The 60,948-nt window shown below is 38.3% G+C and overlaps 1 protein-coding gene, 1 non-coding gene and 1 pseudogene across 2 annotated transcripts; all 3 read left to right on the top strand.

Moving 5' to 3' along the window:
• Positions 1 to 985: 985 nt before the first annotated feature.
• Positions 986 to 31,216, top strand: TMPRSS12 (transmembrane serine protease 12). Its single transcript, XM_065935062.1, has 5 exons — positions 986 to 1,196; positions 1,891 to 2,086; positions 15,254 to 15,522; positions 24,692 to 24,834; positions 30,965 to 31,216. The coding sequence occupies exons 1-5, from the start codon at positions 986 to 988 to the stop codon at positions 31,214 to 31,216; spliced, it is 1,071 nt and encodes a 356-aa protein (XP_065791134.1).
• On the top strand, positions 11,228 to 11,334 carry LOC136167961 (U6 spliceosomal RNA). The gene has a single exon (XR_010663132.1). It is a non-coding gene; the product is annotated as a U6 spliceosomal RNA (small nuclear RNA).
• LOC136166372 (large ribosomal subunit protein uL22-like) lies at positions 15,612 to 16,927 on the top strand (annotated as a pseudogene).
• Positions 31,217 to 60,948: the final 29,732 nt, after the last annotated feature.

The raw sequence follows: 60,948 nt of genomic DNA, 5'->3' as shown, positions 1-60,948 counted from the left end.
TGATGCTTTTGAACTGTGGTGTTGGAGAAGACTCTTGAGAGTCCCTTGGACTGCAAGGAGATCCAATCAGTCCTTCCTAAAGGAGATCAGTCCTGGATGTTCATGGAAGGACCGATGTTGAAACTGAAACTCCAATATTTTGGCCACCTGATGCAAACTGCTGACTCATTTGAAAAGACCCTGATGTTGGGAAAGATTGCAGGCAGGAGGAGAAGGGGACGACAGAGGATGAGATGGTTAGATGCCATCACCGACTCAATGGACATGGTTTGGGTAAGCTCCGGGAGTTAGTGATGGACAGGGAGGCCTGGTGTGCTGCGGTTCATGGGGTCGCAAAGTCGGACATGACTGAGCGACTGAACAGAACTGAACTGAAATTTGATTCTATCAGCTCACGCTAAGATGATCAGTTGAAGGTAAGCTACTACAAAACTATAGTAAGATCAACGTGTACAACTGAAATTGGCCTCAGATCCCAACCTCCGTATTTGTCTGCCTTCTGCTTTACATCTCCCTTCTCCAGCTTACCCACTTCAGTTTAGATGCTCTTCCTTCTGGAAGCCTTCCTGGCTCTGGAAATCTTAGCTAGCAGCGCCCTCCAGTGGTTCCAGAAGCTCCCTTCTTACCACAACAGTCTTACAGTACCGTCTAAGCGTGCAGATTTGGCTCAGGAGGGTCTCATCAGTTAGCGAATCCCCAGACCCTGGCTGAGGGGGAGATATTCCGTCTGTCCGGTAACTAGAACAAGGGTGAGGCCTGCCTCATCCAAGTCATCTCGGCAGCCTCACAGGCCTCACGTAATGCTCCTAGCCTACTTCACGTGCACAGTCCTCCCCTGCCGCCCCGCGCGCCTCGCCACCGCCTTCCGCTCCCCTCTCTCCCACCTCGCAAACCCCATTGCCTAGGCCGCAGGGCCACGAGCTCGCGGCGAGGCGGGAGGCGGCAAGAAATGCCTGCCGCCATCTTGCCCAGCGGGAGTTCAGACATGGCGCTGGGGCTCCTGAGCGCAGCGCTGTTGTTGCTGGCGAGCGCTCGCATATGCTCAGAACACTACTCGCTCTTCTCTGAGAGCAGCAGGCGCGGCTCCTCGCGGGAACAGGCTGGCGGTCTGGGGTGGCCTGAGGCCGTGAGTAGGAGGCCCAGGGTACAGAAGGCGCGCGAGGCCCGGGAACAGGAAGAGCTGGACGCAAAGGGCAGTATCTGTTCTCTTCTTTAGACAGTCGCCCTTCCTTCCTTTTGTCCCACTTAAGTCGTGTTTGAATTTGGGGCCCTCCTTTCTGTTTTTACCAACTGCCTTTACCTAAACATTTACAGACCCTAGCAGTTCTATTTTAATGAGGACTGTAATAGCAGTACTTATGGTAGCAATGCCATACACTTGTGCGTCTGTACATGCACCTTAAAATATTCTGGGGTGTGTCATTACCATTTTACAGATTAATAGTTCACTGAAATTCCAAGCTGAAAGGGCTGTTAGGTGACTCTTTCATGCTACAGTTGATAAAAATTAACCCCACAAGTTAACTGGTAAGTTATTCAAAATTGTAGCTCTTGGTTCACCAGTCCCAGGAGCTCTCAGTTGCCATTTCAGATAGGGAAAAATGCGTTACCTGACCAGAGAAACTTATCTCAATATGACACTTTTCAGAAGTAAAGTTTTAAAATTCATGAATTGAGCTTATTTGATGTCTATTTGTATGCAATTAAACATCATGTTTGTTTTAATTCGCTAAGATTTTTTGGTCAAAATATGGGCATAGTTTAGGTGTCCAGCTTGCTCTATCAGTTTTTTCAAATAGGAATTTAAAGATTATATTAATGTATTAAGATTAGAAACTGATACATATAATAATATGTTCAGTTCAAATAATATATCGTTTTTATTTTTAGATTGTGGAATAGCACCACTTGTGCGTATGTTCAAGGGGTCTCGGATTGTAGGGGGCACAGAAGCTCAAACTGGCGCATGGCCATGGCTAGTTAGCCTACAGATTCAGTCCGGCAGATATCGTGCTCATGTATGTGCAGGAAGCTTAGTGAAAAACAGATGGGTCCTCACGGCTGCCCACTGCACTAAGGACGCTACGTATGTATTACTACTTTATTCTTTTAGGGGATATTTTAAAACTCTTCTCACCTATAAAGTCCTGACATTGCACCTTTACTGGTCTGTTCCTTTGACACAGTGGGGAAACTAACACATTTGGAGAGGGGCAACCTGTATCCTAATCCTTCTCTGATACTTTGTAGTGCAGTGGTTTTAAGTAAGGTTCCAGAACCTACAAGATGTACCAACGTGATCAAATAATATAGCTGTGTTATACTGTCACAGAATCTTAAGAGTTCAAAGAGGTATTTTAAGGGTTTAGTTCAATTCTCTGTCCTATATTTGAATCCTTCTTACAGTACTGAAATAAAGGGTTCTCTAGTCTGAAATAATTATTGCTTTAATGCATTGAGCCAGGCATTTTTTCATACACAGTTTCCACTACGCCCCATAACCACTCTTTGCTAGAGGGAGACCCTGACTGGAAAGCAACAAAATCAGGAGTCAAATCGAGGTGTGTCAGAATGAAAATCCACACACATAACCATAACTATACCATTTGGCTTTCTACTTAAAATACCTTTTGTGATGATGAACCTTGGAAAGAACCTGATTTAAACTTTGTACAGCTTTAATTCTTAGAAAGCCTATGCTGAATAAGTGTCTTGACTTTCATTCTGCCTGTTGAAGCCATATGTATTAAATTTCATTCCTCTTCCAAGCATTTGAAGATAGTATTAATTTTCCACCTAACGGTTCTCAAGGCTAAATCTGGATATTTTTACCTTTTTCTCAACAAAAATTTACTCAGTATATACTAGGAATTGGGCAAGATGCTGAGGAAGTCAACATTACTGAGGTACAGTCTATTTTTTAGGAGTTCCTCTTGTTTCAGAAGACTCTGCCACTTCTATTCCTGTTCCCCTTCATTTTCTAAATCTTGCACCATCAGCTGTCCCTTAGTCCTTCTTAAAACAAATATTTATCAAAGACCTGCTCTGAGATTAGGTACTGTTTGAGGGTGTTACATATAATTCTGTATTTAAATAAAATACCTTCCCAGTAGCCCTCTGAAATTGCTGTTACCTCCATTTCACACTTGAGGAATCCAGAGATCAGAGAGATTTGGTAATTTGCCCAAGATCACACTGCTGTAAAGTGGCAACCTATTGATTTAAACCTATTCTCAAATCTATGCTGTTTCATTATATCTCACTGTCTCTTTAGTATTTTTCAATATTTTCCTCTTGTTTCTTCCCTACAGCTTTCAAACATGTGTAGGTCATCATTATTTAACAAACAAACGAACCCTACCTGTTTCTGTTCTTCCTTTCACTACTAGATTCCTTGAATAAAAGACTCCTTTTGCTTCATCTGCATTGACTCATAAAATCCCAGTTGCAATCTGATTTCTGTGGCTAGAACACACTATTAAAGACCCACCTCCATGCCAAATCCAATGAGCTCCACTCAATCCCCATCCTATTTTCTCTCTATAACATTTGGCAAAGTTGATTACTGTTCTTTCTTTCTTTCTGGCTGTACCACGTGGCTTGTAGGATCTTAATTCCCTGACCAGGGATCCAACTCACACCCTCTGCATTGGAAGTGTGGGATTTAACCACCAGGGTTTAACCACCAGGACCACCAGGGAAGTCCTTGTCATCTTTTAAATTACAGTATTTTCAAGAGTTCCACCTTCTATCCTCTTGCCTTATGATCTGAACTCTTTCCAAGAGATGTCTCATCTCTGAAATGAGATGAGACTCCTGTTTTAGGAGTCATCATGTGCTAGTAACTCCCAAATCTCTCCAGCTGAGTCATATTTCCAGCTCCCTCCTATACATATATATTGGAGATTGGAGTCACATTCTCAAGAAGTCTAAACATGAAATTTTAAAATCTTTCTTCTAATTCTCTTCTCTCTCTATTTTCTTAGATAATAGCTTCACCAACAGTTCCATTACCCACAGAGTTAGTTGACTCTCTCTGCAGTATCTCTTAACTTTGTTTCTTTTTGTCTCCCAATACTACTCCCCACTGATTTGAAGTAGATTCAGAATATCAGTCTCCATATCCTTAGTTCATTATTTACACTACTTACACTATTACTGTGGTAAATATTTGAATGAGTGTGAAGTGGTATCTCATTGTGGTTTTCATTCACATTTCTCTAATGATTAGTGACAACATATTTCTGTGTGCTTTCTGGCCATTGTAATTCTTCCTTTTTTGAAGATTTGTTTTACTTTATTTTTGGCTGCATCATGTAGCATGTTCTGTATGCAGGTCAGGAAGCAACAGTTAGAACTGGACATGGAACAATAGACTGGTTCCAAATAGGAAAAGGAGTACGTCAAGGCTGTATATTGTCACCCTGCTTATTTAACTTCTATGCAGAGTACATCATGAGAAATGCTGGGCTGGAGGAAGCACAAGCTGGAATCAAGATTGCTGGGAGAAATGTCAAATAACCTCGGATATGCAGATAACACCACCCTTGTAGCAGAAAGTGAAGAACTAAAGAGCCTCTTGATGAAAGTGAAAGAGGAGAGTGAAAAAGTTGGCTTAAAGCTCAACATTCAGAAAACTAAGATCATGGCATCTGGTCCCATCACTTCATGGCAAATAGATGGAGAAACAGTGGAAATAGTGACAGACTTTATTTGGGGGGGCTCCAAAATCACTGCAGATGGTGACTGTAGCTATGAAATTAAAAGACGCTTACTCCTTGGAAGGAAAGTTATGACCAACCTAGACAGCATATTAAAAAGCAGACACATTACTTTGTCAACAAAGGTTCATCTAGTCAAGGCTATGGTTTTTCCAGTGGTCATGTATGGATGTGAGAGTTGGACTGTAAAGAAAGCTGAGCACCAAAGAATTGAGGCTTTTGAACTGTGGTGTTGGAGAAGACTCTTGAGAGTCCCTTGGACTGCAAGGAGATCCAACCAGTCCATCCTAAAGGAAATAAGCCCTGAATATTCATTGGAAGGACTGATGTTGAAGCTGAAACTCCAATACTTTGGCCACCTAATGCGAAGAGCTGACTCATTGGAAAAGACCCTGATGCCAGGAAAGATTGAGGGCAGGAGAAGGGGACGACAGAGGATGAGATGGTTGGATGCATCGCCAACTCAATGGACCTGAGTGTGAGTAAACTCTGGGAGTTGGTGATGGACAGGGAGGCCTGGCGTGCTGCAGTCCATGGGATCACAGAGAGTCGGACACGACTAAGGGACTGAACTGAACTGAACTGATGCAGCATGTGGGATCTTAGTTCTCAGACTAGCAATCATACCTGGAAGCATGAACCACCAAAAAAGTCCTGTATTCTTTTTTGGAGAACCATTTATTCAAGTCCTTTGTCCATTTTTGAACTGGGCTGTTTGGTTTTTTGTGGATATTGAGCTATAGGAATGCTTTATATAGTTTCAATATTAACCCCTTATTAAATATATATGATTTGCAAACATTTTCTCAAATTCTGTGAGTTGTCTTTTCACTCTCTTAATAGTGTCCTTTGATGCAAAAGTTTTAACTTTGACCAACTCCAATTTATTTTTTATTGTTGTTATTTATATGTTTGATGTCACATCTGAGAATCATTGCCAAATCCAATATGATGAAGCTTTTCTTCTGTGTTTTCTTCTAAGAGTTATATAGCTTTATTTTTACACTCAGGTCTTTGACCTGTGTTGACTTAACTTTTGCATATGCTATAAAGTAAGGATCCAGTTTCATTCTTTTGTATGTAGATATCCAATTTTCTCAGCACCATTGCTGAAAAGTCTTTCCTTTCTCCATTGAATAGTCTTGGCACTCTTGTCAACAATCAATTGAACACATATGCAAGAGTGTATTTCTGGGCTCTCTAGTCTTTTCATTGCCATATATGCCTGCCCTTATGCTAGTACCACACTGTTTGATTACTGTAGCTTTTCAGTAAGTTTTGAAAACTGGAGGTATGATCCTCCAACTTCATTCTTTTTCAAGTTTATTTTGGCTACTTGGGGTCTTTTGATATTCCTTATGAATTTTAGGATTTTTTTAATTTCTGCAAAAACATTGCTATTGGTATAGGTATTGCATTGACTTTCTGGAGCATTCTGTATAGCACTGTCATTTTTAACAATATTAAGTCTTCCAATACATGAACAAGGGATGTCTTTCCATTTATTTACATCATCTTTAATTGCTTTTAGCAAAGTTTTGTAGTTTTTGATGTATATAACTTGCTTTCTTAATCTTATGGTCTGAATATAAATTGAAGTCAGTTCAGTTCAGTCGCTCAGTCATGTCCAATTCTTTGTGACCCCATGGACTGCAGCATTCCAGGCTTTCCTGTCCAGCACCAATGCCTGGAGCTTGCTTAAACTCATGTTCATTGAGTTGGTGATGCCATCCAACCATCTCATCCTGTCATCCCCTTCTCCTTCTGCCTTCAATCTTTTCCAGCATCAGGGTCTTTTCCAAGGAGTCAGTTCTTAGCATCAGGTGGCCAAAGTATTGGAGCTTCAGCTTCAGCATCAGTCCTTCCATGAATATTCAGGACTGATTTCCTTTAGGATTGACTGGTTTGATCTTCTTGCAGTCCAGGGGACTCTCAAGAGTCTTCTCCAACACCACAGTTCAAAAGCATCAATTCTTTGGCACTCAGCTTTCTTTATAGTCCAACTCTCACATCCATGCATGACTACTGGAAAAACCATAGCTTTGACTAGATGGACCTCTGTTGGCAAAGTAATGTCTCTGCTTTTTAATATGCTGTCTAGGTTGGTCATAGCTTTTCTTCCAAGGAGCAATCATCTTTTAATTTCATGGTTGCAGTCACCATCTGCAATGATTTTGGAGCCCAAGAAAATAAAGTCTCTCACTGTTTCCGTTGTTTCCCCATCTATTTGCCATGAAGTGACGGGACCAGACGCCATGATCTTAGTTTTCTGAATGTTGAGTTTTAAGCCAGCTTTTTCACTCTCCTCTTTTGCCCTCATCAAGAGGCTCTTTAGTTGTTCTTCATTTTCTGCCATAAGGATGATGTCATGTGCATATCTGAGGTTATTGATATTTCTCCCGGCAATCTTGATTCTAGCTTGTGCTTCATCCAGCCCAGCATTTTGCATGATATATTCTGCATATAAGTTAAATAAGCAGGGTGACAATATACAGCCTTGATGTACTCCTTTCCCAATTTTGAACCAGTCGGGTTCTATGTCTGGTTCTAACTGTTGCTTCTTGACCTACATACTGGTTTCTCAGAAGGCAGGTAAGGTGGTCTGCTATTCCTATCTCTTTAAGAATTTTCCAGTTTGTGGTGATCCACACAGTAAGTAATATAAACTGATTTAGCTATTCTTTGTCATTTGATGGAGGGTTTAATCTGTTTACATTTAAAGTAATTATTGATAGGTAAGGACTTACCATTGCCATTTTGTTAATTGTTTTCTGGTTGTTTTATAGATCCATTATTCCTTGTTTTTTAGCCTGCTGTTTTGTGTGTGTGTGTGGTTTGACGTCTTTTGGTATCAGTATGCCTTGACTTCTCTTTTTAAATTTATTTTTAATTGGAGAATAATTGTTTTGCAAAGTTGTGTTGGTTTCTGCCATATAACAACGTGAATCCGCCGTAAGTATATATATTTGTCCCCGCCCTCTTGTCACAGAGCACAGGGTTGGGGTCCCTGTGTTACACAGCAAATTCCCACTATCTGTTTTACATATGCTAATGTTGCTTTGACTTCTTTATTATGTCCTTTTGTGTAATTGCTACAAGTTTTTCCCTTGAGATTATCAAGAAGCTTACACAAACCCTCTTAAAATTATAACACCATATTTTAAGCTGTTACAACTTCAATAGAATTCCTAAACTTTACACTTTAGCTTCTCCTCCACCTCACATTTTAGGATACTGCTGTCATAATTTATGTATTTTTATGTAACTAGTGGATGATTATAGTTATGGTTATTTTTATTACATTAACTTTTAAACTAAAGTTGTAAGTAAATTATGTGCCACTATTACCAAATTACAGAATGTATGTTTGTATGTTTACCATTACCAATGAGTTTTGCACTACCTTTTAATTTCTTTATGATGTTAATTAGTGTCCTTTTACTTTCACTCAAAGAACTTTCTTTAGCACTTCTTGTAAGGCTGTTGTTGTTCAGTTGATCAGTTGTGTCTGACTCTTTGCGACCCCGTGAACTGTAGCACACCAGTCTTCCCAGTGCTTCACCATCTTCCAGAGTTTGCTCAAATTCATGTCCATTGAGTCAGTGATGCCATCCAACCATTTTGTCCTCTGTTATCTCCTTCTCCTCCTGCTTTCAATCCTTCCTAGTATCAGTAAGTGTGTTAGTCACTCAGTCATGCCTGACTCTTTGCGATTCCATGGACTGTAGCCTGCCAGGCTCCTCTTTCCATGAAATTCTCCAGGCAAGAATACTGGAGTGGGTTTCCATTTCTTTCTCAGCATAGGGTCTCTTCCAGTAAGTCAGCTCTTCACATCAGGTGGCCAAAGGATTGGCACTTCAGCTTCAGCATCAGTCCTTCCAATGAATATTCAGGGTTGATTTCGTTTAGGATTGACTGGCTTGATCTCCTTGCTGTCCAAGGGACTCAAGAGTCTTCTCCAACACCACAATTCAAAAGCATCAATTCTTCGGCATTCAGTCTTCTTTATGGCCCAGCTCTCACATCCATACATGATACTGGAAAAACCACAGCTTTGACTACATAGACCTTTGTCAGCAAAGTAATGTCTCTGCTTTTTAATATACTGTCTAGGTTTGTCATAGCTCTTCTTCCATGGAGCAAATGTCTTTTAATTTCATGGCTGCAGTCACCATCCACAGTGATTCTGGCGCCCAAAAAAATAAAGTCTGTCACTGTTTCCATTGTTTCCCCATCTATTTGCCATGAAGTGACGGAACCAGATGCCATGATCTTCGTTTTCTGAATGTGAGTTTTAAGCTAGCTTTTTCACTTTCCTCTTTCACCCTCATCAAGAGGCTTTTTAGTTTCTCTTCACTTTCTGCCATTAGGGTGGTTATCATCTACATATCTGAGGTTGTGTGATATTTCTCCCAGTAATCTTGATTCCAACTTGTGATTCATCCAGCCCAGCATTTCACATGATGTACTCTGCATATATGTTAAATAAGCAGGGTGACAATATGCCGCCTTGACGTACTCTTTTTCCCAATTTTGAACCAGTCCATTATGTCCAGTTCTAACTGTTGCTTCTGGACCTGCATACAGGTTTCTCAGGAGGCAGGTAAGTGGTCTGGTATTCCCATCCCTTTAAGAATTTTCCACAGTTTGTTGTGGTCTACACAAAGACTTTAACGTAGTCAATGAAGCCAAAGAAGATGTTTTTCTAGAATTCTCTTGTAAGGCTAGTCTAGTAGTAATGAACTCCTTCAACTTTTGTTTGTTCAGGAAGTCTTTATCCAACAATTTGCTGTCTATAAGGGACTCATTTTAGCTTTAAAGGCACACATAGGGGACCTGCCTGGTGGTTCAGTGGCTAAGAGTTTATCTTGCAATGCAGGGGGTGCAGGTCAATTCCAGTGAACTAAGATCTCATATGCCATGGAGCAACTGAGCCTGCATGCCACAACCAGACAGCACACACATCACAGTAAAAGTTCCCATGTGAGACTATTAAGAGTCCATGTGCAGCAATGAATATACCATGTGTAGCAATGAAGATCTGAAGCAGCCAAATAGATAAATTAAAAAAAAAAATTTTTAAAGGCACACATAGACTAAGAGTGAAGGGATGGATAATGATATTTCAAGAAATTGGTAACCTCCTAAAACGCAAGGTTATTTATATTAGACAAAATAGACTTTAAGCATAAAATGGTAAAAGAGACAAGAAAAGATCAGCATACAATAGAAAAGACCCTGATGCTGGGAGAGATTGAAGGGAAAAGGAAAAGAGGGTAGGAAAGGATGAGATGGTGAGATAGCATCACCCACTCAGTGCACATGAATCTGTGCAAACTCCAGAAGATGGTGAAGGACAGGGAAGCCTGGCGTGCTGTAGTCCATCAAAGAGTCAGACACAACTTAGCGACTGAACAACAACAATAATAAAGGAGTCAAGTCATCAAGGAGATATAATCACAGTAAATATTTATGCATCCAACATTGGAGTGTGTAAACATATAAAGCAAGAACTAACAGAGTTAAAAGGAGAAATAAATAGCAACTCAGTAATAGTTGGGGACTTTAGTTGGGGATCTTAACAATTGACAGATCATCGAGAAAGAGAATCAATAAGGAAACAGCAGATTTAAACAATGCTATAGATCAAGAAGGACTTAACAGACAATAGGCAGAACCTTCTAGCGAAAAGTAGCAAATTATACATTCTTCTCAAGTACACACGGAACATCTTCTACGACAGACCATATGTTAGGCCACAAAACAAGTCAGCAAACTCAAGGAGACTGAAATCATACAAAGGATCTTCTCTGACCACAATAGCATGAAAGTAGAAATCAATAAAAAGAAGAAAATTGGAAAATGCATGAATACGTGGAAATTAAACAATACTCTCCTAGGAAACCAATGGATCAAAGAAGAAACTAAAAGAGAAATTTTAAAAGGATTTTGAGACAAAAATGGAAACACTACTTATGCAGCAAAAGCAGTTCTAAGAGAGAAGTTCATGGCAATAAATGCATATATTAAGAAGCAAGATGATACCAAATAAACAACCTACCTCTGTAGCTGAAGGAACTAGAAAAAGGAGTAACTGAACCTAAAATTAGAAGGAAGGAAATAATAAAGATTAGCACAGTGTTAAATAGATACCAAAAATATATAAAACATTAATCAAACTAAGAGTTGGTTCTTTGAAAAGATAGACAAAATTGACAAACCCTTACTTACCAAGGAATAAAGAGGGAGGACCCACATCAATAAACTTATAAATGCAAAAGGACATAGTACAACTTACATCACAGAAATACAAAGAATCATAAGATTGTTTAAATGGGTATAGAATCTAAATAGATATTTTCCAAGAGAAGATATATGAATGGTCAACAGGTACCTGAAAAGACGCTCAACTCACTAGTCATCAGGGAAATGTAAATTAAAACCAAAACGAAATATCACCTTACAATGGCCATCATCAAAAAAGACAGATAACAAATGCCGGTGTGGTGCTCGCTTCGGCAGCACATATACTAAAATTGGAACGATACAGAGAAGATTAGCATGGCCCCTGCGCAAGGATGACACGCAAATTCGTGAAGCGTTCCATATTTTTAAGTCTACAAGCAATAAATGCTGGAGAGGGTGTGGAGAAAAGGGAACCCTCTTACACTGTTGGTGGGAATGCAAACTAGTACAGCCATTATGGAAAACAGTGTGGAGATTTCTTAAAAAACTGGAAATAGAACTGCCATATGACCCAGCAATCCCACTTCTGGGCATACACACCGAGGAAACCAGATCTGAAAGAGACACGTGCACCCCAATGTTCATCGCAGCACTGTTTATAATAGCCAGGACATGGAAGCAACCTAGATGCCCATCAGCAGATGAATGGATAAGGAAGCTGTGGTACATATACACCATGGAATATTACTCAGCCGTTAAAAAGAATTCATTTGAATCAGTTCTAATGAGATGGATGAAACTGGAGCCCATTATACAGAGTGAGGTGAGCCAGAAAGATAAAGAACATTACAGTATACTAACACATATATACGGAATTTAGAAAGATGGTAACGATGGCCCTATATGCAGGGCAGAAGAAGAGACGCAGAAGTACAGAACAGACTTTTGAACTCTGTGGGAGAAGGGGAGGGTGGGATGTTTCGAAAGAACAGCATGTATATTATCTGTGGTGAAACAGACCACCAGCCCAGGTGGGAGGCATGAGTCAAGTGCTCGGGCCTGTTGGACTGGGAAGATCCAGAGGAATCGGGTGGAGAGGGAGGTGGGATGGGAGACCAGGATGGGGAATTCGTGTAACTCTATGGCTGATTCATATCAATGTATGACAAAACCCACTGAAAAATAAAAATTAAAAAAAAAAAAAAATGCTGGTGTGGATGTGAAGGAAAAGAAACACTTGTAAACTCCCATAAATTTGTGTAAATTGGTATATCCACTATGGAAAAACAGTACGGAGGGTTCTCAGAAAATTAAAAATAGTACTATAACATGATCCAGCAATTCTATCTCGGACTATATCCAAAAGGAAAGAAACATTAACTCAAAAAGATATCTGCACCCCATGTTCATAGCAGAATTATTTACAACAGCTTTTAAGTGACAAGTGATGGATGAATGGATAAAAAAGTAAAGAAATGTGGTGTGTGTGTGTAATTTAGCCATAAATAATGAGGAAATCCTACCATTTGTGACACTGTGGACGGATCTTGAAGGCATCATGCTAAGTGAAACAAGTCTGACAGAAAGACAAATTCATACTGCATGTTCTCAGTTATAAGTAGAATCCAAGAAAAACAAAAAATCCCCACCAAATTCAAAGAAAAAGAGATGAGATTTGTGGCTGTTGCCAGAGGCAGGCTGTGGGGAGAAGGGATATTGGAGGAAAGGTAGTCAAAGGTACAAACTTCCGTCATAAGACAAATAAGAACTAGGAACAACGTAAAACATGACGAGTATAGGTAAGACTGCTGTATGATATGCAGGAAAATTGTTAAGAGAGTATGTCCCAAGAGTTTTCATCACAAGAATTTTTTCTTTCCTTTTTATTGCATAAAAATGAGATAACAGATGTTAATTAAATCTACTGTGGTAATCATTTTACAATATATGTAGATCAAACCAATATGCAGTACACCTTAATATTATACAATGATGTATGTCAATTATTTCTCAATGAAACTGAAAAAATTTTAATTCAAGAAAGATAAATTAATTTTATCTTTATTTTTAAAATAAAGATAATTTAATTCAGGAAAGAAAAGAAACATTATTTAATAGTTCAGTTCAGTTCAGTCACTCAGTCGTGTCCAACTCTTTGGGACCCCATGAATCGCAGCACGACAGGCCTCCCTGTCCATCACCAACTCCCGGAGTCCACCCAAACCCATGTCCATTGAGTCGGTGATGCCATCCAACCATCTCATCCTCTGTCATCCCCTTCTCCTGCCCTCAATCTTTCCCAGCATCAGGGAAATGAGTCAGCTCTCCACATCAGGTGGCCAAAGTATTGGAGTTTCAGCTTCAGCATCAGTCCTTCCAATGAACACCCAAGACTAATCTCCTTCAGGATGGACTGGTTGGATCTCCTTGCAGTCCAAGGGACTCTCAAGAGTCTTCTCCAACACCAAAGTTCAAAAACATCAATTCTGCACTCAGCTTTCTTTATAGTCCAACTGTCACATCCATACATGACTTCTGGAAAAACCATAGCCTTGACTAGATGGACCTTTGTTGGCAAAGTAATGTCTCTGCTTTTTAATATACTGTCTAGGTTGGTCATAACTATCCTTCCAAGGAGCAAGTGTCTTTTAATTTCATGGCTGCAGTCACAATCTGCAGTGATTTTGGAGCCCAGAAAAATAAAGTCAGCCACTGTTTCCCCATCTATTTGCCATGAAGTGATGAGACCGGATGCCATGATCTTAGTTTTCTGAATGTTGAGCGTTAAACCAACTTTTTCACTCTCTTCTTTCACTTTCATCAAGAGGCTCTTTAGTTCTTCTTCACTTCTGCCATAAGGGTGGTGTCATCTGCATTATCTGAGGTTATTGATATTTCTCCCAGCAATCTTGATTCCAGCTTGTGCTTCCTCCAGCACAGCATTTCTCATGACATACTCTGCATATAAGTTAAATAAGCAGGGTGACAATATACAGCTTTGACGTACTCCTGTTCCTATTTGGAACCAGTCTGTTGTTCCATGTCCAGTTTTAACTGTTGCTTCCTGACCTGTGTACAGGTACTTAAAAGTAGCTTAAAGCATTTAAGCTATAATTTCCTTTTAAACACAATAGAACTAGGACTTTAAAATATTTTTACAAAGTTTTTAGAGGTTACCTAGTCCACTTTTAAGATAGCTAAATATCTTCTACTTCCTTGGAATAAACTCTAGAAAGCTGAATTGCAGTGTCAAATACAACGTAGCTTTTATAGGTTACTGGTACATGCTGCCGAAGTATCCATCTATTTATATTTTCCCCAATGACTAAGAGTGACTTATGTTCCTCTGACTCTTGTCTGTCTGAGCATAATCATCAAATATGCATACACACGGTTTGCCAATTTGAAGGGTGAGAGGAGCTTCACCATTTGTAAACAACAGGGTATAAAGTAAATAGTTCCTCCAAACCAAATTCAAATGCAATAACTATTAACCACTTGAGGCTTTAATTGCTGATTTTTGACCTACAAAAAAAATTTTTTGGTTTAGTTTGATTTCTGCTTGCTTTTGCTTTTAAAGACTGTCAAGATCCATTAGTTGCTTCTTTTACATTTAGTGTCTTGCTTTATAAAGTCCTTTCTCACAAAGATACAGTCCAGTGGAATATATAAAGTCCTTCCCAACATCAGAGTTATATATTCATCTATATTTTCTTTCTGGTTTAAGTTTTAAACCTCTCATCCTAATTTAATATCCAAATGTTTTATTCAAGGATTTAAAAAAATGTTAAAAAGTAAATAGTTTAGTGAATTCCCAATACATATTATGCAGCTTCAGTTCATCAGCTCATGCCTGATCTTATTTCATCTTTATTCTTGCCAACTCCCCCTCCAATTATTTTGAAAGAAATCTCAGACATACCACTTGATGTATCCCTGAAAGATAAGTCTTTATTTAAAAGATCTGTGTATTTAAATATTTAATCCATTTGGAGTTTTATTTTACTGTTTAGTATTTTTCAGAGATTTAATTTTATTTCACTTTTCAAACTTGTTTGTTAGGTCCAATACCATTTATTGAATAATTTATCCATTTGTAAGAACTGCTGCCATATATTAAATTCTCAGGCACCTGAATCTGTTTGAGACCTTCTGTCCCTCTGATCTTTTTCTCCTTTCCTATATCACAGTGGTTAGGTTTTTCCTTGATATGACTTTGTCAGATGAAAGTAGGGTTAATTTTTTTTTGTTATTAATCTAACACGAGAAAAACAAAAACTAGTGGGAGAAAAAGAATATTTACTTAAATAACCGCGTTTATAACTAAAGCATTTACTTTGTTTCAGAAATCCTGTAATGTGGAGAGCTGTGATTGGAACTAATAATATAAAAGGGAATGAGCCATACAGCAAGAGGATCAAAGTTAATGCAATCATTATCCATCCAGACTTCAATGTGGAATCTTATGATAATGATATTGCACTTTTTTACTTAAAAAAAGCAGTGCGTTATAATAATTACATTCAACCTATTTGTCTACCTTTTGGTGTTTTCCAAAGACTAAACAAAAACACAACATGTTTTATAAGTGGCTGGGGAAGAACAAAAGAAGAAGGTAATTATAATCTGAATTTTGCTGATACAGCTTTTCCTGATAATCAGCAGAGGGTGAACTCTTTGTATGTCTTTATATCTCTTTATATCATGAGTTTGAACAGTAGGTCTTTATAAGCGAGTGAAAAGAAAATGTCTTTTAATTTTCTATGTTTTTTCCTTCCTTGTGGGAGAGAGAAAGTTATCTTCCAAAGCAGAAATAGAGACTAATTTTGTTATACATGCCTATATGCCAAGACACTTTTTAGATTTTCTCAGAGAGAATGATGGTTCCAAGTGTTACTGTAGTTTCTGAGACTCCTGGGTGATAAAGCAAGTTCTGTGGCAGATTTGCTTATCTTAAATGATAAGCTTCTGGCTATAAGGAATCAAATTTAGTATCCTTTTTATTTAGTGTACTGTTTAGTATCAAACAGGTTGATTACCATGTATTTTCTATGGTGCACAAAGGAGCACAAAAAATTGACTATCTGAACTAATGGAAGGAATAAAAAAACATAGAAAACAGTCTCTGCAGACAATATTAAAGAAAAATATAATTGTATGACAAATATTATAACTTCCCTATTATAGTAGGGGATTTTCACACAACTCTTTTATTATTGGCATATTAAGGAGATGAAAAATTAGTAAAGATTTATAATGTTTGCCTTTCCAGTAAGCGGCCTGGGGTGACCTCTAAAAATAGTTCGCTATTCACTCGACCCAGAAAACCCCACAAAATCACGCAAATCAGGAGGTTCAAATCTTTGTGTTCACTTTAAGAACACTTGTGGAACTGCCCAGGCCATAATGGGTATGCATATCCGAAGAGCCACCAAGTATCTGAAGGGTGTCACTTTATTTTTGTTTTGCTTTGTTTTTTCATTTATTTTTATTAGTTTACAGTATTGTAGTGGTTTTTGCTATATATTGACGTGAATCAGCCATGGATTTACATGTGTTCCCCATTCTGAACTTCCCTCCCACCTCCCTCCCCATCCCATCCCTCTGGGTCATCCCAGTGCACCAGCCCTGAGGATGTCACTTTAAAGGAGCAATGTGTGCCATTCTGTCGTTACAATCGTGGAGCTGGGAGGTGTGCACAGGCCAAACAGTGGAGCTGGATGCAGGATCGGCCGCCCAAAAACAGGTGCTGAATTTTTACTGCACATGCTCAAAAATGCAGAGAGTAATGCTGAACTTAAGGGCTTGGATGTAGATTCTCTGGTCACTGAGCACATCCAGTGCCCCCAAGACGTGGCATAGGACTTACAGAGCTCAGGATCAATCCCTACATGAGCTCTCCCTGCCACATTGAGATGACCCTTACTGAAAAAGAACAGATAGTTCCTAAACCAGAAAAGGAGGTGGCACAGAAGAAAAAGAAATCCCAGAAGAAACAAAAACTTATGGCCCGGGAATAAATGCTGTGGAAAATAAATGAAAATAAGTGTTGGTTGTTAAAAAAAATTATAACATTTGAATTAGAAAGCTTGATTTGATATCCAAATCAAAAAATTCTGCACCCCAAAATCAGACACTTTCATCTTTTCAAGTACAGGTAGAAGCTTTATAAAAACTGACTGCTTAACTAGGCCATAAAGAAAATCTCCAAGTTCAAAGGACAGGTAATGTACAGACTATATACTCTGATTACAATTAATTTAGGAATAAGAGAGATGGGAATATGATGGAATAAGGAGGTCGGCAAATCCTCATCCCCCAACACAAGCATAAATTGGAAAAAAACTCAAAAACTGTCAAAAGCAACCATTTCAGAGCCCTGGAAACAAAAATGTACAATAAATTGAGGATTATTTGTTTATTATAAGCATCTAGAAATTTGGGTAAAAAGAGGAACTTGTAGTTTTCTTGCTGTGGCTGCTCCTAACTCCCTTTCAGATCAGTCAGTGTAATAGATTTATCAAGACCATGAGGATTATGGGGAAAAAGAATCTTGCTACCAGAGGATAAGGACTTGATTTGGAGTAGTAGTTGATAATCCAGGCCAGCAGCACTGTCAATAAAAGTAATTGATTCAAAAAACTAAATAAAAATTTAAAAAAATAAATTTTAAACAAGTATTGGACTCAGCAAGAGATGAATGGGGGAAACACACAGCCCTGCTGGTCTGGGACTGTGATCCTAGGTGCAGCCAGGAGTGGAAAAGTTCAGAAATTTGACAAGAAGAACCTCAAAGTGAGACAGCTACAGAATGGCTAGATAAGCTCTCTAAACATCCTTGGTTTACTGGGAAACATACATGTATACAGGTGTGGGGAGAAAAACCTGAGAGAGCTTAGCATAAAGTGAAAACCAAGGCACACTTGAAATCTGACTGAACTCTGAACACACTCCCCAAACCATACATAGATTCATCAACAGAGGATGAAAGCCCAAATCATTAACTGATAAGTAAACTATGCAGACATACGGGTAAGCCCTGTGAAGGCAGGTTAAAAGGTAAAAATCAGAATTAAAAGACAGCAGAGGCATCAACAGTCACACAGTGTGTGACACACAGATTCTACAATTTAAGTCCAGGCAAGTTATTTTAAGGAAAACACAACAACAGTGTTGAGAAGAGAATCAAGACCCAGAGTTGTTACAGTACATTAATCTGAAAATGCACAATTTTCAACAGAAATACTGTAAGACATCCAAAAAACTAAGAGAAAAAAAAAAAAAAAACCCAAAGAAATGTGACCTATACTCACGGGGGAAAAGTAGTCAATAGAAACTGACTCTGGACAGGTTTAGATGTTGAATACAGCAAAGACTTCAAAGAAGCTCTTTAAATATGTTTGACAAATTAAACAGAAATTATTGTTCAAAGAATTAAAAACACGATGACAATGACTTAACAAATAGGGAATGCCTATGGAGAAATAAACAATTTAAAAAAGAACCAAATGGAAATTCTAGAGATTTGATATGGCACAAGAAAGCACCTGTGAGCTTAAACTACAGAAACAGAAATAATATAATCTGGAGAAAACAGAGAAAAAATTCTTGAAGAAAAATAAACACACTCAGAGAGGCCTGTGACACAACATTAAGTATACCAGCATACATATAATGGGATTTCTGGAAAGGAAAGAAAGAAAAAATGGGGACGAAAAAATAGCTGAAGAAAATAATGGCCCCAAACTACCTGAATTTCATGGAAAAAAGAAAACACAAAACTTTAATTTATAATAAAGAAGCTCAACGAATCCCAATTAAGATTTTGAAAAGACTAAAAATGTGCAAAATATGTATACTTAAAACTACAAAATGTTACACAGGGAAATTAAAGAAGACCTAATAAATGGAAAGACATACCACATTCATGGATTCAAAGACTCAGTATTGTTAATATGGCTCTTATCCTTAGATTGACCCATATATTCAATGCAATCCCTATCAAAATCCCAGCAAGGTTTTTCATACAATTTGACAAGCTGATCCTAAAATGTATATGGAAAGGCAAAGAACCTAGAATAGTCAAAAAGTTTTTTTGAAGAACAACAAAACTTAGTTACTCTACCTAATTTAAAAATATACTAAAAACTACAGCCATTAAGACAGTATGGTATTGATTTATTTTCTGGTAGCATGTTTCAAATTTTCTATGTATAGTTATCATGTCATCTGCAGATAATGACAGTTTTACTTCTTCCTTTCCAATTTGGATTCCTTTCATTTCTTTTTCCTCTTCAATTGCTATGACTAGGACTTCCAAAACTATGTTGAATTAAAGTGGCAAGAGTGGGCATCCTTGTCTTGTTCCTCATCTTAGAAGGAATGCTTTTAGCTTTTCACCATTGAGTATGATGTTAATTATGGCCTTTATTATACTGAAGTATGTTCCCTCTATGCCCGCTTTCTGGAGAGCTCTTATTGTAAACTGAAGTTGAATTTTATAAAAATTCATCTGTATCTATTGAGATGGTCATATTGTTTTTATTTTTCAATTTGTTAATACAATGTATCACACCGATCATTTTACGGACCTTGGAAAATCCTTGCATCTCTGGAATAAATCCCACTTGATCATGATATATGATCCTCCTAATGCACTGTTGGATTCTCTTTGCTAGTACTTTGTTAAGGATTTTTGCATTTATGTTCATCAGTGATACTGCCCTGTAATTTTCTCTTTTTTGTAATATCTTTGTCTGGTCTTGGTATCAGGTGATGGGGTCTCATAGAATGAGTTTGGAAGTGTTCCCATGCAAGTTTTTGGAATAACTTCAGAAAGATTTTAACTATTCTTTAAATATTTGGTAGAATTCAACTGTGAAGGCATCTGGTATTTGTTTGTTTGCTGGGAGTTTTTAAATTATTGATTCACTTTCAATACTGTTAATTCAAATTTGGTTTCCTTTTGGTTCAGTCTTGAGGGGTTGTACCTTTCTAAGAATTTGCCCCTGTCTTCTAAGGTATCCATTTTATTGGTGTATATTTGCTTGTAGTAGTCTCTTATGATTCTTTGTATTTCTTCAGTGCTGGTTGATTAAACATAGCAGAGATCAATGGAACACAATACAGAGTCCAAAAAAAAACCCTCAAACAACCCAACTTATATTTATGACCAACTGACTTATTTATACAAAATTCCTAGAAAAGGCAAACTTACAGAGACAGAAATTCTATCAGTCATTTTCTGAGTGTGAGGCTGGAGATGAGAACTGACTACAATCCGGCATGGAAGTATCCTAAAACTGGATGTGTATAAGTTTACCAAAAATCATTGAATTGCTGTCTTACAGTGTGAGAATTGAATGTAAATTAAACATAAATAAAGCTTCTTTAAAAATGACCAAAAGAATTTAAATCACACATTTGAAATTTTTTAAATATACTACTAAATAACTCATATGTCAAAGAAGAAATAATAATAGTCTTAATCCTTGTAACTAGATAATAATGTATATCAGTTCAGTTCAGTCCCTCAGTTGTGTCCAACTCTTTGCGACTCCATGTACTGCAGGATGCCAGGCTTCCCTGTCCATCACCAGGGAAGTTTACTCAAACTCATGTCCATTGAGTCGATGATGCCATCCAACCATCTCATCCTCTGTCGTCCCCTTCTCCTCCCACCTTCAATCTTTCCCAGCATAAGGGTCTTTTCCAATAGTCAGCTCTTTGCATCAGGTGGCCAAAGTATTGGAGTTTCAGCTTCAGCATCAGTCCTTCCAATGAATATTCAAGACTGATTTCCTTTAGGATGGACTGGTTGGAGCTCCCTGCAGTCCAAGGGATTCTCAACAATCTTCTCCAACACCACAGTTCAAAAGTACCAATTCTTTGGTGCTCAGCTTTCTTTATGGTCCAACTCTCACATCCATACATGACTTCTGGAAAAACCATAGCTTTGACTAGACAGACTTGTTGGCAAAGTATGTCTCTGCTTTTTAATATGCTCTCTAGGTTGGTCATAATTTTTCTTCCAAGGATCAAGCACCTTTTAATTTCATGGTTGCAGTCACCATCTGCAGTGATTTTGGAACCCAGAAAAATAAAGTTTGACACTGTTTCCATTGTTTCCCCATCTATTTGCCATGAAGTGATGGGACCAGGTGCCATGATCTTAATTTTCTGAATGTTGAGCTTTAAGCCAACGTTTTCACTCTCCTCTTTCACTTTCATCAAGAGGCTCTTTAGTCCCTCTTTACTTTCTGCCATAAGGGTGGTGTCATCTGCATATCTGAGGTTATTGGTATTTTTCCCAGCAATCTTGATTCCAGTTTGTGCTTCATCCAGCCCAGCGTTTCTCATGATGTACTCTGCATATAAGTTGAATAAGCAGGGTGTCAATTTACAGCCTTGATGTACTCCTTTTCCTATTTGGAACCAGTCTGTTGTTCAGTGTCCAGTTCTAATTGTTGCTTCCTGACCTGCATACAGGTTTCTCAAGAGGCAGGTCAGGTGGTTTGGTATTCCCATCTCTTTCAGAATTTTCCACAGTTTTTTGTGATCCACACAGTCAAAGACTTTGGCCTAGTCAATAAAGCAGATGTTTTTCTGAACCTCTCTTGCTTTTTCGCTGATCCAAGAGATGTTGGCAATTTGATCTCTGGTTCCTCTGCCTTTTCTAAATCCAGCTTGAACATCTGGAAGTTCACAGTTCACGTACTGTTGAAGCCTGGCTTGAGAATTTTGACCATTACTTTGCTAGTGTGTGAGATGAGTGCAATTGTGAGGTAGTTTGAGCAGTCTTTGGCATTGCCTTCTTTGGGATTTTGAAAACTGACCTTTTCCAGTCCTGTGGCCACTGCTGAGTTTTCCAAATTTGCTCTCGTATTGAGTGCAGCACTTTCACAGCATCATCTTTTACGGTTTGAAATAGCTCAGTGGGAATTCCGTCACCTCCACTAGCTTTGTTCATAGTGATGCTTCCTAAGGCCCACTTGACTTTGCATTCCAAGATGTCTGGCTCTAGGTGAGTGATCACAACATCTGGTTATCTGGGTCATAAAGATCTTTTTTGTATAGTTCTTCTGTGTATTCTTGCCACCTCTTCTTATCTGCTTCTGTTAGGTCCATACCATTTCTGTCCTTTATTGTGCCCATCTTTGCATGAAATGTTCCCTTGGTATCTCTAATTTTCTTGAAGAGATCTCTAGTCTTTCCCATTCTACTGTTTTCCTCTATTTCTTTGCATTGATCACTGAGGAAGGCTTTCTTATCTCTTCTCTTTGGAACTCTGCATTCAAATGAGTATATCTTTCCTTTTCTCCTGTGTTTTTTGCTTCTCTTCTTTTCTCAGCTGTTTGTAAGGCCTCCTCAGACAACCATTTTGCTTTTTTGCATTTCTTTTTCTTGGGGATGGTTTTGATCACTGACTGCTGTACACTGTCAAGAACCTCCGTCCATAGTTCTTCAGGCACTCTGTTTATCAGATCTAATCCCTTGAATTTGTTTGGCACTTCTAGTGTATAATCATAAGGGATCTGATTTAGGTCATACCTGAATAGTCTAGTGGTTTTCCCTACTTTCTTCAATATAAGTCTGAATTTGGCAATAAGGAGTTCGTGATCTGAGCCGCAGTCAGCTCTCGGTCTTGTTTTTGCTGACTATATAGAGGTTCTCCATCTTTGGCTGCAAAGAATATAATCAGTCTGATTTCGGTGTTTACCATCTGGTGGTGTCCATGTGTAGAGTCTTCTCTTGTGTTGTTGGAAGAGGGTGTTTGTAATTGATTAGTATTGTATTTGTGCAAGAATACTCTAAGTGACCAGTGGAACAGAACAGAAAACACAGGCATCTATTTCTGGACTCTCTTTCTCCTATTCACTTTGAAAATCTCTAGTTATTTTAAATAACCCTACACCAATCAACATTCAGAAAACTACAGTCATGGCATCTGGTCCCATCACTTCATGGCAAATAGATAGGGAAACAGTGGAAACGGTGTCAGACTTTATTTTTGGGAGCTCCAAAATCACTGCAGATGGTGACTGCAGCCATGAAATTAAAAGACGCTTACTCCTTGCAAGGAAAGTTATGACCAAGCATATTAAAAAGCAGAGACATTACTTTGCCAGCAAATGTCCACCTAGTCAAGGCTACGGTTTTTCCAGTGGTCATGTATGGATGTGAGAGTTGGACTGTGAAGAAAGCAGAGCGCCGAAAAATTGATGCTTTTGAACTATGGTGTTGGAGAAGACTCTTGAGAGTCCCTTGGACTGCAAGGAGATCCAACCAGTCCATCCTAAAGGAGATCAGTCCTGGGTGTTCATTGGAAGGACTGATGCTGAAGCTGAAACTCCAATACTTTGGCTACCTCATGCGAAGAGTTGACTCATTGGAAAAGACCCTGATGCTGGGAGGGATTTAGGGGCAGGAGGAGAAGGGGACAACAGAGGATGAGATGGCTGGATGGTATCACTGATTCGATGGAAATGAGTTTGAGTAAACTCCGGGAGTTGGTGATGGACAGGGAGGCCTGGTGTGCTGTGATTCATGGGGTTGCAAAGAGTTGGACACGACTGAGCTACTGAACTGACTGACTGACTGACACCAATACCACACTGGATTAGTATTGTTCATAAATCAGGCGGTAGGTTTACAGATGTTCATTTCATTATTATATCTGGTTAACGTCTATGTTACATATATTCTTTTATATACAGTCAGTATTACTTTAATTATTTGAAAACAAAGGGTAGAAATGCGTCTTTCCTCTAGGAAGCCTTGATCCAGGAATTTGGATGTCATTAGATATACTTGGTTTCTATTTCCTATTCTTATTCTCTATCCATGTTGACTTTACTTTCTCAGGCTGCCTGTCCTCATAAGTGTGGAACTATGGCTGCAGGCTGATTTGAACTTATATTAATAGCTAATCATGTGACTAGGGTGAAACAGATTCTTCTCTGGCAACTGCAGTTAAAAAATGCTGGATAAGGCTGGATAAGTATTCCAATTGACTAGGCTTATACCAAATATAGTTACCTCTAGACTAATTTCAGGAGAATGGAATTCTGTGAATGGAACAGTTTGGTCATTTTCCCACTTGCAGTGAAGGGGAAAATGTCATTACTTGAAAAGCTAAGGAAGAATGTGGCGCACATAAAATATTCAGCTTCCACATGTGACAACTGCAATTCTGAGACAGCCTGATGGTATCAGATGCTGCTGTTACAGTAGCTTTTCTGTGGATAAATCTTAGAATAATCTGAAGTGTTATCTTGTATCTGCCTATCTTTTCTGTAGCAAAGAACCACTTTATGTTCAAGAATAAGCAGAGAAGTTAGGGGAGTACATGAATTAGAAATCTGCTTTATTTTCACGTTCAACATTTTGCAAGATAGCATCATTAGAAAATTTAATTAAAATTATTCACAACTTACAACATAAGACTGACCTCAGCATTTACCTCTTTAGCCCTTGACAATTTTTATAGTTTTATTTTGTAACACTACACATCCTTCTGTGAGATCTCCAAGAAACACAAGAGAGCAAAGATTAAAAAACAGTAACCTGAAATTCCTACATCATTAGGACTTGGTAGACTTTCTTTCACTGTATCTCCAGGCATACATACATACATGCATACATATCTGGATACAATTTTACACAATTGTTCAATCAGTCACTATGGGAAGAAAACCTGTTGAACATGAACATTTTATATTGCTATCAAAATGTCTGCTCTCCAAAATAATTTAACTGGTATTTTTTGTTGTTGTTGTTAATAGGTAATGCTACCAATGAATTACATGAAGCAGAAGTGCATTATATTTCTCGAAGTTTCTGTAATTCTGAGATGAGCTATGGGGGTATAGTTCCTAACACTTCATTTTGTGCAGGTGATGAAGATGGAATTTTTGATTCTTGCAGGGTAAGACCAAATAATTTTCCTTAGCAATATTTTCTAAAGACAGAAGGAAACATGAACAAGTCTTTGATCACTTTCTGGTGAAGTCTTAATTCTCAAGTCTAAATTATTTTTCTCCTTTTTAACTATTCCAACAATCCAAATCACCATGCTTGCCTGATTCTTTGGTTTCTACAATCACGATCAACCTTAAGAAATATTTGCCTTGAATCTTGTTTTTTCATTACCACCTTTATTGAGATACAATTTACAATTCACCCACTTAAAGTATGAAACTCAGTGTGGCATATATACGGAATTTAGATAGATGGTGGCGATAACCCTATATGCAAAACAGAAAAAGAGACACAGAAATACAGAACAGACTTTTGAACTCTGGGGGAGAACGTGAGGGTGGGATGTTTTGAAAGAACAGCATGTATACTATCTATGGTGAAACGGACCACCAGCCCAGGTGGGATACATGAGTCAGGTGCTCGGGCCTGGTGCACTGGGAGGACCCTGAGGAGTCGGGTGGGGAGGGAGGTGGGAGGGGGGATCGGGATGGGGAATACATGTAACTATATGGCTGATTCATGTCAATGTATGACAAAACCCACTGAAATGTTGTAAAGTGATTGGCCTCCAACTAATAAAATAATATTAAAAAAAAAAAAAAAAAAAAAAAAAAAAAAAGAAACTCAGTGTGGGATTTTATATTTAGAGTAGTGCAACCATTACCATAATCTAATTTTTAGAACACTTTTGTAATCCCCCTCAAAAAAAAAAAAAAAAAAAAACTCTTCCCACTAAGGCAACCATTAGTCTGTAGAGATTTGCCTATTCTAGAAATTTCCTATGAACAGGATCATTCAATTTGTGGTCTTTTGTTACGGGGTTCTTTTACTCAGCATAATGTTTTCAAGGTTCGTCTCCATTATAGCATGCATACCTTATTCACTTTATTGCCAAATAATATACCATGGTTTGGATATGTCACATTTTATTCATCCATCCATTTGTAGATAGACATTTAGGCTATTTTTGCTTTTTTGGCTATTACAAATAACATGGCTATAAATATTTGTGTACATGTTTTTATGTGTAAGTATGTTTTTACTTCTCTTGGAAATTCCACCTAGGAGTGGAACTGCTGAGTTAATGCTTAACCTTTTGAAGAACTGTCAAACTGTATTCCAAAGTACCTACACCATTTTACAATCTTATGCAACAATGTGAGAGTTCTTCTGTTTTTTAATGGAATATAGTTGATTTACAATGTTGTTTTAGTTTCAGGTATAGAGCAAAGTGAATCAGTTTTATATATATACACACACACGTATATTCACTATTTTAAGGTTCTTTCCTCATATAGGTCATTACAGAACATTGAGTAGAGTTCCCTGTGCTGTATAGCAAGTTCTTTAGTTGTCTGCTTTAAATTTATTTATTTTTTTAATCTGCTTTAAATTTAGTCATGTGTGTATATGTTAATCCCAATCTCCCAGTTTACCCCTCCCCATTTATCCCCTGCTAACCAAAACTTTGTTTTCTTCATCTGTGACTCTAATTCTGTTGTGTAACCAAGTTCATTTGTACTCCTTTTTTTAGATTTCACATATAAGCAATATCATATATTTGTCTCTCTGTGTCTGACTTACTTCACTCAGTATGACAATCTCTAGCTTCATCCATGTCGCTGCAAATAGCATTACTTTTTTTAATGGCTGAGTAATATTCCATTGTATATATGTATCACATATTCTTTATCCATTCCTCTGTTGATGAACACTTAGGTTGTTTCTGTGTCCTGACTATTATAAACAGTGATGCAATGAACGTTGTAGTATATGTAATCTTTTTGAAATATAGTTTTCTCTGGGTATATGCCCAGGAGTGGGATTGCTGAGTCATATGGTAGTTCTAGTTTTAATTTTTAAAGTAACCTCTATATTGTTCTCCTCAGTAGCTATACCAATTTATATTCCCACTAACAGTGTAGAAGGGTTCCTTTTTCTCCACACCTTCTCCGGTATTTACTGTTTGTAGATTTTCTGACGATAGCCATTGTGACTGGTGTGAGGTGATACTTCATGGTAGTTTTGATTTGCATTTCTCTAATATTGATAATTAGTGATGTTGAGCATCTTTTCATCTGCCTTTTGGCCATCTCAGCAATGTATCAGTTCAGTTCAGTCGTTCCGACTCTTTGCGAACCCATGGACTGCAGCACACCAGGCCTCCCTGTCCACCACCAACTCCCGGAGTTTACTCAATCTCATGTCCATTGATTTGGTGATGCCATCCAGCCATCTCATCCTCTTTCTTCCCCTTCTCCTCCCACCTTCAATCTTTCCCAGCATCAGAGTCTTTTCAAATGAGTTAGTTCTTTGCATCAGATGGCCAAAGCATTGGAGTTTCAGCTTTAGTATCAGTCTGTCCAATGAATATTCAGGACTGATTTCCTTTAGGATGGACTGGTTGGAGCTCTCTGCAGTCCAAGGGACTCTCAACAGTCTTCTCCAACACCACAGTCCTTACGCATCAATTCTTCGGCACTCAGCTTTCTTTATAGTCCAACTCGCACATCCATACATGACTCCTGGAAAAACCAAAGCTTTGACTAGACGGACCTTTGTTGACAAAGTAATGTCTCTGCTTTTTAATATGTCTAGGATGGTCATAACTTTCCTTCCAAGGAGTAAGTGTCTTTTAATTTCATGGCTGCAGTCACCATCTGCAGTGATTTTGGAGCCCAGAAAAATAAAGTCAGCCACTGTTTCCACTGTTTCCCCATCTATTTGCCATGAAGTGATGGGACCAGATGCCATGATCTTAGTTTTCTGAATGTTGAGCTTTAAGACAACTTTTTCACTCTCCTCTTTTACTCTCATCAAGAGGCTCTTTAATTCTTCTTCACTTTCTGCGATAAGGGTGGTATCATCTGCATATCTCAGGTTATTGATATTTCTCCCGGCAATCTTGATTCCAGCTTGTGCTTCCTCCAGCTCAGCGTTTCTCATGATGTACTCTGCATATAAGCTGAATAAGCAGGGTGTCAATTTACAGCCTTGACGTACTCCTTTTCCTATTTGGAACCAGTCTGTTGTTCAGTGTCCAGTTCTAACTGTTGCTTCCTGACCTGCATACAGGTTTCTCAAGAGGCAGGTCAGGTGGTCTGGTATTCCCATCTCTTTCAGAATTTTCCACAGTTTGTTGTGATCCACACAGTCAAAGACTTTGGCCTAGTCAGTAAAGCAGAAATAGATGTTTTTCTGGAACTCTCTTGCTTGTGAATGATCCAGTGGATACTAGCAATTTGATCTCTGGTTCCTCTGCCTTTTCTAAAACCAGATTGAACATCTGGAAGTTCACAGTTCACATACTGTTGAAGCTGGCTTGGAGAATTTTGAGCATTACTTTGCTAGTGTGTGATATAAGTGCAATTGTGTGGTAGTTTGAATGTTCTTTGGCACTGCCTTTCTTTGGGACTGGAATGAAAACTGACCTTTTCCAGTCCTGTGGCCACTGGCTGAGTTTTCCAAATTTGCTGGCATATTGAGTGCAGCACTTTCACAGCTTCATCTTTTAGGATTTGAAATAGCTCAACTGGAATTCCATCACCTCCACTAGCTTTGTTCCTAGTGATGCTTCCTAAGGCCCACTTGACTTCACATTTCAGGATTCTGGCTCTAGGTGAGTGATCACACCATTGTGATTATCTGGGTTTCTGATTTCTCCACATCCTTGTCAGCACTTGTTATTGTCTATCTTTTTTTAAATAGAACACAATGAATTTTCAATATTGTATTAGTTTTGGGTGTACAGCAGATTGATTCAGTTATATGTGTATATTTTTCCAGATTATTTTCCATTATAGGTTATTACGAGATACCAAATATAGTCCCCTGTTCTATATAGTAAATCCTTCTTGCTTATCTATTTTATGTATAGTAGTTTGTATCTGTGAATCCCATACTTCTAAATAATTTATTCCTCTCTCCATCCCTTTCCCCTCTGGTATCATAAGTTTATTTTCTATGTCTGTGAGTTTATTTCTGTCTCATTTAACGATTTTTAAAAACAGTTTTATTTATTTTTGGCTGTGCTGGGTCTTCATCGCTACACAGGCTTTAGCCGTGGTGAGTAGGAGCTACTCGTCGTTGCAGTGTGCAGGCTTCCCATTTCGGTGGCTTCTCTTGTTGCTCAGCAAGAGCTCCAGGCACGCAGGCTTCAGTAGCTGTGGCACATGGGCTCAGCACATGCAGCTCCTGGGCTCTGGGGACAGGCTCAGTAGTTGTGGTACACGGGCTTAGCTGCTCCACAGCATGTGGGATCTTCCCTGACCCGGGATCACCCCGTGTCTCCTGCATTGGCAAGCAGATTCTTTACCCCTTGGTCACCAGGGAAGGACCATCTTTGATTTTTTTTTCTTTTTTCTTTTTTTTAATATTTACTTGACTGCGCTAGGTCTTAATTGTGGCACTCAGGATCTTCAATCTTCAATGCGGGATCTTTAGTTGTGGCAACTGAACTCTCAGATCTGGAAAGTGGGATCTAGTTCCCTGACCAGGGATTGAACTCAGGTCCCCTGGACTGGGAGCACAGAGTCTTAGCCACTAGACCACCAGGGAAGTCCCATCGTGTTTTTTCTGTTTTTCTCACTTTTTGTTTTTGGCTGTCCCGGGTCTTCTTTCTGCACATGGGCTTTCTCCGGTTGCAGCGAGAGGGGAATACTCTCTAGTTGCAGTGCACAGGCTTCTTATTGCAGCGGCTTCTCTTGTTGCAGAGTACAGGCTCTAGAGGGTGCAGGCTTCAGGAGCTGCAGCATGCAGGCTCCAGAGCAGGGGCTCAGTAGTTGTCGCACCCGGGCTTAGTTGCCCTGCAACCTGTGAAATTTTCCAGAACCAGGGATCAAACTCATGTCCCCTGTACCAGCAGGTGGATTCTCAACCACTGGATCACCAGGGAATTCCCATCTTTTTGTTTTTTAACAAAATCCAATTTATCTGTTTTTTGTTTTGTCCCTCTGCTTTTTAAATCTTTCTTTATTCTTCTTTTTTCTTCACTGCTTCTAAATCTACCAGCACATCACTCCCAAACAGTGTCCCATGCTCTGATCTCTTCCTACTCATTTTGATTTCTGCTCTTCAGGGTTTATCTTTCCTGTATCCTTTTCCTTAAAAATCTTACCGAGTAGAAGAATTCAATCTAATTTCATTCATAAGTGAAACATTCTCATTGTCAAAAAATAGTTTTTAATGCTTTCCTTATATAGAGAATTTGAAAACACCTTAGAAACATGGTCCTTAAACTTTAAGCATTAAAACAGTTATCTCAGTGTCCTTATTGTTTTGAATGATTAATACTCTTCAGTAATGGTGCTTCAGTGTATGAACAATCTAGTATAAACTATGACAGGGATTTGTCATTTGTAATACCATTAAATGTTAGCTGCTCAGTCATGTAGACTCTGTGATCCCATGAACTGTAACCCACCAGGCTCCTCTATCTATGGAATTCTCCAGGCAAGAGTACTAGAGTGGGTTGCCATGCCCTTCTCCAGGGGATCTTTCTGACTCAGGGATCGAACCCCAGTCTCCCGCATTGTATGCTTAGCTATTTATTCCTATGATCCCGCACCAGTCAATGTCAACACTTAGAAAGATGCCGGGTCTCGCAAGATGCCCAGTCTCGCAAGATGCCCATTCACTCCTGTCCTCTAGTTAGCAAACCACACACACACCTAAATGAATCCATTATATATCTTAGTTCTACCATTCCTACACAGCATTAATACAAGTATTCTAATAGGCAATATTTATAGTATTTTTCACAGCTCCTAAATTATATTCCTCCTGAGTAACTACACTAAAAAATCCAAACAATTCGATTTATAGTATTTTGGTTCAAAACTATGCAGGTGGAAAGTTTATCCACCAGCTATATGGTTCCTCAAAAATAACAGGCCAGGCTGAATACCTGTTTCAGTTGGAATATAAAACTGAAAATCTATGCATCTTTATAAGTTGGAAGTAAGTTAAAAATGTATATTTATATAAATATATGATTAATTTGATTAATTTATTCCAGATTTATTGTTGTTTAAGGACTACTGGAAGTAACTAATACTATTTTGGGACTTTTTTAATAGGGTGATAGTGGTGGACCATTAATGTGCTACCTACCAGAACGTAAACGATATTTTGTAATGGGAATTACCAGTTACGGATATGGCTGTGGTCGAAAAAATTTTCCTGGTGTCTATAGTGCACCATCCTTCAACCAAAAGTGGCTGACAGAGCAACTCTACCAGTCAAGCGATAAAGGCATGTTTAATATAAATATTCTACTTGGACAGGTCCTTATAGCCTTAGGTTCTGTTGTCTTACTTGCAACTCCATAAAAAAATTCTGAAGAATCTTTATTTTGCATCGTGTCCCTTTCCATGTTCTACATAATGAAAATCATTTATTCTTTTGACAAATAATTGCCCATTTTAGAGTTCTCATGTGAACATTTTTTGGAATAAAAGGATTGTGACATATTAGATAAGTGATTACAAATTTGGCACTCAATCACATTCTTCCTTGATGTATCTTGTTATACTTTATAATCATAATTTTGCATTTGGAATATCTTCCTAGAGTTGTATAAACAGCTAAGTATATACTTTATGTATATAAATGTCAAATAATAAAGAGTTAATAATTAAAAGAAAAGTTGGTTTTTGTTAAATTAATAAAAACTTTTAAGTTAGGTTTTATTTTATTCAAAAACATTTGGTTGTATGATATATATTGTTTGAATTATCATATTGTTTCTGACTCTCAAAGGATATTTGAAGAAGTAAGTATCTGCCTATTATTCAAATTCTAATTAGAACTATTTAATATTAGTACTTCCTTTCCGATGCCAAGAGAGAACTGTGGTGCAAACACCTCCAAATACTTTACTTTTTATTTAGAAATGTATACTAAGACTTTTTTTTTGGCAAACATTATAACCTACTTTCTGGACGTTATTTTCTTGAAGCCCATGCTAAAAGTCTATATTCCTGGGGCCCTTGAATTAACTGTGAGGAGAGGTGACTGAGAAGCATGCTCAGAAAGGAAGAATACCAACCTGGGATTAAATTTATGATGACTAATCTATAATATGAATTATTAAAACTAAAAAGACAGGATTAGGATCTACTCACATCTCCCTTAAACTTTGGAGAACTCACGCATAAAGGAGAAATAATTATTTTCTCATCCTTCCTTTTAACATTCAACCAGTTAAAACCATGTATTTTTGTTGTTTTGTTTTGCTTAGCCTTAACCTAATTTTAGGATTTAACTGAAAGTAAGCATGAGCTTTCCATCAATTAATTCCCTTGGGGATCATCAGCAGTTTAATGTTCAAGGGGTAGAAAACTGATTTTTTTATAGACATGTGAGCAACATTCAGGGGATACTGACTCTTCTTTTTTGAAGGAGACCCTAGTTTATCCATTGACAAGGTCTTATAAGGAATTAGTGGGTGATGCTTCTATAACAATCAGTATAACACATTAGTCATTTTCTGTTTATTCTACCTGACTATCATTCAGATTCACTTGATAAGCCCTGGATATTAATGTTAAGAAACTCTGCAAAATGTATTGACAGCACTGGAGGGAAAATCCTTGCTTTTCAATTCAAAGGTATGTCCTACTTACTGCTTAGATCTACCTATCTAATCAGGCAGCATCTATTATCTGCAACCTCTTATCTTTTTGCCCAGTTCAGTTCACTTATTTCAGCCAATCAGAATTCAGTTATATAACATTTCTCTCCACCACAAGAGACGATTATAGGATAGATTTTGGAACCTAAGACAGACTTTGTTTCAAACTTCATTCTGTTAACTTAGTATTTGTAAGAGTTGGGACGATTATTGATACCTACTTGGCGCCAGTGTTGTGATGATTAAACAAGTTGATTATACAAAGTTTTGATATACTGAAGGTGCTCAGTTCCTATTAGTATTATCCCAGGTAGCACTAGGGGTAAAGAACCCACCTGCCAGTGCAGGAGATATAAGTGATGCAGGTTTGATCCCTGGGTTGGGAAGATCCCCTGGAGGAGGAAATGGCAACCCACTCCAGAATTCTTGCCTGCAGAATCCTGCGGACAGAGGAGCCTGGCAGGCTACTGTCCACATGGTCGTACAGAGTCGGACACTACTGATGCAATTTAGCACACACATGATTCATACAGTCTTTTATTATATAGATAGATATATATATCAGATAGATACCTTATTTCTTTCCAAATCTGAACAACTTACTAGAACAAAGGACTTCTTATTACTTATAAACTCACATTTTAAAGTATATTATTTTTAACATAAAAGAAGTAGACTCACAGGTATAGTGGTTACCAGTTTGGGGTGAGGACAATATAGAGGTGGAGAGTGGGAGGTACAAACTACTGGGTATAAGATAGGTTCAAGGATGTATTGTACAACATAGAGAATACAGCCAATATTTCATGATGGAAAGTGGAAAGTTACCTTTAAAAACTGTATAAAGTACGGCAGTTCCCTAGTGGTTCAGTGGTTAGGACTCAGTGCCATCACTGCTGTGGTCTGGATTCAATCCCTACCAGGGAACTAAGATCCCACAAGCTGTGTGGCGCAGAAAATACAATATTTTATAAAATTAAAAAATTAAAGTATACTATTATAAATTTTATTTTTCCAATTCCCAAAATAGTCTATCCTCATATTATACTATCAAAATCTGAAGTACAGAAAATAAGTAGAGAAAAAAATCATACATAGGTGTACTATGCAAAGGCAGCTACCATAAGTTCAGCCTATTTCATTTATAAGGAGGATTTCTACAGACTCTTCTTAAGCATTATTTTATCCCAGCTATTTTAAACATTTTCAGTCTAAAAGGTGAAAGATGAGTACTATGACTCTCCGCCTTTATTCACCAAACATTAAACTCTTGCCCTGTTTGCACATTCATTTTTTTCTCTCTCCACACACATGCTATTTTTTTTTTTTTTTTTTTTTTTGGTTTAACAATCTGAAAGCAAATACTAGAACACATTATCTCCCAGGAATAAGAATTACAATACCATTATCCCACCAATGAAATTTAACAATGATTTATTAATACCATCTAATATATAGGGTCTATATTCCAATCTTCCTGTCTTAAAAATGTTTTTATAGTCTCTGCCCTACTCCAGGATATAATTCAAATTCCACACATTGCAATGTCCTTTAATTTAAAATAGTTTCCTCTGTCCTTATTTTATATCCTTTTTTGTCCTTCATAACAGTGATTGAGTCCAAGTCAACTATCTTATAGAATCCTCTGCATTCGGGCTCACCACAGGGATGGGGATACTGGCAGCAGCAGTCCTGGAAGATCCCCCTAGGCATAAGCCCTCTTGGAGGTCACCATTAACCTCACCATAGGGCCCACAGACCCCAGGCCTGGGTTGCTTCAGGCCAAACAACAGGAAGGGAGCAAAACCCCAGTTCAGTTCAGTTGCTCAGTCATGTCTGACTCTTTGCATCCTCATGGACTGCAGCACGCCAGGCCTCCCTGTCCATACCAACTTCCAGAGCTTGCTCAAGCTCATGTCCATCGAGTCGGTGATGCCATCCAGCCATCTCATCCCCTATGTCATCCCCTTCTCCTCCTGCCTTCAATCTTTCCCAGCATTAGAGTCTTTTCTAAGGAGTCAGTCCTTCACATCAGGTGGTCAAAGTACTGGAGTTTCATCTTCAACATTAGTCCTTTCAATGAGTATTCAGGACTGATTTCACTTAGGATTGACTTGTTTGATCTCCTTGCAGTCCAAGGGACTCTCAAGAGTCTTCTCCAACACCACAGTTCAAAAGCATCAATTCTTCCGCACTCAGCTTTCTTTATAGTCCAACTCTCACATCCATACATGACTACTAGAAAAACTGAGCAAGGCTCTGCCCACCAGAGCAAGACCCAGTTTTCCTGGTCCTTCCCATTACGAGGGGCTTCTCTCATAGCTCAGTTGGTAAAGAATCTGCCTGCTATGGAGGAGACCTGGGTTCGATTCCTGGATCAGGAAGATCCACTGGAGAAAGAAATGGCAACCCACTCTAGTATTCTTTCCAGGAGAATCCCATGGACAGAGGAGCCTAGCAGGCTACAGTCCATGGGGTTCTAAGAGTCGGACAAGACTTAGCAATTAAACCACCAGATGATAGGTCTATTTTTTTGTTTTGTTTTGTTTTGTTTTGGTTTTGGGGGGGGGGGTTGGTTGGTAAAGAATCTGTGTACAAAAAAGATCTTCATGACCCAGATAATCACAAAGGTGTGATCACTCACCTAGAGCCAGACATCCTAGAATGTGAAGTCAAGTGGGCCTTAGGAAGCATCACTATGAACAAAGCTAGTGGAAGTGATGGAATTCCAGCTGAGCTATTTCAAATCCTGAAAGATGATGCTGTGAAAGTGCTGCAGTTAATATGCCAGCAAATTTGGAAAACTCAGCAGTGCCCACAGGACTGGAAAAGGTCAGTTTTCATTCCAATCCCAAAGAAAGACAATGCCAAAGAATGCTTAAACTACCTCACAATTGCACTCATCTCACACACTAGCAAAGTAATGCTCAAAATTCTCCAAGCCAGGCTTCAGCAATACATGAACTGTGAACTTCCAGATGTTCAATCTGGTTTTAGAAAAAGCAAAGGAACCACAGATCAAATTGCCAACATACGCTGGATCACTGAAAAAGCAAGAGAGTTCCAGAAAAACATCTATTTTTGCTTTATTGACTAGGTCAAAGCCTTTGACTGTGTGGATCACAATAAACTGTGGAAAATTCTGAAAGAGATGGGAATACCAGACCACCTGACCTGCCTCTTGAGAAACCTGTATACAGGTCAGAAGCAACAGTTAGAACTGGACATGGAACAACAGACTGGTTCCATTGGAACCAGGAGTTCCAATGGAAATTGGAAAGGAGTACGTCAAGGCTGTATACTGTCACCCTACTTATTTAACTTATATGCAGAGTACATCATGAGAAACGCTGGGCTGGAGGAAGCACAAGCTGGAATCAAGATTGCTGTGAGAAATATCAATAACCTCAGATACGCAGATGACACCACCCTTATGGCAGAAAGTGAAGAAGAATTAAAGAGCCTCTTGATGAAAGTGAGAGAGGAGAGTGAAAAAGTTGTCTTAAAGCTCAACATTCAGAAAACTAAGATCATGGCATCTGGTTCCATCACTTCATGGCAAATAGATGGGGAAACAGTGGAAACAGTGGCTGACTTTATTTTTCTGGGCTCCAAAATCACTGCAGATGGTGACTGCAGCCATGATATTGAAAGATACTTACTCCTTGGAAGGAAAGTTATGACCAACCTAGACAGCATATAAAAAAGCAGAGACATTACTTTGTCCACAAAGGTCCATCTAGTCAATGCTATGGTTTTTCCAGTGGTCATGTATGGATGTGAGAGTTGGACTATAAAGAAAGCTGAGCGCCGAAGAATTGATGCTTTGAACTGTGGTGTTGGAGAAGACTCTTGAGAGTCCCTTGGACTGAAAGGAGCTCCAACCAGTCCATCCTGAAGGAGATCAGTCCTGGGTGTTCATTGGAAGGACTGATGCTGAAGTTGGAACTCCAATACTTTGGCCATCTGATGCGAAGAGCTGACTCATTGGAAAAGACCCTGATGCTGGGAAAGATTGAGAGCGGGAGGAGAAGGGGACGACAGAGGATGAGATGGTTGGATGGCATCACTGACACATGGACATGAGTTTGGGTAAACTCCGGGAGTTGGTGATGGACAGGGGGGCCTGGCATGCTGCGGTTCATGGGGTCGCAAAGAGTTGGTCACGACTGAGCGACTGAACTAAAATGGTAAAGAATCTGCCTGCGATGTAGGAGACTCCAGTTCGATTCCTTGGTCAGGAGAAGGGATAGGCTACCCACTCCAGTATTACTGGGCTTCCCTTGTGCCTCAGCTGGTAAAGAATCCATCTGCAATGCGGGAGACCTGGGTTCAATGCGGGAGACCTGGGTTCGATCCCTGGGTTTGGAAGATCCTCTGGAGAAGGGAAAGGCTACCCACTCCAGTATTCTGGCCCGGAGAATTCCATGAACGTTATTGTCCATGGGGTTGCAAAGAGTCGGACATGACTGAGTGACTTCCACTTTCCCATCAGGAAGCTTACACAAGCCTCTTAGCTTTCTCCATCCCAAGGCAGACAGAAGAAGCAAGAAGAACCACAATGCCACAGATGCTAGGACAAAAACCACATTACAGAAAGTTAACCAGGAGGAAAAAGCAGAAGTTATGTCCCAGATGGAAGGACAAGATAAAACCCCAGAAAAACAACTAAATGAAATGGAGATAGACAACCTTCCAGAAAAAGAATTCAGAATAATGATAGTGAAGATGATCCAGGATCTCTAGAAAACAATGGAGAAGAGGCAAGAAATGTTTACCAAAGACCTACAAGAACTAAAGAACAAGCAAAGATGAATAATACTCTAGAAGGAATCAATAGCAGAGTAACTGAGGCAGAAGAACAGATAAATGACCTGGAGGACAGAATGATGGAAATCATTACCACAGAACAGAATATAGGAAAAAGAATTTTTAAAAAATGAGGACACCCTAAGAGACCTCTGGGACAACATGAAATGTACCAACATTCACATTATAGAGGTCTCAGAAGGAGAAGAAAGGACCTGAAAAAATATTTGAAGAGATAAAAACTCAAAAATTCCTGAACATGGGAAAGGAAGTAGTCAACCAAGTCCAGGAAGCGCAGAATCCCAGGCAGGATAAATCCAAGGAGGAACACACTCAGACACATAGTAATCCAACTGACAAAAATTAAAGACAAAGATAAAATAGTAAAAGCAACAAGGGAAAAACAACAAACAAGGGAACTCCCATCAGGTTATCAGCTGATTTCTTAACAGAAACTCTATAAGCCAGAAAGGAATGGCACGATATATTTAAAGTGATGAAAAGGAAGAACCTACAAGCAAGAATATTCTACCTAGAAATACTCTCATTCAGATTTGATGGAGATATTTAAAGCTTTTCCAGACAAACAAAAGTTAACAGAATTCAGCATCACCAAACCAGCATTATGACAAATGCTAAAGGAACTTCTCTAGGCAAGAAACACAAGAAAAGGAAAAGATCTACAGAAAATAAACTCAAAACAATTAAGAAAATGGTAATAAGATCGTACACATTGAAAATTACCTTAAATGTAAATGGATTAAATGTATCAACCAAAAGACATAGACTAGCTGGGCGGGTGAAAACATGTTCATCTATGCACTTCCACTTACCACATCACTCTGCTTGAACACCCAAATTGTATGTAATTATTCTATATTGTTAGGTTAATCAAGTTCCCATTACGGCTTGCAGTTGTAATTATCTTTTATTTTCTGTCTGGCTATTGATTGTGAAAACTGATAAACATCTTTTACTATTCTGATTATGCACCTGTTACTCACTTAATACCATTATATCATGATTTGTCATTGGAGAAATAATAGAAGTCTATATCATCAAAACTACCATTGGAAAATATGTAATCACTTTTTAAAATACAGATGCATATCAGAATTATCTTGGAATTTTTTTGAAAAATACAGATGTCCAGGTATTTTTTTTCTCCAAAGCTCAAGATATGTTTCCAATGAGCAGCCATGTTTAAAAACGACTAGACTATATGATGATCTTTCATCTAGCTCGTTTCACTTTTTCTATTTCATATTCAGTGCTCTCATTTCATTTAGTTAATGTTTTCCAATTTCTCCATCTCTTTTTTTCTTTCTCAAGCCTTTATCAAGCAAAGTTTTTGTATACTTATAAATAGTATGTATAATATACATCAGAAAACTTACAAATTTTAACCTAACTGAAAAATTTATAACATTTTGATTCCACTTATTTGACTTAATATGAATAGAATGCTAGATTTCTAATTAAAAATAGATACGCAACAAGCAACAAAGGTTTACTGTATAGCACAGGGAACTATAGTCAATATCTTGTAATACCTATAATGGAAAATAATTTCAAAAATAATATTTGTGTATATGTATAACTGAGTCACTTTGCTGTGAACCTGAAATACTGTAAGTCAACTATACTTCAATAAAATATATATATTAAGAAAAAAAGAATCAAAATAGACTTATTCTGAATAAATGAAATGCTTTAAAATGGTGAATTTTAATAAAATACTTTGTTAAACCTTTGACATTATTTAAGAATAGTATGGGATTTTAAACATATTTCATTGATTTCAAAAAAAGAATCCTCTGCATTCTGAATTTATCTGAATTCCTCATGATAAGTCAGAGTAAAGGTTTTCTCACAAGTACTGTTGTTGTTGTTCAGCTGCCACGTTGTGTCCGACTCTCCACCACCCCACAGACTGCAGGAGACAAGGCTTCCCTGTCTCTCACCATCTCCCAGAGTTTGCCCAAGTTCATATCCACTGAATCAGGTGATGCCACCCAACAATTTCATCCTATGTGGCCCTCTTCTTCTTCTGCCTTCAATCCTTCCCAGTATTAGGGTTTTTTCCAATGAGTCAGCTATTCCCATCAGGTTGCCAAAGTGTTGGAGCTTCAGCATCAATCCTTCAGAGTATTCAGGGTTGATTTCCTTTAAGGTTGACTAGTTTGTTCTCCTTGCTGTCCAGGAGACTCTCAAAGCCTTCTCCAGCACCACAGTTCTTAAGCATTGATTCTTCAACACTCTGCCTTCTTAATGGTCCAGCTCTCACATCCGTACGTGACTACTGGAAAGACCATGGCCTTGACTATATGGACCTTTGTCAGCAAAGTGATGTCTTTGCTTTTTAACACACTATCCAGGTTTGTCATAGCTTTCCTGCCAGGAAGCAGTCATCTTCTAATTTCATGGCTGCAGTCACCATCTGCGATGATTTTAGAGTCCAAGGAGAGGAAATCTGTCATTGCTTCCACCTATTCCCCTATCTGCCATGAAGTGATGGGACTGAATGCCATTATCTTAGTTTTTTTGAGTTTTAAACCAGCTTTGTCACTCTCCGTATTCACCCTCACCAAGAGGCTCTTTAGTTCCTCTTTGCTTTCTACCATTTGATCAGTATCATCTGCATATCTGAGGTTGCTGATATTTCTCCTGGCAATCTTGATTCCAGCTTGTAACTCATCCAGCCCAGCATTTCGCATGATGTACTCTGTATATAAATTAAATAAACAGGGTAACAATATACAGCCTGCTGTACTCCTTTCTCAATCCTGAACTAGTCAACTGTTCCACACAGTGTTCTAACTGTTGCTTTTTGACCTGCATACAGGTTTCTCAGGAGGCAGGGTAGGTGGCCAGGTATTCTCATCTCTTTAAGAATTTTCCACAGTTTGTTGTGATCCACACAGTCAAAGACTTAGGCATAGTCAATGAAGCAGAAATAGATGTTTTTTCTGCAATTCTCTTACTTTTTCTATGATCCAGTGGATGTTGGCAATTTGATCCCTGGTTCCTCAACTTTTTCTAAACCCAGCTCGAATATCTGGAAGTTCTCAGTTCATGTGCCGTTGAAGCTTGGCTTGGAGAATTTTGAGTATTACTTTGCTAGAATGTGAAATGAGTGCAATTGTGTGGTAGTTTGAACATTCTTTGGCATTGCCCTTCTTTGGGATTGGAATGAAAACTGACCTTTTCCAGTCCTGTGGCCACTGCTGAGTTTTCCAAATTTGTTGGCATATTGAGTGCAGTGCTTTCACAGCATCATCTTATAGCATTTGAAATAGCTCCGCTGGAATTCCATCACCTCCATTAGCTTTGTTCGTAGTGATGCTTCCTAAGGCCCACTTGACTTTGCACTCCAAGATGTCTGGCTCTAGGTGAGTGCTCATACCATCATGGTTATCTTGCCACCTCTTAATCTCTTCTGCTTCTGTTTGGTCCTTACCATTTCTGTCCTTTATCGTGCCAATCCTTGTGTGAAATGTTCCCTTGATATCTCCAATTTTCTTGAAGAGATCTCTAGTCTTTCCCATTCTGTTGTTTCCCTCTATTTCTTTGCATTGATCACTTAGGAAGACTTTATCTCTCCTTGCTATTCTTTGGAACTCTGCATTCAGATGGGTATATCTTTCCTTTTCTCTTTTGCCTTTTGCTTTTCTCAGCTACTTGTAAGGCCTCCTCAGACAACCATTCTGCCTTTTTGCATTTCTTTTTTCTTGGGGATGGTTTTGATCATCGCCTCCTGTACAATGTCACAAACATCTGTCCATAGTTCTTCAGGCACTCTATCACATCTAATCCCTTGAATCTATTTGCACTGTATAATCGTAAGGGATTTGATTTAGATCATACCTGAATGGTTCTAGTGGTTTTCCCTACTTTATTCAATTTCAGTCTGAATTTGGCAATAATCTGAGCCACAGTCAGCTCCCAGTCTTGTTTTAGTTCACTGTATAGAGCTTCTCCATCTTCAGCTGCAAAGAATATAAACCATCTGATTTTGGTATTGACTATCTGGTGACATCCATGTGTAGAGGCTTCTCTTGTGTTGTTGGAAGAGGGTGCTTGCTATGATCAGTGCATTCTCTTGGCAAAACTCTGTTAGCCTTTTCCCTGCTTCATTCTTGACTCCAAGGCCAAACTTGCCCGTTACTCCAACTATCTCCTGACTTCCTACTTTTGTATTCCAATGCCCTATGATGAATAGGACTTTTTCTTTCTTTCTTTTTTTGATGTTAGTTCTAGGAGGTCTTTTAGGTCTTCATAAAACTGATCAACTTCAGTTTCTTCAGCATTGGTGGTTGGGCCACAGATGTGGATTACTACGTTTATGATATAAATAATATACTTCTACTGTATTCCATCAAAACATACAATGTCAGTTTGTCCCATTATAGGTGATGCTGTTTGGTCATCTTATCACTTTTATCTCGAATAAAGTGGTATTTGCCATATTTTCTTATTGCAAAGATATGCTTTTTCTTTCATAATTAATTAATAACCTTTGAGAGGATACTTGGAGATCATATGAATATCCTTTTCCTCAAGAAATTTACACTCAATGGTTTTAGTTGAAGCTCCCTGCTCAAATCAACTACTACATTAAGGGTTGCAAAATGCTTATTTCTCATTCTTTTTATATTTATTAGCAAATATTTTTCTGCAAAAGAGCTTTCTTCCTCTCTCTCCTCCTTTTTTTCAACATCACAATGGATTATAGGCTTCTTTGTAAAATTTAGTGTGTAATCCAGTACCATCATTATTCTTTTGGTGCCCAAACTATTGCAGATTTGGCCAGTGAAATTCAAGGTGGCTTCTATGTTCTTTTGACATTCCTCCACTAGCTTTTAAGCACTTCCTTTCTAGCACAACAAGATGTACTAAGCTAAACTTTTAGTTTTCCTGACTCATATCTAAAACCACTCAATTCTCCAAGGAACCCTAATTTCTTTTAATGGGAAATGGTTTTAAAAACCAAGAATAAGGAATAGTCATGGCTACTGAGTTGTCATTAATTCTAGGTTAAGTGGAGAGAAATAAGAAACACATTTTTTAAGGCATGACTTCATCCTGTTTGGACTACCTTGGTGGCTCAGATGGTAAAGAATCTGCCTGCAATGCAGAAGACCTGGATTCCATCCCTGGGTCGGGAGGATTCCCTCAAGGAGGGAATGGCTACCTACTCCAGTATTCTTGCCTGGAGAAGCCCATGGACAAAGGAGCCTGGCGGGCTATAATCCATGGGGTTGCAAAGATTCGGACACCACTGAGTGACTAACACTTCATATTGATATTTCCAATTTAAATCCAACACCAAAGTATTATTCAGTATTTCATATTCATATTTGCACCTCCCTTCTTTTGCAATAATTGCCCACAACATAACTTACTAATTTGCTCTGTAACACACACAAAATAGTTTCATAATCACTACACTGAAATCTATACTAGTAGACACCTACTTGGTAAAATTCAAGACTTCACTGTATCTCTTTTTTCATTCTTAGAATATATCCCACTGTGAGGACAGAGTACTATGTTGAAAGTTACATGAATTAAGTAATTTTCTGTGTAGTAATTTTATCCATTAATAATATTTACTTCCATCTGCATCTGATTTTAGGGTTTATTGTTTCCTTTTAACTAAGATATAATTGTTATCAACTCAAGTGAGATATCATTTATAAACAAAATGTACACATTTTAAGTGTACAATATGACTTGAAAATTACTTGAGGATGTAACCATCCTCGTAATCAAGACATAGAATATTTTCCGCAGCTCAAAAAGTTCCCTTGTACTCCTTGCCATTAAATCCCACCTTGATCAGTTTTCTATCATGATATATTTGTCCTTTCTAGAGTTTCATATTAGTGAAGTCATTAATGCACACTCTTTTGAGGCTGACTTCTTTCACTTAATATGACGTTTCTAAGATTCTTCCATGTTCTTTCACATTCCAGTAGTTCTTTCCTTTCACTGCTGAATAGAGACAAATGTGAATATGACACAATTTGTTTTTCCATTTAGTATTGATGGACATTAGCGGTGTTCCAAGTTTGGGACTTTTATATATAAACCTGCTATGAACATTTATATACATCATGTGCACATAATTTTCTTTTCTCTTGTGCAAATACCCAGGAGTGAAATTGCTAAGGGCTAATACAGTTAAGTGTACGTTTAACTTTATTAGTAACAGGCAATTTTCCAAAGTTATTATACCATTTACATTCCTACCAGTTAATGTATGAGCATTCCAGTTGCATTGGTTTGGCCAAAAAGTTTGCTTGGGTTTTTCTGTAACATGGGAAAAGTTAATAAATTTTTCCAACCCAATACATTCATGCTAACATTTGGTATTGTTAGTCTTCAAAATTTTAGCCATTCAATTAGGTGTGTGGTGTTATCCATTTGTGGGTTGAATATTCACTTCTCCGATGATTAATGATGTTGAAGATTATTATTAGCCAAAACAAGTTTATTATTTAAATCTTCTACTCATTTATTTTAGGCTGTCTTGTTACTGAATTAAGAGTTCTTTTTAGATATTGAATGTAAGTCCTTTGTCAGATATAAAAGATATTTTCTTCCATTCAGTGGTTTGCCTTTTAGTTTTAAGTGTCTTTTCAAAGAGCAGAGATTTTCAATTTTAATAAACTACAACTCATTATATATGTGATATGCTTAATGTCATTTACACAACACACATATATATACATGATATTTATATATAATACACAGCTTATATATATGATTTGTACTTTTTATATCTATCCTAAAAATTTTTGCCTAAAAAGAAAGTCATATGGATTTTTTTTTAGAAGTTTTAAGTTTTTGCTTTTATATTTAGGTCTATGATCAACTCTGAGTTTTTGTATAAATGAGGTAAAGTTGCAGTTTAGTTTTCTATATAAGGGTATTCAGTTGTTCCTGTCATTGTTTAAAGATTACCCTTTTCTTCATCAAATTACCTTGGCAGTTTGCTCAAAAATCAATTGACCATATATGATGGGTGTAATTCTGGACTCTATTCTATTTATTGATTGATATATTTATATTTACACAAAAACACATTGTCTTCATAACTGTAACTCTTTTTGTAACATAGTTTAAGCCCTCTAGCTTTATTTTTCTCTTTCAAAATTATTTTGGCTACTCTAGATCCTTTGTATTTTCATAGAAATTTTAGAAACAACTCCTAATTTTTACATAAAGCTTGCTGGGATATTTACTAGAATTGAATTAAAGTTACAGATTAATTTGGGCAGAATTGACATCTTAATCATATTGAATCTTTTGATACATAAACCTGGCATATCTTTCCATTTATAGTCTTCAATATCTCTCAGCAGTCTGTTGTGGTTGTTATTGTATACACTTTTTTGCGAAGTTTATCTCCAATTATTTAATGTCTTTGACGCTATTTACATGACAATTTAAATTTAATTTACTTAAATTTCAATTTCCAATTGTTCCAATTGACATTATTAGTCTTACCTGTTTACTGTGTATCTCATCACCTTGCTAATAAACTCTCTGAATAACTTTAGTAGCTTTTCTGTAAATTCCTTAGGATTTTCCACATACGCAATCATGTCTGTGAATAACAACTGCTTTACATTTTTCTTTCCATATGACTTTTATTTCTTTGTCTTGCTTTTTTTTTACTGTCTAGGACTTCCAGCACAATGCTGACTAGAAGTGGTGAGTGTGGAGAGCTTTGCCTTATCCCAATCTTAGAAGCAAATACAACTATTAAAAAAAAAAAAAAGAGCAAGTATTTATTAGGATGTAGACAACCCTTGTGCACTGTTGGTAAAAAAATGTAAAATGGTGCAACTGCTATGGAAAATAGTATAATGAAAACTTTAAAATGAATCGCCATATGATTCAGCAGTTCTACTCCTGGGCATATAACAAAAGAATTGGAAGCAGGCTCTTGAAGAAATATTTGAATAATCATGTACATGACAGTATTACTCATAGTAGCCAAAATGTAGAAGTAACCTAAGTGTCCATCAATAGAATGGTATACATGTACAATGGAGCATTATTCAGCCTTAAAAAAGAAAGATATTGTGTCACTTACTACAACATGGATGCACCCTGAGGACACTATATTAACAAAAATAAGGCAGTCACAAAGGGACAAACTTGTATGATTCCAATTATATGAGGCATTGAGAGTAGTCAAATTCAGAGACAAAAAGAATGGTGGTTATCAGATGCTAGGGAAAGGGGAGAAATGGAGAGTTATTGCTTAATTGGTAGAGTTTTGCATGATGAAAAGAGTCTGTGGATGGAAGGTAGTTACAGAAGCACAACAATATGCATGTACTTACTGTTGCTGAACTGAATACTTAAAAATGGTTAAGATGGTAAATTTCATATTATGTCTGTTTTACCACAATTTAATGTATTAAAAAAGTTTTAAGGCAATGATTACCAAACTAGGTAAAAAACAAGAACCAAGTGATCTCCAGGCAAGAATACTGGAGCGAGTAGCCAATCCCTTATCCAGGGTATCTTCCCAACCCATGGATCAAACCCGGGTCTCCTGCATTACAGGCAGATTCTTTACCATCTGAGCTACCAGGGAAGCCCAAAGATGTCCCTAAGATGCATTTAAAATATAAAGATACATATAGGTAAAAATGTAAAGTTGGAAAGAGGAAACATAAGAAAGCATAAGGAGTGGTTACATACATATCAGACAAAATAGACTTTAAAACAAAAACAAACACTAAAGAGGGACACTTCATATTCATCAAAAGGAAATATATCAGGTAGCTATGACTATTACATATGCCTTTGTGCCTAATAATGGAATCTCAAAATACATGAAGCAAAAATTAAAGTAACTAAAGGGAGAAACAAATTCACAGTCATAATTGTAGGGCTTCCCAGGTGGCTCAGTGGTAAAGGATATGCCTGCCAATGCAAGGAGACACAAGAGACACAGGTTTAATCCCTGGGCCAGGAAGATCCCCTGGAGGAAGAAATGACAACCAATGCATTTCAGTATTCTTGCCTGGAAAATCCCAGGAACAGAGGAGCCTGGGGTACTGCAGTCCACGGGGTCACAAAGAGTCAGACACAACTAAGTGACTGAGCACGCAATACATCTTTCACTATAACTGATAGAACTAAACTATCAGTTAGTTTATAATTAATAATAATAATCAGTTAGTTTATAATTACAACTAAATAATTAATAATACAGAAGATGTGAATGACACTTTCAACTACCTTAAGTTAACTGACATTTATAGAACATTACACCTGACGACTTCAGAATACACATTCTTTTCAATGAACCTGAACCATTTTCTAAGAAAGAATATATTCTGGGTGATAAAGCAAATTTCAATAGACTTCAAAAGACTGAGGCCCACATAGTATGTTCTGTGACAATATAATTATTGATAAATTAGAAATCAATATATGTAGATACCTATGAAAGCCCAAATAATTAAGCAACTTCTAAATAATCCACAGGGTCAAAGGAAAAAACAAAACAAAACACACACACACAAGGAAAATTAGAAAATATTTTAAATTGAATGAAAATGAAAAGACAATACATCAAATTTTGTGCATCCACCTAAAATAGTACTATAATAAAAATTTATAGCTTCAAACACTTATAGAAGAGGAAAAGGGGTTAATATCAATTAGCAAGGCTTTCAATTTCAGAATTGAAAGATGATCAAATTAAACTCGATGTAAATAGAAAAAAATACTAAAGTTCAGAAAATAATGAAACAGAAAACAAAGACTAGAGAAAACAAAACTAAAAGCTAATTTTATTAAAAGACCAATAAAAGACATAAACTTTTGGATAAACTGACCAAAAAAAAGGACACAGACTATGTTAGAGAAGGTCTTCAAGAGGACATGATCAGTGACTGGCTGATGAGCTGGACTTGAGCAATCAGAGGCTCCTCACCCCCTCAACTGTCCCAGGAATATCCGTTTTCCCCTGTTCCCAGTGGAAGCTGTTTCCTCGAGAGAGAAAGGTGCTGTTGAGACCATCTGAACTGTGGAGGTGACAGATCCCAGTGAAGGGCTCTATTTAAACTTTCATGATTCTGGTAGTGGGTGTGGAGATCTACTCATCTCATGGCCACCTAAGACAGGGGAGGCATTGTTGAATAACTAGTGATGGTAAACACTCTAAGGGTATATTTGTATGAAATTTCTAGAAATCTAATATGTCCTGGTATAATATTATCAATCATAAATTTTAAATGTATGTCACAGAAATAACTAAATTTTCTTGTGAATTGCACTATATCAATGAACTCTCATCAGATCCTTAACCATGGCCATTTTTTAAGTCTTTTGTCACTTACAGACCATTTACAGTTTTACCCTGATACTTTCAAAAAAGTGTCCCTGCAAATATGCTTCATCTTTAACAAGATTCATGGGGAAGACTCTAACAAGTATGGGGTTTCTGATAACTAAGATCAATCTGCCTTCATGTGGAGGGATAATAATGTACCTTGCAAGTAATTCCCCAAGGCTACGTGCACAGTCCTACAATATGTTGTAGAACTGTAGTGCAAGATTTGTTCCTATTTTCACACCAGCAAAATGGACCCATTACGTTGATGATATGATGCTAACATGTGAAGATCTACCTCTGCTGCAGGGTGAGGAAAAGGAAGGGTGGTGAACCCACAGGAAATTCAAGGCCCAGGCACCATTTTCAGGAGTTGTCTGGTCAAGAAACTCACGAGTTGTCCCAGAAGCTATGATTGATAAGGTGCAAGCCTAGTCAAATCCTACGAATATAAAGGAGGTGTGAGCCGTTGTAGGGATTTGTGGTTATGGAGCACTCTTTACCCTCACCTGGAACAGTGCCTTGTCAAATAGACAGCAATTGGAAGTCAAGTTTCAAAGGTCATGATGTGCAAGTTCGGGCGAAAGAAGATGACATTGAATGGAGGCTCTATTTCACCTATAACCTGTGAGCAGTAGGGTTGGTAAAAAGGAAAAACAGAATATTGGAAGCAGTAGACTAAAGTATTAACAGGAAAAAACACCTTGGCCAGGTAGACTAAAGTATTGTCCCAAGTTTTTTTTTTGTTTGTTTGTTTGTTTGTTTGTCCCAAGTTTTAATACATCTGAATGATCAATCAGTAGGGCCAGTCACCCCACATGCAAAAAGGGGGACCCCTGCAAAGACATCCAACACCATAAAGTCACAGGAAAGAGCCACTGCCCTGACTTTCACCATAAATCAATGTGCTGTTCTGCTGAAAACACCAAGTCCCATCACACCTGGGAAACATGTTATCTCCTGGAATGTGTAGTAAGACATCCCACCAGGATGGGTGAGTTACTTCGTGCCCCTGGGTGAGTGGCAATCCATCTCCACTGGGATCCTATTTTCTTGCTGCAAGTTGGACCTGCTGAAACACTATGCCTGAAATTGAACAAACCACGTGGACAAAGAGAAGAAGGTGTGGGTCCTGGTCTGGCATATCCCACCACCCAGCCCACCTCCTCACACCTGTGTGCTGCTTCCCTCAGCCCCATGTGTGGCACCTACAGCTAGGTCAAGTTCCTAAAGTTGCCAACCTCCTACTCAAGGCCAGGTGAGCACATTCTATCTTCCTCTGGGTTTATCATTTGGCTGCTGTCTTTGTTCCCTCCACTGGCTTGGAAGACAATACAGTTCACATTAAAGTCCTCACTAAATTTACCCAGCAAGCCTTAAATGACAGTCAGAAAAGCCCGTCCTTATCAAACACTGAAATGTCTCTAACAAGAAAAGCTGTTCCTTAGACATTAGTCCTGCCTCAAAAGGAGGCACTTGTGCCATCATCCTAACAGAATGCTGTGTGTTCATACAGATGAATCTGTTAAAGTGTCATCTCTAATAAATCAAAAGAAGACACAAATGAATGTCCTCAGTGACCTGACTCCCAGCACAGGGGACTGAATAAACCAGTGGTGTGGATCATGGGGCTTAGTGGGAAAAGTTATTTATTTTGGGAATCATTGTCTTAATCTGTGGTTTCTCTTGCATGTGTCTATACTGTTGCTGTACCATCTGCTTCCAACACAGTTAGATAGCCACCAAATAAGTCACCTCCATGCCAATAAAACCGCTTACTGACTGCTTCAGGCACACTGTGGAAGGGGGAATGTGTAAGATCATAAAAGTTAGTCACAAGGGGTGAAGAGCTGAAGGAGGTAATTCAGAGGACATCACAGCCAGCTGACCTGTGAGCTGGACCCAGGCAGTCAAGCTCCTCACCTCCTCCTCTGTCCATGGAATGTACACTTTGCCTACCATTCCCACATTGGAAGCTGTTCCCAGGACTCATCCTTGAGTGAGTAAGGTGCTGCTGAGGCCAGGAGTACACAGATGAATCCAGTTAAAGACACTAGATAAATTTTTACAATTCTGATGGGCAGGTGCGGAGATGAACTTGTCTTGAGGCTGCCCAAGACAAGCTTTGTAAATAAGTTCCCTTGCTTATTAAAACCACCACCTGCCAGGGTATGTAACTTTGCGCAGCCAGTATGGCAAAGAGTACAGAGCTTCCACAAAAAAATTACAACTAGAACTACCATATGATCTGGGTTTCCCACGTGGTGCAGTGGTTAAAGAATCCACCTGCCAATGCAGAAGATGCAAGAGATACAGGTTCAATCCCTGGGTTGGGAAGGTCCCCTGGAGTAGGAAATAGCAACCCACTCCAGTATTCTTGCCTGGAAAATTTCATGGACAGAGAAGCCTGGCAGCCTACAGTCCATAGGATCACACAGACACGACTGAGCAACTGAGCGACTGACTGACTAAGCTGCCGCTGCTGCTGCTAAGTCACTTCAGTCGTGTCCGACTCTGTGCAACCCATAGACGGCAGCCCACCAGGCTCCTCTGTTCCTGGGATTCTCCAGGCAAGAACACTGGAGTGGGTTGCCATTTCCTTCTCCAACTGACTGGCCATATGATCTAGCAATTCCACTTTTGGGCATTTAATCAAAGAAAACAAAAACATTACTTAGAAAAGATATGTGCACCTCTACGTTCATTGTAACATTATTCACAATAGTCAAGGTATAGAAGCAACCTACGTGACCACTGATAGATGAAGGATAAAGAAGCTGTGGTATATACACACAATGGAATATTACTCAGTCATGAAGAAAGAATGACAAGACGACTGGACCAGAGGGAATTATGCTAAGTGAAATACAAATACAGACAGTGAAAGACAAATATCACATGATTTCACTTGTATGTGGAATATAAAAACCAAATCAAAAATATAACAAAACAGAAACAGTCATAGATACAGAGAACAAATCAGTAACGGTCACAGATACAGAGAACAAACAAGCAGATGCCAGAGAAGAGAGGGGTAGGAGATGAGTGAAATAGGTGAGGGAAATAAAGAGGTACAAACGTCCAGTTACAAAATAAATGAGTGACAGGGATTGAATGTACAGTGTGAGAAACAAAGTCAATAACAGTATAATATCTTTGTATGGTAACTAGACTTACCATGGTCTACCCTCTAGACTTAACATTTTGTTATATATAGATATAGCAAATCATTACGTTTTATACCAGGAACCAAACATACTATTACAGATCAATGATACTTTGAAAACAAAACAAACTCATAGACAAAGAGATCAAATTTGAGGTTACCAGAGACAGAGAGTAGAGGGAAGGCAAAATGAATGAAGGTACTCAAAAGGCACAAACTTCCAGTTTCACAATAAATAACTACTAGGGATGTAATGTACAACATGCTTCATAAAATTAATACTGCAGTAAATAATATATGAAAGTTGTTAGGAGGGTGAATCCCAAGAGTTCTTATCACAAGGAAGTTTTTTTTTCTTTTTCTTTAATTTTGTATCTATATGAAATGATGGATGTTCACTGAATGTATTATAACAATCATTTCATGGTGGATGTCAGTCAATTCATTATTGCTGTACGCCTTAAACTTATACAGTACTATATGTAATTATATCTCAATAAAACTGGAAGGCAAAAAATAAAAAAAATGAATAAATAAAAGCACTACCTACCAGTCTGGAGTGGTCTGCCTCTTTATTTGCTCTCTCCTTGCCCTATGTGTTCAGGCACCAGTTTGCAAACTAACAACAAGTGTCCAAAGAGAGGACACTTCTACAGTTCCTACAGGGATTAAAAAGATAATAAGAGAATAATATGAACAACTCTATGCCAATACATTCAACTTTGACTTAAAAGGTAGCAAATTTTTGAAGCACAAATTAACAGACACAAGAAAAACTATAAAATTTGAATATTTCTATATTTACTAAGCAGATTAAGTTTATAATTAAAAACTTTCCCACAAAAAAAACTGTAGGCCTAGATGGCTATACTGGTTATTGAATATTTATTTAAGGAAGGACTAATAGCAATCCTGCACAAATTCTTTCAGAAATTAGAGGAGGGAACACTTCTCAGCACCTTTTTTTTTTTTTTTTTTGAGGCCAGTATTACCCAGATACCAAAACCAAACCTTTAGAGGAAAACTACAGACCAATATCTCTCATTAACATAGATGTAAAAATCCTTAACAAAATTCCAGCAATCAAATCTAACAATATATAGGACTTCCCTAGTGGCACAGTGGGTAAGAATCCACCTGCCAATGCAGGGAACACAGGTTCAATCCCTGGTCCAGGAAGATTCCACGTGCCATGGAGCAACTAAGCCCATGTGTCAAAACTACTGAGCCCATGATATAGAGCCTGTGAGCTGCAACTGTTGAGCCTGTGTCCCACAACTACTGAAGTCTGTACACCCTAGAGCCTGCATGCTGCAACTACTGAAGCCTATACACCTAGAGCCTGCATGCTGCAACTACTGAAGTCTGTACACCCTAGAGCCTGCATGCTGCAACTACTGAAGCCTATACTCCTAGAGCCAGCATACTGCAACTACTGAAGCCCATACACCTAGAGCCTGCACTCCACAATTAGAGAGACCACCACAATGAGAAGCTCATGCACTGCAACAAAGAATAGTCCCCACTCACTGCAACTAGAGAAAGCCCACACAAAGCAATGAAGACCTAGTGCAGCCATACACACACACACAAATCTAACAATATATAAAAAGTATAATACAGCATTTGCAAGTAGTTCTATCAAAGGAAATGCAGTATTGATTTAATAGTAAAAATTAATCAACTTTGTGAATATATATCACTGTATTCTACACTGAATTTTATAGTATGTGAATTTCATCTCAATTTAAAAATCAACCATTACATTAACAGACTACAGGGGGAAATTACATGATCATCCTAATACATATGTGTGTATATGTCACTCAGTCATATCCAACTCTGAGACCTCACAGACTGTAATCTACCAGGCTCTCCTGTCCATGGGATTTTTTAGGCAAGAATACTGCAGTGGGTTGGACGCAGAAAAACTTTAGATAAAATACAAACACCCATTCACTATACACACTCTGAAAAAATAAGAATAGAAGGAAAATTAGTATAATAAAAAACATCAATCAAGATTTCCAGGAGAAATATCAATAACCTTATACATGCAGATGACACCACCCTAATGTCAGAAAGCAAGGAGGAACTAAAGAGACTCTTGATGAAGGTGAAAGAGGAGAGTGAAAAAGCTAGCTTAAAACTCAATGTTCAAAAAACTAAGTTCATGGCATCTGGCCTCATCACTTCATGACAAATAGATGGGGAAAAAAATGGAAACAGTGACAGATTTTATTTTCTTGGACTCCACAATTACTGCAGATGGTGGCTGAAATTAAAAGACATTTGCTCCTTGGAAGAAAATCAATGACAAACCTAGACAGCATGTTAAAAAGCAGAGTCATCTCTTTGTCGCCGAATATCCATCTAGTCAAAGCTATGGTTTTTCCAGTAATCATGTACAGGTGTAAGAACTCGACCATAAAGAAGGCTGAGTACTGAAGAACTGATGCTTTTGAACTGCGGTGCTGGAGAAGACTCTTGAGAGTCCCTTGGACTGCAAGGAGATCACACCAATCAATCCCAAAATAAATCAACCCTGAATATTCACTGGAAGGACTGATGCTGAAGCTGAAGCTCCAATACTTTGGCCAGCTGATGCAAAGAGCTGACTCACTGGAAAAGACTTTGATGCTGGGAAAGATTGAGGGCAGGAGGAGAAGGGGGCAACAGAGGATGAAATGGTTGGATGGCATCACCAACTCAATGGACATGAGTTTGAGCAAATTCCAGGAGATGGTGAAGGACAGGGATGCCTGGTGTGCTGCAGACCATGAGTTACAAGGAATCAGACATGACTGAGCAACTGAACAACAATAACAAAGGATATCAACAAAATAATTCTGTTATCACAAGGCAAGGGTATCTGCTCTCACCACTTAAATTCAACAGTGAACTAACTGGAGGTTCTAACTTCTGCATTAAGGCAAGAAATTAAATAAAAGGCCATAGTAAAACTGTCTTTATTAAAATAGCCAATATGATTGTATGTATAGAAAATGCTGAGGGATCTATCAAAAAAAAACCTACTAGAGTTAATAAATGAGTGTAGCAAAATCAAAAGATACAGGGTAAATAGAAAAAAAACTATGTATTTTTATGTACTAACAATAAACTAGAAAAATACTTTTAAAATTCCACTTTCTATAGCATCTAAAGATATTAACTACTCAGGGATAAATTTCATAAAGTACGTGCAAAACCTATGAACTTAAAGCTATTAAAGAAACCTGTAGAACCTGATGGGAGAAACTAAAGACCTAAACTAATGGAAAGATATACCATGTTTATGGGCTGAAATACTCAATGTTATTAAGATGTAAGTTCTCTCCATATTGACTTACAGATTCAGTGCAATCCCAAGTAAAATTCCAGTTGGATTTTTGTAGAGATCAACTCTTTCTAAAACTTACATTAAAATGCAATGCTTCTAGAATAATCAAGGCAATTTTGAAAAAGAAGAGTTGGAGGGCTTAAATTATCTAATTTCAAGATTTGTTCTAAGCTACCACCATCATCACCATGTGTACTGGCATATGTATGGACAATATAGATCAATAGAGCAGAATCCTAGAAATAGATTTACATATATATAACCAATTGACTTTCAACAGAGGTGCCAAGAAAATTCTATGAGGAAAATAAAGCCTTTTTGATAAACTGTGCTGGAATAACTAGTTACCTGTGGAAAAACTATCAACTTGCCCTTTTCTTTACCTCATATGCTATGTAAAAAGTAACTTGAATCATAGACCTAAACATAAAAGCTAAAACTATAAAACATGTAGAAAGAAAATATAAAAGAAACTCTTTGCAACCATGGAGTAGGCAAGGATTACCTAGGCAATCAATCAACCATGAGCTACAAAGTAAAACCATAGACTTCCCTGGTAGCTCAGCTGGTGAAGAATACGCCTGCAATGCAGGAGACCCCGGTTCGATTCCTGGGTGGGGAAAATCTGCTGGAGAAGGGATAGGCTACCCACTCCAGTATTCTTGGGCTTCCCTGGTGGCACATCTGGTAAAGAATCTGCTTGCAATGTGGCAGACCGGGGTTTGATCCCGGGGTTGGGGAAAGCCCCTGGAGAAGGGAATGGTTACCCAACTCCAGTATTCTGGCCTGGAGAATTCCATGGACTCTATGGTCCATGGCGGTCACAGAGTCAGATACGACTGAGCGACTTTCACTTTGACAAAGTAAAAAAAATAATAAATTGAAGTTACCAAAATAAAAGACACATCTAAGAAAGTGAAAAGGCATGGATCAGAAGCAAATATCTCACACATATTTGTGTTCTTTTTATATGTGTTCTTTAGTATATTCTGTATATAAGCCCCCTGTTAGATGCCAAAGAAACAGCAGCTGTTTTTGTGCAGCAAAAACTAGGTTCAAAGAAGTTACAGCTAACAAGCTGATACCTCAAATCCCTTATATTCACGTAGTTGCTTTTTTTAAATTTTACTGAAATATAGCTCATTTATAATGTTGTGCTAATTTCCTCTACACAGCAAGGTGATTTGTTTGTCCATATATTCTTTTTCATATTCTTTTCCATTATGGTTTATCACAGGATAGTGAATATAGTTCCCTGTGCTATACAATAGTCCTTGTCGTTTATCCATCTTATATATAATAGTTTGCATCTACTAATCACAAACTCCTAATCCTTCCCTCCCCTACCTCCCCTTGGCAACCAAAAGTCTGTTCTTTATGTCTGTGCGTTTATTTCTATTTCATAGATATGCTCATTTGTGTCACCCTTTAGATAAGTGATATCATATGATAACTTGTCTTTCTCTTTTTGAATTGAAGTATAGTTGATTTACAATATTAATTTTTGCTGTAAAACAAAGTTATTCAATTGTACATATATATACACATTCTGTTGTATATTCATTTCCATTATGATTTATCCCAAGATATTGAATATAGTTCCCTGTGCTATGCAGCAGTACTTTGTTGTTTATCCATCCTATACATAATAGTCTTACAACCCCAAACTGCCAGTCCATCCTTCTCCCCCTCCCTTTGGCAACTGCAGGTCCGTTCTTTATGTCTGCGAATCTGTTTCTGTTTCACAGAAACATTTATATATTCATTTGTGCCATATTTTAGATTCCATATAAAAGTGATATCATATATTTGTCTTTCTCTTTCTGACTGACTTTTCATAGTATGATCATCTCTAGGTTCATCCATGATGCTGCAAATGGCATTATTTCATCCTTTTCATGTCTGAGTAATATTCCACTGTATATATACCATTTAGCTTGTGTTCTGGCAAAACCGCAAAATTCCTTGGCTACCACAAGTCACATTAGTTGACTGTGAAATTTCTCCATGTTTTTTTTTTTTTTTAATAGCAGTATATGGATCTTTAGTTGCAGCATACTAACACTTAGTTGTGGCATGTGGGATCTAGTTTTCCGACCAGGATACGAACCTGGGCCCCCAGGATTGGGAGCAGGGAATCGTAGATACTAGCCCACCAGGGAAGTCCCTCATCATCTGTTACTTTAAGACACACACTCCCATCAGAATGTCTACACTGAGAACCATCTGCACCTTCAGAGGGTTGGCAAGGTTAAGCCTTCTCAACTGCACAGCTGAACTTCTGCCAGGACTGAAACTGTGGAATCATTTGCCAGTGGGGAAAGGGAGAAGGGGAGGGAAAAGCTGTGGGGCAGGAAGTGGTAACCCTGACCCACCAACCTGCCTTCCACAACTACCACCAGATTCAAATCAATGGAGAAATGAAAAAGTAAGAGTAAATGATGTTGGGTCAGCTGAGTAGCCAACTGAGAATAAAGATGGATCCATAAGGATCACAAAAGGATAACTTCCAAATTGCTGTCAAGAATTTAAATGTAAAAACAAAACCGGCACATTTTCTAGAAAAAGCCCTGAGGGAATTTCTACAGAACTTCAGAGTAGGGAAGGCCTTTCCAACTATGGTATAAAACCCAGGAGCCATAAGAGAGACTGATTCATTCTACTCCTGAGAGAGTCAATTCCTAGGCAGGTTGATAAAAAGTATGGGGGTCCCCAAGGAGAGAGGGGTCTGGGGTTCTCCAGGAGGAGGAAAGGACAAATGTTTTTTTTCCTCCACATTCCTTAGTCTTAGTCACATAAGATGTTTTTATCTTTAAGCCTCAAACTGATGATTACACAACAAACAACTCAGTTTAAACAACTCAACTGTACTAAGGATTATATAACAACAATGTATCTTGTCTGAGGACAGTTTCTCCTTCTGGAAAACCTTCTGGCTAATCCTGTTATCTTAAAATGTAAGTTATGGGAGTGGGTCTAGTAAGATCTTTACAACCTCCAGACATTCTTCTGATTCATTGTAATAACTAATTAAAAAGTGTATAACTCCATTGCTAACACTAGCAAGGGGTCACTCCTTCTGCCCCCATATGATGTCTACGTCAGAAGCTTTCTCTCTTTTATACTTTAATAAAACTTGATTATACAAAAGCTTTGAGCAATCAAGCCTCATCTCTGACCCCAGATTGAATTCTTCTCTGGAGGCCAAGAATCCAAGCGTCTTTCGTGGTTCAGCAACAACTTTTCACACTCTGTTTTATTCATTTCAATATGCCTTTCATCCCAACAATAGTAATAAATGAACTTCAAAGGCCAATATGTTCTTTATAGGCCAAATCCAGATGTCAGTTCTCAATCTTCATTCTTTTTAATCTCACTGTAGTATGTGACAGTATTAATCATCACTATTTTCTCGAAACACAGTTTTGTTTTGTTTTTTTTCCCCTGACTTTCAAGGCACCACACTCTGCTGGTTTTCTTACTATGCTAGCTGCTCCTTCTCTGTCACATTTTCTGGATCTTCCTCTTTTCCTGCTCTTAAATATTGCAGTGTTTCTGAATTTAATGCTCATCTCTATCTACCATTATCCCCTATCTTATATAAAGGTTGATATGCTGATTACCTGAAAATTTGCACCTCTTGATAATCTCTCCTAAACTCCAGATTCATATAGCCAATTGCTTACTTGACATTTCCAGCTGTGTGCCCAATACATTTCTCAAAGTTAACATATCTAAACCTAATTTCTTGACTCTCATCAAAACCTGCTACTGTCCCTTGTCTCTATTCTCATAAGGCACCACTACTATCAGCTCTGGCCAAAAATTTTAGATTTTTTAAATTGAAGTATACTCGATGTACAGTATTACATAAGTTCATAAGTTACAGGTATACAGTATAGTGATTCAAACTTTTTAAAAATTACACTCCATTTATGAGGGAGACCTGAGTTTGATCCCTGGGTTGGGAAGATCCTCTGGAGAAGAGAACGGCTACCCACTCTAGTATTCTGGCCTGGAGAAGTCCATGGACTCTACAGTTCATGGGGTCGCAAAGAGATGGACACAACTGGGCAACTTTCATGGTTATTATAAAACACTGGTTATATTTTCTGTACTGTACAATATATCCTCACAGCTTCTTTTTAATAGTTTGTACCTCCTAATCTTATACCCCTATCTTACCCCTCCTTCCTTCCTTCTCCCCACTGGCAACCCTAGTTTGTTCTCTTTATCTGTGAGTCTGCTTCTTTTTCATTATAATCACTAAATGGTTCTATTTTTCAGACTTCAGATATGTGTATCATACAATATTTGTCCTTCTCTGACTTATTTCACTTAGCATAGGACCTTCCTAGTCTATTCATGTTGCTGATGGGTGGAGCCATGATCTCGCCCAGTTGGTTTTTTGGCCTGAGGCATTCCAGAACTGGCTCTGCAGGCTTGGTGGGTAGGGTCAGGTTTTGATGTTTAATAAGCTAGAGGGAGGTACCCTCCCACAGTGGTAGGAAAGCTCCCAAGAATAGCTGTCACCAGTGTTTATATCCCCAAGGTGAGCTGTAGCCACCACCATTCCCACCTCTCCAGGAGACTTTCCAAGAACAGCAGGTGGGTCTGGCTCGGGTTCCTATGAAACTACTGCCTTTCCCCATATTTGGGGGCTTTCCAGCTGGCTCTAGTGGTAAAGAATCCACCTAGCAATGCAGGTTAGACGTTAAGAGAAGCGGGTTTGATTACTGGGTAAGGAAGATCCTCTGGAGGAAGTCATGGCAATTCCCTCCAGTATTCCTGCCTGGAGAATCCCATGGACAGAGGAGCCTGTCAGGCCACAGTCCATAGGATTGCACAGAGTCAGACACGACTGAAGTGACTTAGCATGCACACACGGTGCATTTGAGATTTTGAGTGTGCCCTTTAAGAGGAAGGTATCTATTTACCCCCTGTCCTTTTGGACTCTCGAAATTAAGAGCCGCTGGTCTTCAAATCCAACTCTGAGGGCTACTCTTCCCTTGCGGGATCCCTGGGCTGGGGAGCCCAAAGTGTGATTCACAACTCTCACTCCTGAAGAACCCCTGCAATATAATTATTCTCCAGTTTGTGGATCTCCCATCCACGAGGCTTGATTCAATATCATGAGTCTGCCTCTCCCAACCGTCTTCTTGTGGTTCCTTATGTCTTCAATTGTAGATCTTTTCTGGCAGGTGCCAATCTTTTTCACTGACGGTGTTCTGAAGATAGTTGTGACTTTGGTGAGCTCATCAGAGAAGGTGAGGTCAGAGTTTTCCTATTCCATCATCTTGGCCAAACTCTAGAGTTATTTTTAACTCCTATCCTTCTCTCATATTCTGCATCCAATACTGGCAAATCCTGTTAAATACATATTCCAAATGCAACCATTTAAGACTGCTCTACCACACCATTTAATCCAAGCCACTCGCAACTCTCTCTAAACTATAGTATAATAATAGTCCCCTAACTGATCTCTGATTCCATTCTTGTCTCCTTCAGTCTATTCTCTACATTACCACAGTGATCCTTCTAATACATAAATCAGATCATATCTTGATCTAATCCTGCTTGATCAATCTTGATCCTGCTCTCAATCTTCCAATGATGTGCCATCATATTTAAAATAAAATCCAAGTCCATATTATGTGATAGCCCTTGGCTATCTATCTCTGTGTCTTACTACTTTCATTCTGACTAACAGTGCTATGTGGTGTGGTGATGTAATGTGTGAGATATTGATAAGAGCTATGAAGAACACTAAAGCAGAGTCAAGAGACAAAAAGCAATGAGGGTGCTATTTTACATAAGATATACCTTACACCTCTCTGAGGAGGTGACACTTGAGTAGAAACATGAAAGGATATAAGGGACTGAACCGTGCAAATGTCTGCTATAACAAACTTGGTAGTTTAAAACAAATGTATTCTTGTATTCTCTTACACTTCCATAGGTCAGAAGTCAGATACAGGTTTCCATCTTCTAACTCAGCAATCTTACATTTCTCTGACTCTGTCTATCTTTACACATTTTTTTTATGACAGCAGCTGAAAAGCTTCTCCACTTTTAAGGATTCAAGTGATTAGATTGAGCCCACTTGGAAAATCCAGCATAATCTTTTTAACTCAAAGTTCAGTTCAGATGCTCAGTTGTGTCCAACTCTTTGCAATCCCACGGACTGCAGCATGCCAGGCTTTCCTGTCCATCACCAACTCCCGGAGTTTACTCAAACTCATGTCCATTGAGTCGGTGCTGGCATCCAACCATCTCATCCTCTGTCGCCCCCTTCTGCTCCTGCCTTCAATCTTTCCCAGCATCAGGGTCTTTTCCAATGAGTCAGTTCTTTGCATCAGGTGGCTAAAGTACTGGAGTCTCAGTTAGAGCATCAGTACCTCCAATGAATATTCAGGACTGATTTCCTTTAGGATGGACTGGTTGGATCTTCTTGCAGTCCAAGGGACTCTCAACAGTCTTCTCCAACACCACAGTTCAAAAACATCAATTCTTTGGCACTCAGCTTTCTTTATAGTCCAACTTGCACATCCATACATGACTACTGGAAAAACCATAGCCTTGACTAGATGGACCTTTGTGGACAAAGTAATGTCTCTGTTTTTTAGTATCCTGTCTAAATGGGTCATAACTTTCTTTCCAAGGAGTAAGCGTCTTTTAACTTCATGGCTGCAGTCACCATCTGCAGTGATTTTGGTGCCCCCAAAAATAAAGTCAGCCACTGTTTCC

This window comes from Muntiacus reevesi, chromosome 4 (genome assembly GCF_963930625.1).
Source record: "Muntiacus reevesi chromosome 4, mMunRee1.1, whole genome shotgun sequence".
In the NCBI taxonomy this organism is placed as follows: domain Eukaryota; kingdom Metazoa; phylum Chordata; class Mammalia; order Artiodactyla; family Cervidae; genus Muntiacus; species Muntiacus reevesi.
Note: the sequence above shows the minus strand (reverse complement) of the source record. Positions and strands in the feature narration are given on the sequence as shown.

Excerpts from the sequence above, each read along its gene's own strand:
- TMPRSS12 (XM_065935062.1), top strand. The coding sequence starts at position 986 with ATGGCGCTGGGGCTCCTGAGCGCAGCGCTGTTGTTGCTGGCGAGCGCT. Across the intron at positions 15,523-24,691 it reads GGGAAGAACAAAAGAAGAAG|GTAATGCTACCAATGAATTA; the intron begins GTAATTATAATC and ends TGTTGTTAATAG. Across the intron at positions 24,835-30,964 it reads GAATTTTTGATTCTTGCAGG|GGTGATAGTGGTGGACCATT; the intron begins GTAAGACCAAAT and ends CTTTTTTAATAG.